The sequence below is a fragment of the Erpetoichthys calabaricus genome, chromosome 5, assembly GCF_900747795.2.
Source record: "Erpetoichthys calabaricus chromosome 5, fErpCal1.3, whole genome shotgun sequence".
Taxonomy (NCBI): domain Eukaryota; kingdom Metazoa; phylum Chordata; class Cladistia; order Polypteriformes; family Polypteridae; genus Erpetoichthys; species Erpetoichthys calabaricus.
The window spans coordinates 186,631,587-186,703,675 of record NC_041398.2 but is presented as its reverse complement, the minus strand read 5'-3'; positions in this window follow the sequence as shown (position 1 = coordinate 186,703,675).

Below are 72,089 nucleotides of genomic sequence, written 5' to 3'. Positions count from 1 at the left end.
AAGTGTGCCTGCAATGCACACTTACTCCATCCAGAATAAATTCCGGTTTAGCACCAACAGCTGCCAGAATGGATGGATATTTTTTTATTTTTTTTTATTTCATACCTGTCTTTCTTCATGTATTATCTACAAACATAATATTGAACAAATCAATTCCATCTTCTTCCCTGTAGTTCATAATATGTTCTGACACAACACAGAACCTGTTATACATAAAGTGAATAAATGTTAGTAACAGTTTAGCTTTGGTGTTGCCAAAATGCACTTATTAGTTACTTACTAATATGTTACAAGACCTTGAAAAAGGCTTATTTTGGTCATAATTACACATAAAAAACACCAATAAAGTGGTTGTCTGTGTAATGTGTCATATTAAGGTCTTACACTGAAGTATGCAATAGGAAAAGAAATTTGCCTCACTTAAGCCACATCTGACTTTTCTGAACTGAAGTTATTTTAGTAGGCCACACTGCAGAGATAACATCCAGTACTGGCACTGATCGGACTGCCACAGTTTTCAGGTGTGCTCATTCTTGAAGTATATTTAGGCAGTGGCGTAGCTCGGGGGGACATATGTCTCCAGGCACAGCATCCAGGGGGTGCCATTTTTAAATTTTCTTTCCCTTCCCCAATGCATTTTGGCAAACAGGAGGGGGTGCAAAATCTTCAGTTGCCCCCGGGCGCTGAAAACCCTAGCTACGCCTCTGTATTTAATCAATTTGTGCTTTTTGTCGACTTCAAGAATTACTTGTACTGGTGAATTTGTGCCTTCTGTTTTACTGAAATGTGGCTTAATTTGGATCTACAGGAAAATGATGTTCAAATGGCAGAACATCAGTTATTCAGAGCAGGCCATAACAGTGGACTTTGTGGCAAATCACGAGGTGGTGGCATGTGCATGTTTATAAACAACAGTTGGTGCAGGAATGTGTCTGAAATTCTTTCTTTTTCCTCTGCTGATATAGAAACGCTTGTAATTCGTTGCAAGCCAGTCTATCTATCCAGGGAATTTCATTCTGTTATACTGATTGGTATTTACACTCCTCCTGATTTGAATCCTCAGTTGGCACAACAGTTGCTAGCTGATGACATTCATCATTTGGAAAATAAATTCCCCAGTAATGTCGTTTTCATTATGGGGGATTTTAACCACAGTAACATGAAAGACGATCTGCCCGGATACCACCAACTGATTAACTGTCCCACATGTGAGGACAGTACATTGGCTCACTTTTACATCAACATTAAAGGGGCATTTTGCTATTTCTCCGAGATACCTCTTGGCAATTCTGACCATGCCATGATTATGCTTGTTCTCAGCTAAAAACAGATACTGCAACAGTCAAAGCCCACCTGAACTATTAGCCACAAATGGAGGATGTTGGAAGACTGAGGGACTGTTTAGATTCCATGGATTGGAAAGCCATCGAAGGATGGTGTATCAGCATAGATGAATATGTGGATGCTGTAACATCTTATATCTCCTTCTGTGATGATGTGTGCCTCCTTAAGAAGACCATTGTGAGATACAGCAATGACATGCCATGGTTCATCATGGATCTGAGGGTTCTCAGAGCTGCTAAGGACCAGGCATACAGGTCTGGGAACAGGGATGAAAATTGATCTGCAAGAGAGCTTTTTAAAAAAACCTCTGAGAAATGCAAAATCCATTTATAAAGATCATTTGGAGAAAGGCTTTAGCAGTAACAGCCAGGTAGTGTGAAGTTCTCTGAAAAAATTACAGACAGAAGTTTTCCCAAGCCCTATCCTCCCCCTTTATGGTTAATCAGCTAAATGAATTTTATTGCTGGTTTGATAAGAATATAAGCACCTGTTTGGACCCTTTGCCTTCTATAGTACGGAAAAAAATCTCTTAGGTTAATGACTGTAAGCCAGTTGCTTTGATCTTGGTGGTTATGAAAGTATTCCAATATCTTACGCTTTCCTACCTAAAGTCCATCAATGACCCTCTGCTTGATTAACTTCAGTTTGCACATAGGGCAAATCGCTCAGTGAAGGATGCAATTTATTTATGCCTGCACTACATTCTTCAGCACCTGGAGTGGCCTAACACCTATGTCAGGATCTTGTTTGTGGATTTTTGCTCAGCCTTCAAAACTATTGTTAAAGAGTTGCTTTAGAGTAAGCTAATCCAGTCAGGTGTACTCTATGGTTTCTGCCAGTGGAAGCAGTATGTGAGAATGGGCCCTTATATGTTAGATCTAATGTTGATTAGCATTTGGTACCCCCCAAGGATGTGTTCTTTCACCCTTCCTGTTTTCAATCTTTTTAAATGACTGTAGATCCATGGACAAATTTGTGTGAAGATGACACGACTGTAGTGGGTCTCATTTCCAATAATGATGTGTCTGTCTTCCTATGAAAGAGAGGTGAGCCGTTTTGTAGAATGGTGTTCTTGTAACAACTTGGAGCTCAATGCTATTATGACAGTGGAAATGAGGATTGATTTCCGCCAACAAGTCATTAACTGTCCACCTTTGCAAATTAATGGCCAGACTTTGTTTGTGGTTCAGTTGTTTATTCTCCTGGGGACTATTTTCACTAATAAATTAAAAGGGACAAACACATCACCTTCATCATCAAGAAAGCCAGGCAGAGATTTTTCTTCCTTTGTCAGCTTAAGAAGCTTTGCATATCAAGGTGTATACTGTTAAACTTTTATCCAGTCATCATTGAGAGTATAGTGACCTCATCCTTCACCGCTTCTGCCTCCTCATTTTCTAAGACTTGGTTGCAGCAGCAGCAGTCTCCCAACATTAAAAGATCTGTTCATCTCCAGAGTGAAAAAGAGAGCAGGAAAGATTGCAGCTGCCTCCAATCATCCCAGCTGCCATCTGTTCAATAAATTGCCATCACAGAGGAGGTAGAGGTCTATTGTGATCTGGACTACACGCCGTCTTTGTAGCTTCTTTCCTCAAATTATTCAGATGTTAACTAAACTTACATAGGGTTAGTCCTAACTGTTTTTGCAACATATAACTGGTAACTGTACTGTTTGTCTATTTGTAAACACTTCACACTTGCTCAACTTCTACTATTTTATATCTGTATTATTTTGCATAGTTTTTGCATTTTTTAGAGAATTTTTGAAGTTTGTAATTGTTTTTGTTCAATAAGTTGTTGTATTTGTATAGTGTTCTGCACAGTGTCCAGTTAAAGGTGGGTAGAAATTGCATTGCCTTGAGTTGGTAATGACTTGTATCCCGTGTTTTGCAACTAAGCAAAGTCAATTCTGATACAGTGCATCTGTAAAGTATTCACAGCGCATCACTTTTTCCACATTTTGTTATGTTACAGCCTTATTCCAAAATGGATTCAATTCATTTTTTTCCTCAGAATTCTACACACAACACCCCATAATGACAACGTGAAAAAAGTTTACTTGAGATTTTTGCAAATTTATTAAAAATAAAAAAATTGAGAAAGGACATGTACATAAGTATTCACAGCCTTTGCCGTGAAGCTCGAAATTGAGCTCAGGTGCATCCTGTTTCCCCTGATCATCCTTGAGATGTTTCTGCAGCTTAATTGGAGTCCACCTGTGGTAAATTCAGTTGATTGGATGTGATTTGGAAAGGCACACACCTGTCTATAAAAGGTCCCACAGTTGACAGTTCATGTCAGAGCACAAACCAAGCATGAAGTCAAAGGAATTGTCTGTAGACCTCTGAGACAGGATTGTCTCGAGGCAGAAATCTGGGGAGGGTTACAGAAACATTTCTGCTGCTTTGAAGGTCCCAATGAGCACAGTGGCCTCCATCATCCGTAAGTGGAAGAAGTTCGAAATCACCAGGACTCTTCCTAGAGCTGGCCGGCCATCTAAACTGAGCGATCGGGGGAGAAGGGCCTTAGTCAGGGAGGTGACCAAGAACCCGATGGTCACTCTGTCAGAGCTCCAGAGGTCCTCTGTGGAGAGAGAAGAACCTTCCAGAAGGACAACCATCTCTGCAGCAATCCACCAATCAGGCCTGTATAGCAGAGTGGCCAGACAGAAGTCACTCCTTAGTAAAAGGCACATGGCAGCCTGCCTGGAGTTTGCCAAATGGCACCTGAAGGACTCTCAGACCATGAGAAAGAAAATTCTCTGGTCTAATGAAACAAAGATTGAACTCTTTGGTGTGAATGCCAAGCGTCACATTTGGAGGAAACCAGGCACCGCTCATCACCAGGCCAATACCATCCCTACAGTGAAGCATGGTGGTGGCAGCATCATGCTGTGGGGATGTTTTTCTGCGGCAGGGACTGGGAGACTAGTCAGGATAAAGGGAAAGATGACTGCAGCAATGTACAGAGACATCCTGGATGAAAACCTGCTCCAGAGCGCTCTTGACCTCAGACTGGGGCGACAGTTCATCTTTCAGCAGGACAACGGCTCTAATCACACAGCCAAGATATCAAAGGAGTGGCTTCAGGACAACTCTGTGAATGTCCTTGAGTGGCCCAGCCAGAGCCCAGACTTGAATCTGATTTGAACATCTCTGGAGAGATCTTAAAATGGCTGTGCACTGACGCTTCCATCCAACCTGATGGAGCTTGAGAGGTGCTGCAAAGAGGAATGGGTGAAACTGGCCAAGGATAGGTGTGCCAAACTTGTGGCATTATATTCAAAAAGACTTGAGGCTGTAATTGCTGCCAAAGGTGCATCGACAAAGTATTGAGCAAAGGCTGTGAATACTTAAGTACATGTGATTTCTCAGTTTTTTTATTTTTAATAAATTTGCAAAAACCTCAAGTAAACTTTTTTCATGTTGTCATTATGGGGTGTTGTGTGTAGAATTCTGAGGAAAAAAATGAATTTAATCCATTTTGGAATAAGGCTGTAACATAACAAAATGAGGAAAAAGTGATGCGCTGTGAATACTTTCCGGATGCACTGTATGTTTCACAAGCTAGCAATAAAGTCATTCTGATTCTGCGGAAATGAATATCCACCTTATTGATGCTATGTGAGTGTTAGTAACACCAGAAGAAGTCTTTATTAAGGTCTTGTTACACAAGAGTAAATACACTTTAGTTTAGGTACTGTATTTTTGCAATCCTAAACTAAAGTGTTACCCAAATTTCTTTATTATTTCACTACTAAAAGAAAATAGTTTCAAAATGACTACCACAATATTTGAAAGTATTTATTTCTCCTAGGATATTTAGACATATTTTTGAGAAAACTTCATATTCTTCAAATTCTCAGAGAAACAATATGTGGTCATAAACGGACTATCAAATTTAAAATAAACAATAAGCATAACTGCAGAATTCTCAATTGAATTCATATTGTACTCCTGCAGCTAATTAGAGAAGAAATTATGAGGTTATAATGCCCTGGTTAGGAAATGTGTACCCGAGGAACTTAAAAATGAACTATTAAGGCACAATTTAGGAAGAATGTTGGATAAAGGAAACAAATATATATATTTTATCTTCATGTATTTCTAGAGTCAGGAAAGGAGTGAAAATGAAATAAAATATGGAAGTTTAGTCCAAGTGAATGTTTAAACAATCCTGTTGAAATAGATCATTTAGGTGATACAAGGCAGGTGAGTGCATTATTTCTTTAATCATTAATAAAGATGGAGAAGAATTATGGCAAATGTCCTTTGATATTTCACTGAAACAGGCCATTTTAACTCCAGTTGCCCTAAGCTACAAGTTAAAGCCAGTCTTCTTAATATGTCATTGATGTTTTGCTAATGAATGAAGACAAAGATGACAATCTTCATATGCTGTGCAGTTAAATCTGAATTATAGGAAAATTAAGGAGGAAGCATTTATTGATTCAAAACAATAAAGTATGCAATTTTATAAATCCACTATTAATTAAGAAAATTAAAAAGAAACATAATGAGAAGCCCTATTCAAATGGCATTATTGATTATGCTACTGATCCATACCTGTGTGGTATGACTATTGTGAGATACGCCTAGACACCACCAGACAGAGACCACGTTTGTTCAATAAACACAGTCCCGCACAGCACACAGTGCTCCCAGCACCAATCAATCCTAATACGGGCCTTTCTCTCACTGTCCATGGGCCGCCTTTCCTCTCTCCACGGGAGCTTTGTCCTGCTCCCACTCCCGACTCTAGCTCCCTGATTGTAGGGAGGCGGCCCCTTTTATTTCCACCCGGATGTGCTTCAGGTGCCTGATGACGTCCTTCCGGCAGCACTTCCTGGTGTGGCGGAAGTGCTGCTCTTGCACCCGGAAGCACTCCGGGCGTCCCTGGAAGGATCTTCCTCCATCTTCCTGGGTGTGGCAGAAGTGAATGTTTCCCGGGCTCTCTGAGGCTCGGGGCGCACCCTGGTGGTGGCCACGGGCCCCAATGGGCTTGAGCATCCTTGCTCCTCACCCATGGTCCCCTCAAGATCCAGGGTGGTTGCCCCCTTGTGGCCCAGGGACGTATAAGCCACCTCCTGGTACCTCCAGGCGTCCCAGCTGGGTCTGTCCCCTAGCCTCCTGTGACACTATCTAGTGTCATGATACAGAGGGCAAATAAAAATCTAATAAAAAAATAAAATTTTTTGACTGACAAAAGTCAAGTACCTAAATACTAGAAACAATCAATTTCAGAAAATAAAGCATTGTTGGCAATCTGGACATCATTCACTCAGAGATATTATAAGGCACCAACTAGAAATGTATTTCAACAGCAGGAACTTGGTCAAGATCAGGAAAGAACAGGACATTTTAAGTTGGGGGAGCCACATTCATGAGGGAGACTGTGGGTCAAAGCCAGAATGCAAGGCAAAAGTTAAGGAGAAAATCAGAACAACTGAATCACTGTTTTCCATGCAGGTGTCTGAATATTGCTGTAGCTTGCAAGAATTAGGCATATTAAGAAAACCAATAAATAGCCGGTATGGGATAGGTGGGATAACCATGAATAATAGGGTCTGGTAGCAACTTCACAGATAAAACACAGAGAGATAAAAAGATATCCTGCAAGCTAGACAGACCAATAATATACAAGATGGTTGATCTTTCATGGAGTGTGTGACTAGACAAAAGTAATGGAGACTGGATAAGTAATATTCAGTAGGCACTGCTCTTAGGAACACATCAGACACCTACTGCCCATGAGGGGTGATGAGATGGTGAAAATAATCCAAATAAGCGTTCCCTGTAGTAAATATGTCCAGGCAAAGTGTAAGTGTTAGATGCAGTACAATTAGGGTAATAATCAAGGGTGGGATGGATTTAAGCATACTAGACCTGGGGAACAGAAATTAGCTCTTGGGACATTGAACGCAACACATGATGATTTGAAATTAAAACAGAAAAAAAAAAGACTGAAAATAACAAAATTCCCTTTCTTGAATCACAGAAGTCTATGAAAATGCTCTTTTCTGTTTGGCAAAAGCTATTATGCAGTCTGTGACTGAATTAGAGTAAAGAACAGGTGATTGTAACTGGTGAATCCACTAGATCTTTGCACCTGCTTCAAAACTGTAACACAGAGAAGTCTTCTAATTGTCAGGATTGTAAAAATAATACTTAATTCTTATGTTAAAATTTAATATATTTACAATTATTCCACTAAGGTAATGTTCTCTACCAATTTGAAAGATTTTTTTTATGAATGCTTCCAAGTTCTGTATTTGTTTTAGTGCTATTTTGTTTGTCTGATTGCTGTTATTGTACATGGTTGCTGGGTTCCTCCCCATAACTCGTGATATCTTGGCAGCGATTTTATTAAAGATGTCTGCATGCATTAAACAGCAGCTGAACTTTATTGCAAACTAAAGAAACAGCAAACAGGTTTGTGAGCGCTCTTTTCATTTAGAAATACGTGGTTACTTCTCTATTTGAAAATTCGACAAATGATCTTTTGACTTTAAGTGTTTTGATTCTTGCTACGAATGACGTCATTCTAGAAAGATCTTAAAATCTCTGCTACTTGATAATTAAATTTAGTCCTACTGAAATTCTCTGGAAGACATCTAGTGGTTATAAGACTAATACAAAATCAGTAACCCAAGACAAGAAGAAGACTTGTGAAACACTTATCAAGTTTGATTAACGGATTACTTTCTCTAAGCCTTTGGAGAACTTTGCTAACATAAGTGACATGGGTCTTGAAATCAGAGAAGAAAATTAAAATAACTCAGTAGACCATGAAATAACTTGCACAGTGCTAAAAACATCATTAACATAGGACTGAAAAGCTGCCAGAGCGTTTGCAAGCCCAAAGGCCATTACTAAGTATTTATAGTATTTAAGGACTGTGTTAAAGGTTGTTTTCCATTTCTTCCCTTTCTGAATACTAATCCAGACCTGAGAAGGTTTATTTTTTGTTGTTTTATTTATGTACCTGTTACCAATGTGTTGATTGAATAAGCTGTCCATTCTTTCTTTGAGATGGAATCAAATCTGAATTGGCCCAGCTAACGCCTATATAAAGACATCAGCCTAGTTTCCTGTAATATAGACATCCATGGTATTGGTTTAAGGATCAGTGAAATCATATAGCTGTCTTTTAGACAAGAGATGAGGTGGCAGAACCTCAATAACAAAATTATAGGCACTATAATAGGACAAGATGAGTGATACTTATTTATTAAGACCTCTTTATAAATCTTAATTGACCAGGGTATTGCAGGGCAGAGGCAGGATAGAAGTAGAATTGTCTTTAATCTTCAGCAAACAGGCAGTAGAGCACTCTCAGCTCCAAAAAAATTCCTTGTCTTCACTCCTAAATTAAATTAGCTAGTATGCTGAGCATTCACATAAAGTCTAAGTATATTGGTATGGCACACCCTCAAAAGCAGTGCCAATAGGACCCCTGTCTATGGACAGATATGAAGTTTTCCCAGGTTCAACTTAAGTATCATTTTGTCACAGTACCGTTAACTGTAAATGAATAAACCTTTCAGCAGCCATTAATATTGTATTTAATGTGTCCTGTCCATGTTGCATTGTCAACTAATTCCTAAACCATTTAAGTTAACTCACTTAATTGATTTCATAAGTGGTTTTCAACCACACATTTCCATTATTTTTTCACTTTTTCCTGTTTCTGTTCACCACATGACATTTTTGTCTGAACAACAACATTTATTTATATAGCACATTTTCATACAAACAATGTATCTCAAAGTGCTTTACATGACGAAGAAAGAGAAAAAAAGGCAAAATAAATAAATAATAAATCTCTTCATTTTTGCAATGATTGAAGAAGATTATATAGGAGGCAAGTTTACAGATTTCCTTGTAACCATCCACTATGCTAGTAGGACTGTGACCTTTAAAGTCAGTTGAATCACCTGCACATGAGTCTCTCCATTATAGTGGTCAACCATTAAATCTTCAGGTCCTTTGACAGAATCTCTACCCAACATCAACAACAGAATGACTAAACAGAAGAAAATGTCTGTACTGAAATGACCAAGTCCAAGTCCAAACTATTACCTATTTGAAATGCTGTGGCATAGACTGAAAAGAATTGTTTATGTATGGAATCTCAGAGATATCAACAAACTTTGTAAGAAGGAATGGTTCCTTCTGACCACTGTTCAAGTCTAATAGAAAGCTACAGAAAGCATTTGGTATAGGTTATTGCTGCCAAAAGAGGTTCTACCAGTTACTAAATACAAGGATTTGCAAACATTCTGGGAATGTTTAATCGCTGTGTTGGTAAGTCATAAGAAGTAGAATTTCTGGTGCTTCTTAGGTCACACAACAGTTAAAAAATCTTAAATATTTCTTACTTTGCCCAAAAAAAAAAATCATTTTGCATTACTTGCACAGTAGGAGCTGTAAGGAAGAAAGGTAACCTTCAAAGTATAAAAAGAAGTTGACTTGCAATAAAAATTGATATACAAAATGGAGTAGAGGGCATTGTTCTGTGTGAACAGGGGCATTGAGTGAAAGTTTATTATTATAATTTTATACGAACTTTATGTATGAGTATATTGTAATTGGAAAAATTTCTGCAAGTTAAAAACTCCTTATTTTGGGCCTGCACCTCCACTTTCATGCTCGTAATTAGTGTCTGCCAAAGATTCAAGAGTGCAGAATACTTACCCCCTCCCAAAATTTGCAAGATGAAGAACACAGTGGTGCAATCATTGTATTTAAAGGTTAGAAAATGTTCTGGTGAGAAATGAGCAAGGGTGTAGTCAGATCTTGGCAAGAATAATTAAATCACGAACTGGATAAAGAAAACAAATAATGCATTTTTCACATTTGCTTCTGAATGCTAAAAAAGTCCTCCATTGTCACTGGCTGGAATCTGTTGTTCATTGATTGGATGATGATATAACATACATACACTAGGATGCAGTAAATAGGACTTATGGGTAAATGTTTAAATATAATCATTAAACATCAATTTCATTTATTTTTTTTAATATGTTAGGATAGTCATTTTATTTCAGGGACCTAAATTTAATTTATATGTAAATGGGGCTGCATGGTGAGATTCTAATTATTCTGTCTCTATCACCATAATCTACCTGCTAAACTGGTGGATTAAATAGAAAGCCTCCGTATGAAACATTTGTTTATATTCATGTTAAATACTACAGTTATTTATTTTTCACTGATAGCACAACAATTCAGTCTTTTCAGAGAAATGCAAACTGCAAAACTTAAAAAAGCGTACCAGTACAGCCCATTTGCTATGTGTTTTGTGAAGTTCACATATTTTACTGAGGCATTCTAGCTGAGTTGTTCCTCTCTTGCATCCAAAGTTTTCTGCATGCAGTGATGATTCTACTCAAAGCATTTTTGAGTACTTGCCATCATGAGCTGACAAATTTACAGTCTGCATGTAGCTGGTATTCATGGATTATCTATTTGGTCAAATCTGAAATACAATTTTATAGAAAAATTAATTTTGCCAATACAGAATAGATATCAGATTTGAATCTCCTGCAAAAATAATTTGAACTTTCAAAAAAAATTATAGGATTATAAATTATAAAATTATAGGATAGTAAAATTTGGAATTGAGACATTTTTATCTGCCATCTGAAATTTACATTTATTAGCTTAGCAGACTCTTTTATCCAATCAACTTACAAAAGAGGTAAACAATTGAGTAACATTGGGCTAACATTTTGTTCAGCAAGTGTAATAGGATGGGTAGCAAAAGTTTATAGCCACAAGTGAAAGGATGTAATAACACATACAGTACATTTACAATCATAGATCACAAGCACTAAAGTGATTAAACTTAATCTAATTAACCAACAGTATAAAATATCGCAGAGCAAAGTTTATTTGACATCAATTCAACAGATATTTTCAGAACAGATGGGTCTTCAATTGCTTCTTAAATACATTGGGGGAATCAGCAGTCGCAGTGGTAGCGCTGCTGCCTCGCAGTAAGGAGACCTGGGTTCGCTTCCCGGGTCCTCCCTGCGTGGAGTTTGCATGTTCTCCCCGTGTCTGCGTGGGTTTCCTCCGGGTGCTCCGGTTTCCTCCCACAGTCCAAAGACATGCAGGTTAGGTGGATTGGCGATTCTAAATTGGCCCTAGTGTATGCTTGGTGTGTGGGTGGGTGTGTTTGTGTGTGTCCTGCGGTGGGTTGGCACCCTGCCTGGGATTGGTTCCTGCCTGGTGCCCTGTGTTGGCTTGGATTGGCTCCAGCAGACCCCCGTGACCCTGTGTTCGGATTCAGCGGTTTGGAAAATGGATGGATGGATGGAATCAGCAGTACAGATGGAGGTGGGCAGCCTGTTTCACCAACTAGGATCTACACAGGATATAAGAGTCTGGATTGAGACTGGATAACATGCAGAGGTGGCATCACCAGACACTGTTCTCTGGCAGACCTGAGTGTATGAGAAGGAGCACCTCACCAGTGTCTCCATATATGCAGGTGCTGACCCCTTAACTGCTCTGTAAGCAAATATCAGGGATTTGAACTTAATGAGTGCTGCTACAGGTAGCCAACTGCCTGTACATACAAGACTGTCTGCTGCATTCTGGATCATCTGCAGCGGCTTGGTAGCACATGTGGCACGAGATGTGACAAGACCAAAGCCTGGACCAGAAGATGTGCTGTATACTCTGTCAGATAAGATCTCTGCATGAATCTGCATGAATGAGAAATAGTACGCATATGGTCAGAAAAAGACAGCAGCTCATCAGTTGCCTTTATCAAATTTTTTCAGCACTGTGGTATTTATTAGTAGTGTAGGAGATAGTTAAAATAGGCAGGTGCCTACATTGACTGTAGTAGAGTCAAGAAGTGAATGAAGCTTCAGTAAGGTCATGCATTTTGCTTTCAATTTTTCTTTCTAGCGACAGATTCAGTTGTAGCTTTTTGCAACAGGTCCTGTTTACTCCACGTTGGATCTCTTACAGAATGAGAATGGCGTGTCTAATGTGTCTAACTCATGGGATTTATCAAAATGTTTTTTACTCTCATTGTCCTCGCCAAACGTTTATAAGAACATTGGCTTTACTTAATGATGCATAGCTAATATTATACAAAAGTATTTAGCAAAACTAACCTTGAATTGCTATCAAGATATATTGATCACTCATAAAAAAAATCTTTATATTTTGTAGTCTACGAGATACAAACAAGATTGTACTTTATGAAAATATGCCAATTTTTGAAAACTGATTCAAAGTAATAACTCTAAAGTGACTCAGATGACTTCATGTTACAGTGAAGTTAACTGAAATTGTGATTAGCATAGTCAAAGAAATATCACAGCATTCGTACCACACCCTACCCCACCCCAAACGTCCGACTCCCCCAATCATCTGTGACCTTAAAATGTAATGGTTTGAAAATCTTATATAGAAATCTTACTACTGATTCTGCCATTCTCCCTTAAATGTAAACAGTATTCAGTAATACACACTCATTTAAGATGTGAAAGAAATATTTACTTTCCACCTGCCCAAAGCTTTACAGAGCTAAACAAAACCACCTACTGTAGTTTGGATGTAAGTTATCTAAGAAGTTAAATGTTTCTGTTATATAGCCAAAGTCTTCCTTACGCTCACCTAAAGTCTCACAGGCTGGCAGTATTTGTTTGTGATCACTACAAAAGCTCAGATGGGATGCTGAGAGATAGTTAAACCACAACGAGGTGAGGAAAAGCAGATGGAAAGTTGCAGACGTGGGGCCAGATTAACTAAAACATTGATAAATAGCTGGTAGCAGATGAAATGCTGAAAGAAAAAAAATGAGCAACAGGGAGCAGGCAGAATAGGGTGGGTGAATTTCTGGAGAGACAGAACTCGAGTATGCAGCTCTCCTTGGTAAGTAATATGAAATAGCACAGCATGAATCTATTACTGCAAGTCTGAACAGATGAGAAGTGGGCATCCTGCTGAGCATAAATGAGGGGTGATGCTGGAATGATTGATACCGGGTTAATCTTGAATTTTGATTTTTTATGAAAGAGCATTTAAAGATTTCTGATACACATTAAAATAGAAAGTTGTTATAAATTTAGGCCGTAAGTGTAGACTGAAAATACTGATATACCTTTTTTTTTACAATAGAGGAAAAAATAACTAAGGTAAAAAGTCAGTAAGTAAGAAAAAGTCACTAAGTAAATCTGCACACTGATTTTGCTTTTATTTTCAACAGTTGTTGACTCTGTGCATATCCTAACTTTGACAAAATACAAGTATAAATCATGGAGTATGGTAAATGAATGCCTTTTCATTTTTTTTCAATCTGTGCTCTTTATTGGTTTCTATAGACCTTACTAAACTTTTTTATTTATTCTTTTTTGGTGTTTGAGACATTGCCTTTACTTGAGTTTCATTCTGTGGTGGACATTTGGTTATGTAGGAAAGGCAACTCAATGCCAAAATAAGCTAAAACTTTATTTTTTACTTACACTTCATTTTGACCCTTTCAAATTGATACTGCCTACCTCCTTAGCCACATACACATTTTGGAATATCTTTTTCCTTATTCCTCACTAGTTTAATATTCAATATATGGGTGTATTGAATAATTTCTTTTTTTTTGAATGTCATACTTGGTACTGTATAGGCCAGCATTCAACTAGCCTTTCTAGTTATTGGTGTACACACTGTGGACCATTATGAGTACACTGGATCTTATAAGTTTTTTTTAATACTTTTGTTTGCTATTTTTTTCTTTCTTTTGATGGACTAGTGTCTTCTTCATGATAGGCTCCTACCATGCACTCCTTGCTGCTGGTTTAGGCTTCAGTTCAAGCATGTTCATGAAACAAGCGTATGGATAGTTTTTACTTCCTAAGTGTAAAGTTTCACCTTTATTTACTTTACACATTATTATTATTAATAGCTCCACTCTGAGGTAAATTATTTCTGTATGTATTGCTTTTGTATGTATTACTTTTGTTTATGATATCTGTAAAACATTTGGTTGCCATTTGTAAGGTGATCGATTTTCTTGTTATATTTTTTTCTAAGTATGTGAATTTCCCCTTGGGATTAATAAAGTATCTATCTATCTATCTATCTATCTATCTATCTATCTATCTATCTATCTATCTATCTATCTATCTATCTATCTATCTATCTATCTATCTATCTATCTATCTATCTATCTATCCATATGGTGACTACTGCCTCATAGCCTTGTAGGCCTGTCTTGAATTCTTGGCCCTTTTTATGTTTTTGCAGAGTCATGTTCATGTCTCCTCCTGTTTTTCTCTGGTTAAGCTGACCTGAAGACCATAAGCTTTGTAATTACTGGTAGACCCTGGATTAGTTGGTGCATGAGTGATCCCTGTAAACGTCTAGCATCCAGGGTTACTTCATGCCTTGTGGCCAGTGCGGAAGCGATAGCCTTCAGTTTTATATAATTATGAGCTGATATTAATGGTTAAGGAAAAGTCTGTCTGGATCACTTACTATTTATTTATTAAAATAATAATAATAACTAATTACATTTTTATAGTTGCTTTCCAAACTATTCAAAGTGCTTTAAATAGATAGTGAGGAACCACCCATGTTTAGTATCCACCTCGATGATGCGATAGCAGCCATTCTTGAACCAGTACGCTGACCACACATTAGCTATTAGGTGATAAAGGTGTGAACATTAAATTAGAAACCAATGCATCCACATCCCTGATACATTAGAGCCTGAAGAATATCTTCCACATAATAATCTGTTCTTGTATTGTATTGAAACTAGTCCTGCAATCATCTGCACACTGCATCCTGAATCTTGAATTAACTGCTTACTGTTAGTTATTTGACTTTTTAAGAAGTAACTTGATATCTGGGTCACTGTATACATATAGTTTATTAAGGTCCAATGACAAAAATATTTAAAGAAAACCCATAAAATTTTACAAAAAAAAGTTTTCATTACATTTGTAATCTCTCAGCAAGCAAATGTTACAAAAGTATTTCTTGTACTGAGGTATTTTTTTGTTAAATGTGTCGTTAATACCATAATCCTTAAATTACTTAATCTTGCCCTAAGCACATTTGCACTTGGGAGAAGTAATGTGAATTAATTAAGTGTGTCTGTATATCATCATTTATCATGTTAGTCAAATCTGTAAGGAAACACACTTCCTAATCAGAAAATCGCATTAATCATTGCACTCAACTAAGAAGAAAGCCACCATCTAAACATTGTAATAGCATGTCTACAACAATATCTTTTCCTTCATATTTATGATTCTCTCAAATTTTGTTATAGCTTTACTCTAGCACAGACCATAAAATCTTAGTAAAAAGCAATCATTAGATTTATTCAGGAAAAATTTCTGGAAGTAAAGAACTATTTTAAATAGAAAAGTATGCAGTAGGACTGTGGAAGATGGGTAATTATCTGTTACAATACTACACATAGGTGGGCTTTACAATTAGGCAAAGGAAGATAATTGCCTTATGCCCCCAGATACCAAGGGCCCCATAAAATGCCTCAAACTTATCGTTGAGATTTTTTTTTGCTTTGTTTTTATTTGCTTTTTATGTATTAATGATGTCTTTCTAAAAATCCATGCACCAAAATGGCAGTTACAAGTTGGCCTTTCTTGGATAAATAAGGACTGAAAAAGTGGAGTCGACACAGTAACACAGTGGTAGCACTGCTGCCTCACAGCAAGGAGGTTTTGGCTCCGTGTCACGGGTCCTCCTTGCGTGGAGCTTGCAAAACCCTTTAAGTAGTGTGAAAAGTGCTATATTTATAGTACATCCGGAAAGTATTCACAGCGCCTCACTTTTTCCACATTTTGTTATGTTACAGCCTTATTTCCAAAATGGATTAAATTCATTTTTTTTCCTCAGAATTCTACACACAACACCCCATAATGAGAATGTGAAAAAAGTTTACTTGAGATTTTTGCAAATTTATTAAAGATAAAAAAAACTGAGAAAGCACATGTACATAAGTATTCACAGCCTTTGTCATGAAGCTCAAAATTGAGCTCAGGTGCATCCTGTTTCCCCTGATCATCCTTGAGATGTTTCTGCAGCTTAATTGGAGTCCACCTGTGGTAAATTCAGTTGGTTGGACATGATTTGGAAAGGCACACACCTGTCTATATAAGGTCCCACAGTTGACAGTTCATGTCAGAGCACAAACCAAGCATGAAGTCAAAGGAATTGTCTGTAGACCTCCGAGACAGGATTGTCTCGAGGCACAAATCTGGGGAAGGTTACAGAAAAATTTCTGCTGCTTTGAAGGTCCCAATGAGCACAGTGGCCTCTATCATCCGTAAGTGGAAGAAGTTCAAAACCACCAGGACTCTTCCTAGAGCTGGCCGGCCATCTAAACTGAGCGATTGGGGGAGAAGGGCCTTAGTCAGGGAGGTGACCAAGAACCCGATGGTCACTCTGTCAGAGCTGCAGAGGTCCTCTGTGGAGAAAGGAGAACCTTCCAGAAGGACAACCATCTCTGCAGCAATCCACCAATCAGGCCTACATGGTAGAGTGGCCAGACGGAAGCCGCTCCTTAGTAAAAGGCACATGGCAGCCCGCCTGGAGTTTGCCAAAAGGCACCTGAAGGACTCTCAGACCATGAGAAAGAAAATTCTCTGGTCTGATGAGACAAAGATTGAACTCTTTGGTGTGAATGCCAGGCATCATGTTTGGAGGAAACCAGGCACAGCTCATCACCAGGACAATACCATCCCTACAGTGAAGCATGGTGGTGGCAGCATCATGCTGTGGGGATATTTTTCAGCGGCAGGAACTGGGAGACTAGTCAGGATAAAGGGAATGATGACTGCAGCAATGTACAGAGATATCGTGGATGAAAACCTGCTCCAGAGCGCTCTTGACCTCAGACTGGGGCGATGGTTCATCTTTCAACAGGACAACGACCCTAAGCACACAGCCAAGATATCAAAGGAGTGGCTTCAGGACAACTCTGTGAATGTCCTTGAGTGGCCCAGCCAGAGCCCAGACTTGAATCCGATTGAACATCTCTGGAGAGATCTTAAAATGGCTGTGCACCAACGCTTCCCATCCAACCTGATGGAGCTTGAGAGGTGCTGCAATGAGGAATGGGCGAAACTGGCCAAGGATAGGTGTGCCAAGCTTGTGGCATCATATTCAAAAAGACTTGAAGGCTGTAATTGCTCCCAAAGGTGAATCGACAAAGTATTGAGCAAAGGCTGTGAATACTTATGAACATGGGATTTCTCATTTTTTTATTTTTAATAAAATTGCAAAAATCTCAAGTAAACTTTATTCACGTTGTCATTATAGGGTGTTGTGTGTAGAATTCCGAGGAAAGAAATGAATTTAATCCATTTTGGAATAAGGCTGTAACATAACAAAAGGTGGAAAAAGTGAAGCGCTGTGAATATTTTCTGGATGCACTGTAAATGTAAAGTATTATTATTATATGCTAAAATGGCACCAGAATGCCTAATAATGAGTTTGTCAGACGCTCACTATCATTCCACCTCACACTGGACTATTCCACAATCTTACTGTGCATTTGCAAAATCATTTGTGGAAATGTTGAAAAATGAAGCGAAGCTACTCCAGTGGAAATGAAAAAAGGAGGAAGCAGGAGGAAAGCAGAAAGTTTTTAGCAAAACTACCAAAGTTAACAACCTTTTTCTCAGTGGTTATTGTCGACACTAATATTAGTAAAGAGCAGCAAGAAGCCACAGCTTGTGCCAGCACTTGTGTTAGTACTGCTATGAAAGAGGGGGCTGAACGTTGCTGCTGGCAGTACCATCCCAGGTTGCTCAAGTGATACTGCTGCTAATGCTAAATTTAGTTGATTCTCAAAACAATAATTTTAATTGCAAGTCAGTGGTCTGAAGAAAACCAAAACATCTGTGCCACTGACCTTCAATATGGGCAAACGACGTAATGCTCTCACACAAAAGAAAATGAAAAACACAACAACAGCCATACATATGCATATATTTAGCACCCATGAACATCTGACCTTGTTACAGAAGATAACCATAAATGCTAATATAATACATGTAAATAAAAACTTTCTAAAACTACCTCAGATTACACGAAATGAACAACTATGTAGCTCTTGTGCATTTTTTTTCTAAACCACGTTGCACAGTAATCTGCAGAAACAAAAGTCCAATGGTTGTCTGCTAACAGAGGAGCTCATGGTAAATTAGCCAGCATTACACAGAGTTATCTTGCAACTCTTGCATCAAGTGTGCCATGTGAAAGACTCTTTTCACTTGCTGGACATATTGTGCACAAAAAAAGATCTGCTCTGGCATTTGAAAATGTGAACAAACTTGTGTGACTTAGCAACTAGTCGAATATTAAGAAAGAAAAATAATGATGACAGTGGCTTTGAGCAATGTTATAGACATGTCTAAAATATTGTGTTTTGTTTGTCATAATTTTGGCAGTAAATGGAATTTCTGAAATTCTCTGAGAATTATTTCCAGCATATCATAATACTAACATTATTATATTTACAGCTGATCTGATGATTTAGTTCATAGGATATAATAATGAACCTTTTAAAATATGCACCGTAATGTACAATTAATCACGATTAATTTCATAATCAAAGTGTGATTAATCATGATTTAAAAACTAATCTATTGACTGCTCTAGTTTTGTGTTTTGTTACAGATGCAAATCCAGATATTTGGACATCAAGTTACAAGCTGGTCTTTCTTGGATAAATAAGGACTGAAGGGGGAGGGGGTAGGACAGTGGAAGTGCCCATGCCTCACAACAATTTGCATCCCGGGTTCTCCCTGCATGGAGCTCGTATGTTTTCCCTGTGTCTGCGTGGCTTTCCTCTGGGTTGTCCAATTTCCTCCCACAGTCCAAAGGCCAGCAGATTAGGTGAATTGTCCCTAGTGTGTGCTTGGTGTGTCTGTATGTGCCCTGTCTAGGGATTGTTCTCTGCTTTGTGCCCTATGCTATCTGGGATAGGCTCCATCAGACCCCCGCAGGCCTGTTCAGGACAAAGCGGGTTAGAAAATGGCTAGTTAGCTGGATGAAAAAAGGGGAATTACAAGATTTGTGGAGGGGACATGCCTGTGTTTGCCTTAGGCCTGAAAATGATTATATTTGCCCTGATACTGTATCGGTATGACATTTTTAAAGTAAAATACACATCTATGGCTGGGTTATCTTAATTCATGTTAAGTTACATAAAAATGAAAAAATGTAACCAACCACCAAAATAAAAAAGCGATGGGAATAAAATGTGTTATCCATCTTACAGTATATTAGAAAACAGAACTCTTTATCTTAGTGGTGTTGCTCAGAGCAAGTCCAGTTACAACGAGTATACTAAATGTGGGCCCTTTAGACATTTAGAACTGCATCTTGATTTCACACCAGAAAAAAAAATCAGTTTTCATATGAAATCCTTGTCTTGCATCTGACATTTTAACACTGCCTATAAATAGCACTGCAGCCACAACAAGGAATTGAGGCTTCAAAAGCTGCATGCTATAAATTAGGAAATTAAATCTCAAGTTATTTTTAGCTCATGCTACACATTCCAAGATTGAGAGAGAACCAAGAATGCAGGAGACAATGATGTGAATGAGGCTATCAGTGGCTGTGGGCTTATATACCTAGGTACGATAGCAGGAAGTGGAATCCCATGACCTATTAAAGTAGTAATGAAACATGAGCTGACAACACAATCAAGTAATTGCAAAGTAATAGATTGATTTTTTCTTTTCACATGAACCCATCCCTTAATAATACTAAAGTCAAAATGTGTTTGAAGACTGTGTCGATTATATGTACATACTGAGATTACAATAAATGTAGTTCTGCAAAACAATCAGTCACAATCTTGTGAGTGCTAGGCTCACAACAGCTTACTGCACCCACAGAGACAGGAGTGTGCACACAGGAACCCACCGATGCTAACACTTTAGCAGGGATGTTCCCTCAGACCAGAATCAGCTGTTCTGTAAAGCAGAACTGATCATGCCCATCAAAAATAAATTACAAATTAGTATGAGTCATTGATGAAACAGACATGGTTAAATAAAAAGCAAGTGTTTGATCATATACAAAACAGCTGATGACACATGGCTAAATTTAAAAACAGTAGTCGAAAAACAAGCAATAGATTGAAAAATAATAAATCCAAATAAGTACTAAAAACATTAAACAACACTTGAAATTCAAAAAACAAAGACAAAGTTAATAGGCATTAAACTCTAGAAAAGCTCACTGTATACCAACCAAAAAGGGGTTCATGTTGGGCTTTTTTGAAGATGTTAAACAGAATGCATTAGCCAAGAAGTAACTTCCTCAATTTATGTCCTCTGCACTTCCATCATAAAACTTCAATGCAATAACTCTTGCAATGCAACAGACATAAACAACGAGCAGAGGGGCAATTACAGTATATACAAGAGAAAGACTACAGGTTAAGCCCCAGCCATTTCTATAGGAAGTTGTGGGAAATTAAGCTGCATCCCAATTCTGACAGTCAGCTGTGGTTTGTTTCTCCCCTACATATAGCACTGTGGTAGGATATTGTCTCAAATCTTTGCTGAAGTATTTTATCTTCATAGCACTTCTTGGATCTAGAAACTCACTTAGAAATGTGACATCCAAAACTCCCTAGTTCTTGCTTAGTTTAACAAGAACCTACCTTCATCAACTGTGATGCCTACAGAAAAACAGTACAGTTTGTTGTGATATTTCCACACTTTGATGTCTACACAGTCCAAGTACTCATTGGCATTCATGAAACTACGATTTGTGTTCAAGCATGCAAGCACTAGCGCATTTATCTCCATGGCTATCTGTTTGTCCTGATGTGCACCTTTGCCCTTTGTCTAATAGAGAACCACTGAAGCTGCAATAAATGATTCACTAAAACTGAATGAAAATACAAGTAGTCAATGCTCAATATATCTCTGATAAATCGAAATGGCAAACACTGTACACATGTGGAAACCACATCAAAATTATAGTCATTTTCTTTTTATACTTTTGTTGACTTCCACTGCTACTCATCCCCTAGTCAAAGGATCATGAATGCATACATAATCTCACCACAATCTCCAATGGATTGACACCCCCCCACCCCTTTAGTTTTTTGTTTAGGCTCCATCAGTACTGCTACAAGAGTCAGAAAAATCTAGTTTTCTTGTTAGTCTCTTTATATTGTTATTCTTATTCTTCAACTCCCAATAAGACAGGCTTGGACAAGCAGGATGATAAGTAGTCAATGGTATTTAATCTTATGCTCACTTCCTTTACAGTTCAAGGACTTTCAAAACTCTTGCATATGTAACATACAATTCTTATGAGGGTGCATGTTTGATGTAGCACAGCTAATACTAATACTTGGCCAGAATCATATTTAGACATATCAGTGTGCTCTCTTGCTAGGGATCATAACGTTCATACTTATAATTAAAACTAAACATTTCATAAAGATACATTACATTAAATGCTGTACAGTAAACTTCACATGCGGTATCTAAGTGCAAGGGTACCACCAGAATAGTATAGGGCAGGACAAAGTCTCTATGAAAGCCCTCTCAGGAGAACATGGGGACACAGCTGGAAACTTGTTAAGGGTAAATTTCTTACAAACATTAGAAAGTTTTTCTTTACACGGGGAACCATAGACACTTATACCAAGTAGCATAGTAGACAGTAAGACTTTAGGGACTTTCAAAAATAGGCTTGATGTTTTTTTAGAAGAATTAAGTGGATAGGACTGATGAGCTTTGTTGGGCTAAATGGCCTGTTCTCGTCTAGAGTGTTCTAATGTTCTAAAAGGAGAGAGAAAGTGAGAGTGAGAGAGCTTAAACTGGCAGTAAGACAACAGCGCATGTCAATGTTAGAAGAAGGGAAAGGGCAGTAAGCAGCAGCAGAATCTCTCAAAGGTGGTGACTCACAAATGAGACAAAAAGTACTCTCCTGCTTGTTGCTGGTATAAGAAGAGGGACTATGTTGCTCTTTTAATAAAATGATCAGCAGCAGAGTTGCCATGTAAGCTTGTTCTTTTTAGAGCTACAGTGGGCTCATGATGAACACCAGCAGACTCCCACTTCTAGGCCTGTGTCATTTTTACCAAAGAAACCTTACACCAACCATCCAAACTTCCATCCATCCATGCATTTTTGAACCTGCTTCGTTCAGTTAGTTTTATCCTAGCAACATCAGGAACAAGGAAGGAAACCAACTTTGGAGTTCCAGTTCACTGCAGGGCACATTCACACTCACTATTACAAGGCCAATGTGGAGTTGACAAGTAATGTAACATGCATGTCTTTATGATGTGGGAGTCTAACATTGAAGTCACAAGGAGAATTCACACATACAAGGGTAGAGATGGCGGTGGGTGCATTTAAGCCAAAAATAGGTGGTGTTTACACATAAAGATCAACAGTAAACATTACTCAGCTGATGCAGAATTTCTCCTAGTGAGATGTAAACACTATTACTTACCAACAGAGTTTTCAGCTGTTTTTATTTATATCTTGCCGCACACAAACCCCGCAACAATGCAGAGTTTTCTGCAAAATGCTATTACATTCAAGAAACTGAACATCTGGGTGCTGTATTTATTGTTGTGGAAGACTTTAACCTTTATGGAGTGTGCTCCTAAAAACAAAAGGGAAAGATGTACTTAATCATTAGCAATGTGAAGGGTGCATTCAAGGCTGTACTCCACCCTCAGTTTGGGTAATCTGATCATTTCTCCTTGTTCTTCTATCCCCCAGTAAGTAAATGTGAAAGTGTGGACAGGAGAATCTGCTTCAAGACTGCTTTGAGTGTACAGAGTGGAAGTTAATTAACATCACTGCTATACGCAAGGACTACACTGTTAATTTAGAGGAATATGCTACCATGGTAACCAGCTACATCAATACTTGTACCGAGAACATTGTTTCTTTCCACAACCAAATCACAAGGCATGGATTAATGGTGAGGTTCAGTCTAGACTGTAGGTTCATTCTGATGCATTTGTCCCAGGCAATACTGATGGCTACAGAAAGACCAGAAATCTCCTACATAGAGTAATCAAAGAGGCCAAAAGACAATACAAACTGAAGTTGTAATGTTATAACACCGATGTTGACACCCGATGCATGTGGCAGGAACTGCAACAGAATACATACTTTCAGAGCAAAAACAGGGGAGAATTCAACAGATAAGTCACATTGCCTGATGATGAATTACTTTTTATGCCCACTCTGAGACCCTTAATATCACACCATGGTAGAGTGGGCTGGTGGTTGAGGACATGCAAAACCCACCATTCACAATCTCACCAGTGAAAACAGGAAAGACTGTGAGCAGAATAAATTCTTGGATAGCTGTGGGTCCAGATCAGATCATCCCTGGGCATGTGCCCTGCTTGTTCAGCAGTGTTGGCAAATATCTTTGCAGAAATGTATAATCTATCCCTTCACAGCAGATGATGTAACTATTGTCATGAATGTAGTTTTCTCACACCTTGAGAACAAGGATAGTTGTGGTGGAAAGCTATTTATGGATTTTAGCTCTGCATTAAATACAGTGAAACCATCAAAACTGACAGGCATCCTCCTCACCCCTGGTCTGCTATCCAGTATCTGTAACTGGGCTCTGGACTTTCTAACAGGCAGACCTCAGGTAGTTTGAATTGGAAACTACATTTCCAACAAACAGGTTTTAAATAAAGGGATGGCTCAAGTTCCTGCTTTATACCTACTTCACAAGTGACTGTGTTTCCTCCCAGAATAATATCAGTATCATAAAATTTGCTTATGATACCACAATCACCAAGGATCAACATCCATATGCAGAAACAAAATTCGGTACTCAGGTCCCAGTAATTAAACAGTGCCCACAATAACCCCCCAAAAAATTCATAATAAAAAGTATTCCATAAGTAACCCCTTTATCCCCAATGTTTTGTGGTGAAGTTAGAAGAGATCAACACAATAAAACAGAACAAAATAACATTTAGAAAATAATTTAGTATATGAGATTACTGAAACAAAATGCAAAGTGTATTATAAATCACAGAGTGTACAGCCAGATTTATCAATGATTTATTCATTAGTCTAATAATATCAAAGAATAAGCTGTTCCTCAATCTGATAGTGCTAGCCCATAAGCTGCGCAATCTCCCGCCTGATGGGAGGAGGACAAACAGTTCATGTGCAAGATGAGTGACATCTTCCTTAATGCAGAAAGCTTTACTTTTGCACCAGCTGGTGTAAATGTCTTTGATGCTGGGTAGGCTGCTGCCAATGATGCACTGTGCAGACTTAACCACTGCCTGCAGTCGAGCAGCTACTGTACCACACCGGAATACAGAAGATGAGGATTCTCTCTACCACACTCTTGTAAACAACAACAACAACATTTATTTGTATAGCATGTTTTCATATAAATGATGAAGCTCAAAGTGCTTTACAAGAGGAAGAAAGAAAAAAGAAAAAATATAAAACTTAGGCAATACTAATTAACAAAGAATAAAGTAAAGTAAGGTCTGATGGCCAGGGAGGACAGAAAAAACAAAAAATAACTCCAGACAAAAAACAAAATCTGCAGGGGTTCCAAGGCCATGAGACCACCCAGACCCCACTAGGCATTCCACCGAACATAAATGATCTAAATTAGTCCTCATGGTTTTCAGGCTTCACATGGAAGAATTAGACATTGATGATCATGTGGACCTCTGGCCTACAATCCAACAATGTAGGGACATCACGGTGCTTTGATCAGGTGGTGGAGGCACAGATCGCTAGCACAGAAAACCAGAAAAAGAACAGTAGAGAAAGTAGGGGTTAGTACAGATTTTGGGGCTAGGAAAAAAATTAAATGCAGATACAGAATATCAGGGTTACATTAAAATGAAGCTATGAGAAAGCCACGTTAAAGTAATGGGATTTTAGCAGTTTTTTAAAGTGCTCAACCGCATTAGCCTGGCGAATTTCTATCAGTAAACTATTTCAGCTTTTAGGTCAATAACAACAGAAGGCTGCCTCACCACTTCTTTTAAGTTTTGTTATGGGAATTATAAGCAGACACTCATTTGAAGATCTAAGGTTATGATTTGGAGTTACGATATTCCGAGATATATGATAGAGCGAGATTATTTAAGGCTTTATAAATCATTAGCTGTATTTTAAAGTCAATTCTAAATGACACGGGTAACCAATGTAGTGACATCAAAACTGGAGAGATGTGCTTAGATTTTCTTTTCCTAGTTAAGATTCTATCAGCTGCATTTTGCACTAGTTGTAATTGATTGATTTATTTTTTGGGTAGTGCGTTACAATAATCTAGTCGACTAAAAACAAAATACAGGAGGGACACAAACCAGCCCACTTCAACCTCCTTAAGAAGTAGAGTAGAACTGTAGAGCAGTGGAAAAGGAAGGAGAAGCACAGGCCATTGTGCATTGGTGAGGCAGAGGTGTGGAGAGAATGAAAAAGGTTTAAATATCTAAGTGTTTATATTAGGATCTTACCTGGTACCACAACACTGTTCAAATGTTAACTATATCTCAACAATATTTGTACTTTGAGAAGCCTACAGAAATTTTACATACTATTGAGAGCATTATTACCAAAGTCATTACAGTATGGTTTGTTAACTGCTCTGCAGAAGACTGCAAAGCCCTACAGTAGGTGGTCAGGAATGCCCAAAGCATTTCAGGAACAACTCTTCCATTTCTGGAAAACATTTATCATGCCAGAGTCATCAGGAGTGCTCACAGCATTTTAAACGAACAACACCCAGCCACAACACATTCTATTTGCACTCCTATCATTAGGCAGACACTACAGGAGTGTGAAATCAAGGACTACAACACTACAGAACAGTTTACATTTGCAGACAATTAGATATGTGAGTGATTCCCATCTATTATCTCTTCCCCTCACAATATCTGACTTTTTGGCACACTGGTCTAGCCAATAATTTACCTGCTATATTCACCTTTTGAATTATGATATCTGTATTATATGTTTATTTGGATTATATATCGATCTCACTATCTAATTTATATGTTTACATAATAGCCATAGTATTACACTATACATGCTAACATTGCACTGCTTTATTTATTATGATTTTTTCCCTCTTATCTATTGTCTATGCACATTAGCACATTAATTGTATTGTATTGTGTTTAACTTGTGTATATTGGTGGCTGAACGAATAAATAGAGAAAGATTTTTATTGTACAGTGTGACTGTTTACTGTGCGCATAACAAATTCTATACTCAACAGTAAATGAACTTAAAATTGATCTCAAGATTTTGGAGATTTGACACAAACCACTGTAATACAATGTTGCCCCTTTACATCTGACAATGGACACAATTCTATGGCTTGGCTTGAAATTAAACTCATCCCAGAGTTATGGTATGTTTTGTGCTGGGAGTTGAGTTGTGGCAAAGGCTTATTGGTAAAAGAAAAAGGGCTATATGTGGCAAGATGAGCCAGGGGATGTTTTAAATGTTAATGTATTATTGATTTTAATGAGATTTTAGTGTGGCCTGCTAGCATAACAGCAGACAAACGGCTTACATATGAACACGTGCAATTGGCAATAGGTAACTTTGAAAATACAGTTTGCAAGTGACCAGGATAAGGTGCAAATTACTACAGGATAAAACAGGGTGGGTTGCTACTAGGAGGAGGAAAAAAGCAAGACTAAGAGAAGAAACAAAAGGACAGAAAACGATTGCTCATTTTGTCCTTTTGGGGTGTGATAAGTATTACACGGAGGGAAAACAGTTTAGTTGGTATCGGCACTGTTGCACAGTTTTAAAAGGAGCAGGACCGATTGCTGTATGGAGGTTCTGATGTGTGGTGAAATTCACAGTTGCTGAACAAGGAAGCAGATGTGGCAAGAGTGAGACCATGGAAATATGTGAGGGATCTACAGCATGGTAGCATCCAAGATAAGGGCAAGGTGCCATAGGGAGCTGTGGAGATGGCAGAGGTGGCAGCTCAGGGACCTGTGTGTACAAACTGAGGTGTTGTATGGCACAAGTTTTAATGAATATTTATTGAAGAAATTATTAATTGCACTTTTTTAAACACTTCAATTCACTGTTTTAAATAAACTGCACATGTTCTGATTAAAATGTCTTGCTCAACTGCTCACTCTCCCTGGTCCATCTCAGTCAACACTATCGATATCCCAGAACTGAAGGTTGTGCCCAAGACTGTGGGCATAGAACAGTACACCATAGTCTTGGAAGAGCAATGAGATGTGAGATGTAAGAGTCATTGTGTGGAATCTGGCAGATTGGGCAAGTGGGTTGAGCCACCCTACCATAAGTTACATTAAGAAAAGAAACACAAACATTATTTTTGTATGATCAAGAATCTTAGAATTATTCTGTATTTGAAGGGATGGCATTTGGATATTCTAAATTTCAGACTACTACGAGAGAACAAGAGACAAGTAATATATTTACATCTGCTGAATCCATTATGAAATAACGGTTAATTTTCTAACAGAAGCAGTGCAATTCCACACAAATAGTAAGAAACCTCAGTTCTTTTCAGAATGATTTTTTTGTTCACTTATGTTTCCATATCATGTACTAATTTTTATTCAATTGCTGCATGTTTACTCGCATTACAGCTAACATAACATAAATGCCTTAATTCAAATTTATATGAAAATAGCACAGCAAAGTCAAATTAAAATATGTTTAATTTTTGCTGGGCTGTGTCTGGTCTAAGGTGAGAACCTATCTTGTGCCAGCTCAAAATCTCACTCTGCATAACTTTTAATGGAGAAAGTGCATCCAGAAATACATTTAACTCAATGCTGTATTTATACTGCAAGATTAAAAAGAAAATAACCCTCATAGTCTATGGCAAGCCAAATTATCATTCAGAGATATCATTAAAACATTGGCTTGCCATCCATAGTCTCCATTATTTTAACTCTACCAAACATTTTCTTTTAAAATATACATAACAGAAAACATTCAACTGTAATATTATAAAAAGTGCATAGCAAGAAGCCTAATTTAAAACACCTTTTTTTAAAAATCTAGCTGCTTCTCTCTTTTGTTGTTTTCTTAAATAGCTCAAGACAATTATGGAGTATGAAGAATGCCTCTCCCCCTTCTCAGTGCCCACTGGCAGCTATTAAAATGTCAGGCCTAGTTTTATTTGCTCCTTATTTACACAGCGTCTATGCTAATACAAGGACTTTTATGTACTATACCCAAGGACATATACTCATTGGACCCTGCTGTGAGACAAGGCACTTTTTGATGGCTTTACAGATGGTATTGTGATTTTTGAGCTCCATCATTGCAATTCCCATTCCCTAAACTGTGCAGGATGACAGGCAAACACTTTAGTGCAGAAGATGCCCTTCACTGTGGGTTACAAAACTCCTTACATAGCAGCACTACAGCTGAATTAGATGTGGCAGAACAAAAAAACTGAACAGAATTTACTTTTAAGAAACTAAATAATGAGCTAAAGCTCTAGCATACAAGTAAACATTATTTTATATATGATAAATGTAGGAAATTAAAATAAGCTTTCATGGAGAACTGGGACTATTAATATTTATATACATATAGAGTTTTTCTTTTAATATTTTAGAAAGTCACAAAGAATTGCTGTACATCAGTATGTTTTTAAATATACATTTGCCTTTTTGTTTATAAATAATTTAGTTTGTGACATTTTTTAATTTAGTCCATTTTTACCAGAAGGTGCTACTGGAGTTTTGGTAAACATAGATGCCCCTGCTGTCTCAATTTTTATACCACTGGGATCACACAGCTTTTGCCATACACAGTGGGTATCAGAATAATATTTTTTTGAAAACGCTTCTAGCGAACTGACAGCTGGGCATTCATTTTTCAAGTGATCAATATTACACTTTCCTTTAATGAAGTAATTACATATTGGGTGCCACAGTTTTGATATCTTGATAGCTGGGTTTAATTCTCAGACTCTTAATTGTCTTTGTGTATTTTCACATTCTTGCTGTGCAGACATTTAAACATATTTAAATTTATTGTAAATTTTTAAGGTTAATATAATTTACAAAGATTGTGTAACAGGGAACAGAGGAGACGAGGAGGTGATGGGTAGGTACGGTGTCAAGGAGAGGAATGAAGAAGGTCAGAGGATAGTGAATTTTGTCAAAAGGATGGACATGGCTGTGGTGAATACGTATTTTAAGATGAGGGAGGAACATAGGGTTACGTCCAAGAGTGGAGGAAGATGCACACAGGTAGATTAAATTCTATGCAGAAGAGTCAATCTGAAGGAGTTTGAAAACTGCAAAATGGTGGAAGGGGAAAGTGTAGTTAAGCAGCATAGGATGGTGGTCTGTAGGATGACATTGGAGATCAAGAAGAGGAAGAGAGTGAGGGCAGAGCCAAGGATCAAATGGTGGAAATTGAAAAAGGAAGACTGCAAGGTTGAGTTTAGGGAGAATGTGAGACAGGCACCGGGTGGTAGTGAAGAGTTACCAGACAGCTGGGAAACTACAGCAGATGTAGTAAGGGTGACAGCAAGAAGGGTGCTTGGCATGACATCTGGACAGAGGAAGGAGGAAAAGGAAACCTGGTGGTGGAATGGGGTAGTACAGGAGTGTATACAGAGGAAGAGGATGGCAAAGAAGAAGTGGGATAGTCAGAGAGATGCAGAAAGTATAGAGTACAAGGAGATAAGGCACTAGGTGAAGAGAGAGGAGGCGAAGGCTAAAGAAAAGGTGTATGATGAATTGTATGAGAGGATGGACACTAAGGAGGGAGAAAAGGACCTGTACCAATTGGCTAGACAGAGGGACTGAGCTGGGAAATATGTGCAGCAGGTTAGGGTGATAAAGGATAAAGATGAAAACATACTCACAAGCGAGGAGAGTGTGTTCAGCAGATGGAAAGAGTACTTTGTGAGGCTGATGAATGAAGAGAACGAGAGAGAGAAGACGTTGGATGATGTGGAGATAGTGAATCAGGAAGTGCAATGGATTAGCAAGGAGGAAGTAAGGACAGCTATGAAGAGGATGAAGAATTGGTCCAGATGACATACCTGTCGAAGCATGGAGGTGTTTAGGAGAGATGGCAGTGGAGTTTTTAACCAGATTTTTTAATGGAATCTTGGAAAGTGAGAGGATGCCTGAGGAGTGGAGAAGGAGTGTACTAGTGCCGATATTTAAGAATAAAGGGGATGTGCAGGGCTGTAGTAACTACAGGGGGATAAAATTGATGAGCCACAGCATGAAGTTATGGGAAAGAGTAGTGGAAGCTAGGTTATGAAGTGAGGTGATGATCAGTGAGCAGCAGTATGGTTTCATGCCAAAAAAGAGCACCACAGATGCGATGTTTGCTCTGAGGGCGTTGATGAAGAAGTATAGAGAAGGCCAGATGGAGTTGCATTGCATCTTTGTGGACCTGGAGAAAGCATATGACAGTGTGCCTCGAGAGGAGCTGTGGTATTGTATGAGGAAGTCGGGAGTGGCAGAGAAGTATGTAAGAGTTGTACAGGATATGTATGAGGGAAGTTTGACCTTGGTGAGGTCTGCGGTAGGAGTGACAGATGCATTCAAAGTGGAGGTGGGATTACATCAGGGATCGGCTCTGAGCCCTTTCTTATTTGCAATGGTGATGGACAGGTTGACAGACAAGATTAGACAGGATTCACCTTGGACTATGATATTTGCTGATGACATTGTGATTTGTAGCGATAGTATGGAGCAGGTTGAGGAGACCCTGGAGAGGTGGAGATATGCTCTAGAGAGGAAAGGAATGAAGATCAGTAGGAACAAGACAGAATACATGTGTGTAAATGAGAGGGAGGTCAGAGGAATGGTGAGAATGCAAGGAGTAGAGTTGGCGAAAGTGGATGGGTTTAAATATTTGGGATCAACAATACAGAGTAATGGGGATTGTGGAAGAGAGGTGAAAAAGAGAGTACAGGCAGGGTGGAATGGGTGGAGAAGAGTGTCAGGAGTGATTTGTGACAGACGGATATCAGCAAGAGTGAAAGGGAAGGTCTACAGGACGGTATTGAGACCAGCTATGTTATATGGGTTGGAGATGGTGGCACTAACCAGAAAGCAGGAGAAAGAGCTGGAGGTAGCAGAGTTATTGATGCTAAGATTTGAATTGGGTGTGACAAGGATGGATAGGATTAAAAATGAGTACATTAGAGGGTCAGCTCAAGTTCGACAGTTGGGAGACAAGGTCAGAGAGGTGAGATTGCATTGGTTTGGACATGTGCAGAGGAGAGATGCTGAGTATATTGGGAGAAAGATGCTAAGGATACAGCTGCCAGGCAAGAGAAAAAGAGGAAGGCCTAAGAGAAGGTCTATGGATGTGGTGAGAGAGGACATGCAGCTGATGGGTGTAACAGAACAAGATGCAGAGGACAGATAGAAATGGAAGAAGATGATCCGCTGTGGCAACCCCTAACGAGAGCAGCTGAAAGAACAAGAAGAAGAAGAAAGTGTAACTGATCACTTTAAAACAAAATATGAAGGTAAATAAAAAAGTAAAGGCAATTTGAAAATTTCATCATGGTTTACCATCTACATTGTGCACACAATCCCATATAAACATGGTGAGAAGATCAGAGAAGATCAATGGATTACGCTGTCTGATGTTGCTGCACATTTTGTTATCAGCTATGGAGCTGCACATACCATAGTTCATTATAAGTTGGGGTATCATAAAAGTTTGGACAAGATGGTTAACCAAACAACTTATTGATCTGCACATGCTAACATCCTTCAGTGAATTTCAGTGCAATCCCACAGTGATACGTTCATGTTCATTTGAACTTGGCTTCAACTAGACTAATGGCAAAGCACTATCTGTGCAAGTTCAAACTACCCATAAGCCATCGTGAACGTGTTGAATTTTATCAGAATTTATCTGTTACGGTTACCGCGTAATTTTCAAATTGCCTTTATTTTTTATTTACCCTCATATTTTTATGCACAGCCACATCATTCTAATAATGAATTCTGCTGCTTTTTTGTCTGTATTGAGTAACTTTTCTGTTACAAAAGCCTATACCAAATAAAATGAATATGTTTCAGGATTGTTGTGAATACCAAGTCACAGTTAAAAACAGTGAAATATTGAACAAACCCTAAAGTCCTTATTTTTGACATACTGTTACATTTAACTAGTAACACAGGCCTACTAGACATTTTCTTCTCTTTGAAAAGCATTCATTATAAAGGTGTTGCCTCTGCTGAAATAGAGTTCACATTCATGAGCACTTCCTTTAGCTAAATTTTTCAGTTTGACTTTGCTACATATCATAGGGTGATTGCTCTTAATATATTTAAACAGGACGCTGCTATGGCTAACACATTGAGGCCTATAATTACAAATGTCATAGTAATCTGTAAATTGTTTTTATTGCCATGGAATAATGTTTTTTTTGCCTGAAATTTCCTTTCTTAAATAGTTTACCTCATATAGGCTGTGCAACTTTGTGAAAAGTGAGGAGAAGCCAAACACAGAACATATTTCATTCATGGGTTTAGGACATTTTTTTAGCTTGTTTGAGATGTTTTGTTTAAATAAAGCAGCGGTTCTCAAACTGTGGGGCGTGCCCACGAAGATGTGAAAAAAAGAAAACAAGAATCGAAAACATGAAAAATACATCTATTGAAACCAAAACAAATTAACTTAAACTACATTCTGATACTAGAAAAATAAATATAGAGTTAGATAAATGTCGATAAAAGTTAAGTAGGTATAATAAAATATGCATCTATGATATATCATTAATTAAAAAAAACAAATTGGTATTAGTGGGCTCCTTTCAAAAAATGTTAGGGGTGGCAAGATTAAAACTGTTATGAAAACTTGGGTCGCAAATACTTAAAGGTTGAGAAACGCTGAAATAAAGTAATTAAAATGTAGTTAATGTAACTTTACAATAATAGTGTTTATTTTATTTAATATAGAAAATATCAACAGTTGCAACAGCAAATTTTTACTAGGCCCACTAAAAATCTTACTAAATCAATACATTTACTTAACCATCAATAGTGCAAAGTTCACTTTTAGTACTGAGAGTATCGATCCACCAGCATCAAGCAGCTGGAGATGGCAGTACTTCCCTGTAATCCAGTAATAGGAAAATGGGTTCAGAAAACTGGTTGATGAATGGATAATTATATATTACTCACAATCTTTTCTGCCTTACATTTTTGTTTCCAAAAGTCTCTCTTGTACTTTGCTAGTACACAAGTGCTAATGTCTGCAATAAAATTGCATGTTGAAAGGGAATACAAAGAGTATATAGGAACATAAACTAATTTTACTTGCAAAAATATTTGTAACATCACTGTTTATGAAAATAATGTTCCAGATATGGAAAAGAAGTTGCCAAGTTGCAAAAATATAATACTACATTGTGTCAGATTAATATTATGTTTCCTAACATGTTTAAAAATTAGAACATTGCTTCACTAGTGACAAATGTAACCCTCCCTCCCCAACCTCAACAACTGTTGCTTTTGAAATCAATACATTTTCAGAGAGTGTGACTGTGGCTATAAGCGAGCCCTGCAATAGCCTCATGCACCATTCTGGGTTACTTTCTACTATGTGCCGGATAAGCCATGAACATGACATTGCCCCCATGACCATGACATAGACCATAAAAGAATGTAATATAATTTTTTTTAATTTTAAAATATTCACATTCCATGCATAATTCATTATCCACAGCTGAACTTGTCAATATAATGTCATTACTGTTGGTGTATGATGCAGTATTTGCAATATCTCAGTAAACACAACTTTAAATACTTACGACTAGAAATTGGTTGAATTATTATTACACTAATATTTCTGTGTATTCTTTGCCACTAACCACAACCAGTACTACAGCTTCAGGATTTTTTAGAGGGCAGTTCTTAGATAAAGAGGTCCCTATCAAAATTTGCATTTAATTAGTCTCATTGAGAATTGGTTTTATCTAAATTGGTAAAACCTTTGAACCAATCAATATTTAAACATAAGATATTTAAAAGGTACAACAAGGGCAACAGTTATATCCCTTCTAAATCTCAGTGCTGTCAAGATCAGCATTTGAGTAGTAAGCCATGACAAACTATATGCAAGTGGAATTATTCATTGCCCCCACTAGCTCCATTTTTAATATCATTTTCTGTGAGGTCCAGTTACTCTTTTATATGAATATTAACTACCTTCTTAGAAGACTGTGGTAAGACACATGCACATTTCTTTAATAACCTTCATCACAGCTTACAATACATTTATTTTTTTACACCAATGCTGCAAATTTAGAACTGCCCTTGATTACCTGTACAATGGCAGGAAAAGGCCAGGAAAGGGTAACTCATTTCTGTTGAGAACAGTAGATGTCTATTTTAATCTCAGTCAATCCCAAGATCAAAAAATTGATTACACTTGTAAATAAACCTCTTTGCCAGTCTCCAGTCTATTAATAGTTTAATATTTGTACTTAAATTGTTCATTGCACATGTTTCTGCATTTTTTTCCCCTTTCTGTAAGGATTTCAAAGACCATTTAGAGTAAGGTTGCTTCTTTCTAATAGCAGTAACTTTCTGAGTAGGTTCCAGTGTGAAAAAAGGTATTTTCGGCATTCACTCAAGTGTCCACGTATTATTCAGAAGTGAATAATATTGCATTTTCTTATGTTCTCAATTATCCTCCTGCACAACAGTTTACAAACTGATCAAATAAATGTTACACTTGTCAGAAGAAATCTTTCCCAAGGCCCATGGTTCTTCCACCCTAATGATATACAACAGACAGTTGTTTCAGGCAGAGCCGTTTCTTGCTATATGCAGACTATGCAGATGCATAAGGCTCCTGAAGCTACTAGGACCCTCAAAGTTCAGACTGCAATGGATTGGAGATGGGTGGCGGTGAGGTGGGAAATGTTATGTAGAGGCTGCCTGGATTGCTTTGTTTTGGCCAAAAAAAATATGTTCTAAATTGTAAGTTAATCAATCTTTTGAATGCAATTTCAATGACTAGCTAACAAAATTTGAAAATTATGTTACAATGTTTTTGAGGGCCTCTAAGCACAGAAATACAAAAATGAGTGTCAATAGGATGGCTTCTGGTTTTCTATTTCAGATCATTTTATATGAACCATGGCCATCATGACATTACATGCTAGCACACATGTGCTTGGCCCCTGCCACATAAATTATTACATTAATCACTATGGTGCTGTCATAATGGTACTTTTACTCATCTTAAACGTTTTCTGTATCAGCTGAATCTATTATGCATCCTTATATCTATCTATTTATTCTGAAACATAGAAAAAAATGGTATATTGATAATCAAATAAAAAACTAATCAAAAAACAAAAAAAAAACCAAAACCTCACAATTATATGCAGTCAGTGCTGAGATTTATGTGTGAGCACCAAATATGTATTTTATTAAATCTAGGAACATGGGATACAAGTGACAGAGGTATGAAAGAAGAAAATCAAAATCACAGTCGTTTAAACAAGAAGGAATTGCGCTTTGGAATAGGCAAAACCAAAAGTCATAAAAACCTAAAATTCTTATTGGAGTCATTATTCATATTGAGAATAAAACAACTGTTTCCTATCTTAATTTACTGTAAAGCTCAGATGAGCAAAGTGCCTCTCCTGTCCTTATATAAGTTATTTAGGGACAAATTTACTGGAAAATGAAAAGGCATACCCATGACAACCCAAATTGCACAGCAAAAAACATGACAAGAAAAAGGAAAATTGAAACAAAATTAATTTTTCAAGAATCTAATAATAAACACATTTTTAAACATTACATCAAAAATTCCAAAATAATACACACACATAATAATGTCACACAGCATGATGAATCCGATTTTGTACACTTTATTATGTACCTAACATACTGCATTTTGTAAATGTGATAACATCTTTGAATCACTGTGTACAGTATGTGCAGTAATGTTGTCTTACAAAAACATTTCTGAAACATCTAACATTTTAAATGATGTTTTTGTGGTGCACTACATGGCCATAGTCAATCATTTTGTAATTATTTAATAGTAGGTTAATGAGTAAGTGTGCTAAGTTACCATGTATAAGTGTTACTAACCTTACAATATTTAGTGGATATTTCTTACATGTTTATCCAAAAACCATTGCTGTAGAAAAAAATCATAGGACAGATCCTCAGACTATGCCCAACTTATAGTTCAGCATCATACTGAAAATTAAGGAGGCAACATACATGCTTTTTAAAATAATAATCTATTTAAAAAATGTCAATTATCCGAAACTGCTCAACAATAAGATGTCTTTGTGCATTATGAGCTAAAAAAGAAAAATAAAATCTAGTAACTGATAAGTGTTTCATCCAAAGGGTCCATTTTGGGCACACTGATAAAAATAATGTTTTGGCGTGGAAAATATAATATATATAAAATGAGTCAAATTTACTTTGAGTAATTTACTTTTAATGTGAAATATACAATTTTGGGTAAAATTCACACTGTTACCCATTTTTTAACAGTACAAAATGAAATTCATAAGATCATTTTAAATTTTATTTAAAATAGCTCATACAATGTAGTAGAATAATTTAACTAAACACTTAATTAAAAAATCTAGTTACAGTAATTCAAATATGTAACGCTCGCTTGTGCATGCACCTTAGTTGCGGTAGAACTTGGAGGATGCAGGAGGACGTATTAATGAAACTTATGGAATACAGTGGAATTTTCTACATGAAGTGGCATTCAGCAACTCGAATTAAAGGTAAGATGTATTTGCTTACATAAAAGAATATAGGTTTCAGTTCATTCACAATTGCCAATATATAACCGAGTAATTGTTGACTGTATTCGTCAGAAGCCAGTTTCTCCCTCCGTTATGAGTTCATTTTGGTTAAAGTTAACAACATGGAGTGTATCGGTTGATTTAAGTGTGGAGTCGAAGCTTTGGCTTTATTGTAAACAAACTTCGAGTCCTCAAATCAAAGTATTTATAAGCACAACATTATTAATGCTTGACGGGGGCTGTTGTAATGTTAGATATTTATTGTCAAATGTTTGTGAAAATGGAAATGTCGCTGTTTTTTTTCTTTAAGCATTTAAACAGATACTAATCCTGACTTGTACGCTAGTCATGCATTGTGTAAAATGGTGATGTGTGTGGTATAAAATACCACTGTATCACAAAATGTACAAAGTTATGTAACATTATTTTGCAAAATTCAGTACATTGCTTGCATAGGAAAACAAACGCTGCATTTTTATATAAACGCATCGATGATTTGGAGTTGTAGGTTAATGTGTACCATGGCAGGGTGACAGTGATTCATAGCTAAGCATACTCATGAAATCTCGGTAGATTATATTGATCTTACTCAGATTATTGATTAGTAGGGCAATCGATTTGGAACATGTCAATACTGTAAGGCAAAATGGGAAAAGGTGAATCACGTAATATTAAAGCGACTGTTTGCAAACTGTGTTAGTAAGGCTTGGGTTGACAAAAAAAAAAGTTACTTTTTTTAAAGCAGTACGTTGCTCACATAGTATAGCCATGGCCAGAAGTTTTGAGAAAGACACAAGTATTGGTTTTCACAACATTTGCTGCTTCAGTGCTTTTAGATCCGTTTTGTCAGATGTTTCTATGGTATACTAAAGTATAATTACAAGCATTTCATAAGTGTCAAAGGCTTTTATTGACAAATACATTAAGTTTATGCAAAGAGTCAACATTTGCAGTGTTGACTCTTCTTTTTCAAGACTTCGGCAATTTACCATGGCATGCTGTCAATCAACTTCTGGACCAAATCCTGACTTATGGCAGCCCATTCTTGCATAATCAATGCTTGGAGTTTGTCAGAATTTGTGGGTTTTTGTTTGTCCACCCACCTCTTGAGGATTGACCACAAGTTCTCAATGGGATTAAGGTCTGGGGAGTTTCCTGGCAATGGACCCAAAATTTCAATGTTTTGTTCCCCGAGTCACTTACTTATCACTTTTCCTTTGTGCTACACGGTCCTCCATCATGATGGAAAAGGCATTATTTGTCACCAAACTGTTCTTGCATGGTTGGGAGGAGTTGCTCTCAGAGGACGTTTTGATACCATTCTTTATTTATGGCAGTGTTCTTGGGCAGAATTGTGAGTGGCCCCACTCACTTGGATGGTATCCGTCAATAAGGGCGCGCACATAAAGGCGACCTTCAAAAGGGCGACCTCAATTGGGCACGGTGAATAAAAGCGCACATAAATAAAAGCGATCTTCAAAAGGGCGACCGCAATTGAGCGCCGAATAAAGGCGCGCGTAAATAAAGGCGAGCTTCAAAAGGACGACCTCAATTGAGCGCCGAATAAATGTGCGCGCAAATAAAGGAGAGCTTCAAAAGGATGACCTCAATTGAGCGCCGAATAACTGCGCGCATAAATAAAGGAGTGCTTCAAAAGGGTGACGTCAATTGGGCGCAGCAAATAAAGGCAAACGCAACAAAATTATTACAGAAAATTTATTAGATAAAGGCAATGATTGAATGTATAAAAAGGTGAAAGCAAGAATATTAAAACATCCAATTAATTAATGCATGAACTTCTAACGAGCTACTTCTAACGAACTATTTCTAAAGCTCTCTATATTTCGTTGTTTTCAAAATTACAGAAAATTAGATTAAGGCAATCAGGGCCGCTGCTGGCCAAATGGGTGCCCTAAGCAGAAATTTACTTTTGTGCCCCCTCCCCCAAATATTACGGAAGTAAAAATAAAATAATAAAAAAACACCTACTATAGGGGCCAAAATAGGACTTTATTCAAATAAAAGTAAATACATAAATAAATTGTATCATTTATAAATTACAATTGTAGCTCTACAGCAAAAAATACAAACTAAAATTACACTTTAAATAAAACATTTATAATAAATAAAATAAACAATAATAAACTGAAATAAAATCAACACTGTCATCTGCTGGAGCTTTCCAAAGTTCAAAATTTACAAAGGCACACTTCTGCTTTTTCTTGAGGCAAAGTCGTAAATGAGCTCTTCATATGATAAAGCCTTTGCTAATTCAGAGTTGATGCTGACAATTGCCAGACCACTCATGCGCTCTTGTGCCATAGATGAACGCAAGTACGTTTTGATGAGCTTCATTTTAGAAAAACTTCGCTCAGCAGAGGCAACAGTTACAGGGAGCGTCACTGCTATGCGCAGAGCAATCCAGAGATTTGGGTACAACTCTTGTAGGTGGTTGTCATGGAGAAATGCCTTGTATTCATATTAAGAAAGATGCGTTAGTCGTGAAATTATTACCGACATTAAAACACATTATTAACGTCGACAGAATAAAATAAAGTTTCACAGGATTATGAACGTACCTGAAAGTGATGCATGGGCTTCATCTTGGGCTTTTTTTTTCTTTCGTTTCTCGGCGCCGCACTGTTGATGTCTCTTTCCAGGACCAGGCATGTTGTTCAATTATTAGCATTTTTGGCCAAATAGGCAGCCGTAACAGAGGTGAGGGCGCGCGCGTCATCACGTGTGCTTAGCCTACTCTGCGTTCACCGTAAAATGCAATATATACGTTTATATTTTTGTTTATTTGTATATGTATATTATTAATATTAATTTATTATTATAATATATAAAAATGATTTTTTTGAGCAGCTGGGATGGTGCCCCCCTGGGAGTTGGTGCCCTACGCAGACTGCGTACTCTGCGTATAGGGAGCGGCGGTACTGAAGGCAATGACTGAATGTATAAAAAGGTGAAAGCAAGTTACACTTGAAGCTGTAGATTATGTGCAATGCCACGTAGATATTCGAGATGCGGTCTATTAGCATAATCAAGGACAATTAATTTAATTCGCTCCGAAGGTCATCCTTTTGAAGCGCTCCTTTATTTGCGCGCGCATTTATTCGGTGCTCAATTGAGGTCGTCCTTTTGAAGCTCGCCTTTATTTACGCGCGCCTTTATTCGGCGCTCAATTGAGGTCGCCCTTTTGAAGATCGCTTTTATTTATGTGCGCTTTTATTCTCCGCGCCCAATTGAGGTCACCCTTTTGAAGGTCACCTTTTAGTAGGCGGAGTGGTGGCTCTGAGGCTAGGGAGCTGCACTGGCAATTGGAAGGTTGCCGGTTCGAATCCCGTAAATGCCAATATGGACTCTACTCTGTTGGGCCCTTAAGCAAGGCCCTTAACCTGCAATTGCTAAAAAAAAGTTATTGTGCACGCCCTTATTGAATAGAACCCACTTGGATGAGAAGCAACCCCACACATGAATGGTCTCAGGATGCTTCACTGATGGCACAACACAGGACTCATGATAGCGTTCACCTTTTCCTTCTCCAGGCAATCGATATTCCAGATGTCCCAAACAGTCACAAGGAGGATTCATCCAAGAAAATAATAACAACAGTCTTCTGCTGTCCAATCCTTGTACTTCCTGCAGAATTCCATTCTGTCTTTGACGTTTTCTTGGTTTCTTTGCTGCCCTTCTTGACACAAGGCTGTTGGCCAAAGGTCTTCGCCTCATTGTGGATGCAGATGCACTCCTATCTACCCAAGCTCTGCACTGGGGGCAGCACGATTTTGTAGTGGACTCCTCAGGAGGAGACGGTCCTGGTGCTTGCTGGACACTTTTAGCTGATTATTTTGTGCCAGGGCCAAAATAAGTGAAAATGGGTTTTTGTGATAAAGTTAACTTTTTATGCTAATAAAGCTCTTTGCAATGAATTAATATGAATCTGATCACTCTGCATAATAATATAAAAATAATGTGAATTACCACCACAAAAACTGAAGCCACAAATTTTGCAAAACACAACATTTGTGTCATTTTAAAAACTTTTGGCCATGGTTGTATTTGAATGCGACTTTAAAGAGCCCCCCATCAATGGATTGTTTGTTTAATTATATTTTTTTATACTCTAAACCCACCAATTTAATTAGTGAATGCATATTTCACATATAATTAGAGCAAAAAGTGTGAATTAATATTATACTTTTATACACCTATGTCCAAAGATTAACTTCCATTAATCATACTTTCCCTATACACAGGTAATTAACAAATGTATATTCTGAGGAGGGAAAAGGCTTTCACTTTGTTAGACCATTATTATGAGATATTACAAATTAGTCATAGCAGGGATAAGTGAAAGAATAATAAATAATATATGTGAAAAATAATTGGGTATTTTTGTGTGTGAAACATTATCAGGTTCAATGCATTTTCAAATTCAGTTAAACGTCCACATGATATTAATTCATAAATCAATCCTTCTTCAACAGATCACTCATCCTGTGCTGTATACTGTATTTTGTGCAAACAACATGAGCAACATAAATAAAAACCTGGTTTACTCTGTTAGATTAAAAGAGAACTGTATAATTTGTTAAAATATGCACGTCTATAACATTGTTTATTTCCACAGTTTTCTGAAACACTGTACATTGTCACCAACAGACTGCTGGATCTGGTGGAGCTGGTTCATCATTCCTAAAGTATGGTAGTTTTTGATATTGTGGCACTTTGTGTATTAGTAAGAGAATCTGAGGACTCCTTGTAATTGCCCATACAATTGTTTTTGTGACTACTACTTTGATATTCTGGAAAGTCTGACAACATTTTATCAGTAATCAGTGCAGAAATCCAGGTCATTCTAAAGGATTCACAAAAGTATTTCCATAATTGTAGATTAGATGCATACAGTTTTCAACTGATCACCAGTGTTGGGTAAAGTAATTATTGGATCTGCATATACTTATTGTGCACGGTAATTTCTTAACATGAATTTATCTTTTGACAGTGTGATGGGTGGCTGGCTACATATTCCGGCCCACACCTCCAGGCCGCCAGGTGGAGCCCTGCCAACAGCATGGAGGTTCCCCGAATTCCAGCAGCAGGTCCTTATGGACCTTGTAGTTTCTATGCGCAGCCCTGCTGGATACCATGGGGGCCACCGGGAGCCGTTGTAGGGAGGCTTTCAGACTGCCATGTGCCCTGTAACCTGGAAGTACGTCCTGGTCACATGAACAGGAGAAACGACGTGCTTCCAGGTTGAAGAAAAGGTCTTTTACTCTGACCCGGAAGTAATAAGGACTTATGGATTGTTGGACAGGAACCACTTCCGGATCAGGGGGTAGAAAAGGACTGTGGGAAAGCCCAGACACTGAGCTGAGCTGGGAGGAAGAGTGGCGAAGTGTCTGGGAGAGGAGGATTGGTATTTGTAGAGAGTGTTGATTATTGTATGTGTAGTGTGGAGTGGAGGGTGCTTTGTGCACGTAATTATTATAAAATAAATAAGTCTTGGACTTTTACCTGGTGTTTGGCGTGGTACCTGAGGGTTGAAGAGGTCGATAACAGCCTCTACTGCTACAACAGATAATCTAGTACATGCTTATTTTTGAAAACAAATGCTTATTTCTGCAGATATAAAGAAATTCTGAGTGAAATTTGAAAGTTGGTGAGAAAGGGGGCACAGTCCACAAAATTGTGTGGTGGCATAGCATATAACAAGAAATTTCTTAAATGAAGAACTGAAATGAAGAGTGGCTAATCAGAAAAGAATGCAAGGGAGGACAGTTCAAATATAGATAATATTTTTTTTTTTTTAGAAATGAATTGGCTGTGTAAATCTTGTAATTTTCGGCGGCACGGTGGCGCAGTGGGTAGCGCTGCTGCCTCGCAGTTGGGAGACCTGGGGACCTGGGTTCGCTTCCCGGGTCCTCCCTGCGTGGAGTTTGCATGTTCTCCCTGTGTCTGCGTGGGTTTCCTCCGGGCGCTCCGGTTTCCTCCCACAGTCCAAAGACATGCAGGTTAGGTGGATTGGCGATTCTAAATTGGCCCTAGTGTGTGCTTGGTGTGTGGGTGTGTTTGTGTGTGTCCTGCGGTGGGTTGGCACCTTGCCCAGGATTAGTTCCTGCCTTGTGCCCTGTGATGGCTGGGATTGGCTCCAGCAGACCCCCGTGACCCTGTGTTCGGATTCAGCGGGTTGGAAAATGGATGGATCTTGTAATTTTGCAACATCAAAACGGTTAGAACTGTTAAAGCATTATAGATTAAAACATGGAACCTTTTGTCAAAGCCAGTGTGGAATATGACCCGGACACAGACAGGCGGACCCTGACGGTTCCACAAGTTTAATCATAATTTACTATTTACAGTGCACACAACCCCAAAACTCCCCCAAAGTCCAGGCCTCTACAATGCCTTGCCTCTCTCTTCAGGCCGCCTCCTTTCCTCTCCTCCCGCGCTCCATCTCTCTTTCTCCCGACTCAAGCCATCAAATGGAGGGAGGCGGCCCCTTTTATACACACCCGGACGTGCTCCAGGTGCCTCCCGATTAGCTTCCGCCAGCACTCCCAAGTCTGGCGGAAGTACCGGCTGTGCGCCCGGAAGCACTCTGGGTGTTCCTGATCTTCTTCCCCCCAGCACTTCCGGGTGTGGCAGAAGTGCTGCGGGCCAGGGCTCCTCAGGCATTGGGGCGCCCCCTGGCAGTGACCACGGGCCCCTATAGGGTTGAGCTTCTCAGGGCCGCTGCTGGCCAAATGGGTGCCCTAAGCAGAAATTTACTTTTGTACCCCCTCCCCCAAATATTAGTTAGGCAGCCGTAACAGAGGTGAGGGCGCGCGCGTCATCACGTGTGCTTAGCCTACTCTGCGTTCACCGTAAAATGCAATATATACGTTTATATTTTTGTTTATTTGTATATGTATATTATTAATATTAATTTATTATTATAATATATAAAAATATTTTTTTGAGCAGCTGGAATGGTGCCCCCCTGGGAGTTGGTGCCCTACGCAGACTGCGTACTCTGCGTATAGGGAGCAGCGGTACTGGAGCTTCTAAGCTCTGTTTCCGTGGTTCCCAAAGCCACTAGGGCGGTCGCCCCCTCATGGTCTGGAAGAGGCGTAAGCCCTCCTCCGGTCCCCCTGGGCATCCCGGCTGGGTACCACCCCCAACCACTCGCCACACCAGTCAGTTCCCTGTCTCTATTCACCCACAGTCAACAGAGTTGGGACAGGTCCTGTCTTTAACATGTCTAGTGTGTAAATCATGTGGTTTTTACTCAGAGAAGCAATATGTTGAGCATCTTGGGGGCCATCTTAAAAAGTTTGAAACAGTGTCTTGTGTTTTTAAAAACTGTAATTACAAAACAAACATATATGCAACATTTTCCTCTCATAAAAGCAGAAAACATACAGGTAATCCTTATTCACTTGAAGATTTTAAGGCTTCAGTTTTTCAAGAACATCCGAACCAAATACCAGAAGAAACTGTTTTGGTTGACTGTGGCAGCTGCTCTGTGTCTGTCTTTGAGGATGATGAGGACTTAAAGAGTGCAATTATTGATAGACTGGGTTGCCTTTTTCTTAAACTGGAAAACATTTTTAACGTGTCCAACACCTGCATAGATGAAATGGTAGAGGAGCTTCATTTCATTACATCATCAGTATCTGGCCCAGTTATCAAAGAAATTATACTAAGCCCTTTGAGAAAGCATGACTACAGTATTGATGGTCTTGTGATCTCAGAACTGGAGAAAAACATTTGCTAGTTAAATCCAATAAGTGCAACTTTAGGGCCAGATGGACCCTTCAGCACATCCTATAACAGAGGTAGCTTCATAAAGCAGCATTTTTTTCCATCATTGAGCCACTTGAATACATGCTTGATGATAAGGAGAAAATAACGTTTCAATATATACCGATTTTGGAATTATTATCACAGCTTTTGCAGAAAAGAGATGTTCAAGAAAAGGTGTTCCAGTACAAAAAGGTTTCTGCTGATTCAAGTGTTTACAAAACCTTTCATGATGGCTCATACTTCAGAGAAAATAATTTTTTGTCTGGAGATGAGTTAAAATTGTCACTTATACTCAATGTTGATGATTTTGAAGTGTGTAACCCTCTGGGAACATCTCGCAAGAAACATAAAATCAGTGCAGTTTACTGGGTGTTGGGAGACATCCCTGCTACACTGCGATCTACATTGATGTCTATTTATCTAGCCATTCTTTGTAAGACAGATAATGTAAAGAAATATGGATACTCCAAAGTGCAGGAGCCCTTGCTCACAGATTTGAAAAGCTTGGAAGATGATGGTCTGTTTGGACCAAGTTTGGGAAAAGTCCTTAAGGGCACTGTATTCAGTGTGGTCATGATAATTTTGGCGCTCATTCGATTGGAGGGTTTGTTGAAAGTTTTAGTGGCTCGCACTTTTGTCGATTTTGTTTGGTAACAAATTCAGGATCATGAAGTAAGAACAAGAATGTTTCCTCTCAGAACAAAGCATGCCTATAGTCTGCATGTTTAAGCGGCACTGTCTGACCATGCCCAAAGCCATTGTTGTGGCATAAAAAGGCACTGTGCCATATCTGAGAGACTGAGTTATTTTCATGCCACATCTGGTTACCCCCCAGATGTTATGCATGATTTGCTTGAAGGGATTGTGCCTTTAGAATTGGCACTGTGCCTCAATATCCTGATCCAGAGGGGCTATTTTTCTCTTGAGGAACTAAAAGTTCCATGAAACGATTTCCCTACAAATGGAGTGACAAGACAAACTGCCCACAAGCTGTTCCATTAAACTATGTGTCTCAAAAAAGCATAGGAGGTAATGCACATGAAAACTTGTGCTTGTTGCGTATGTTACCATTTATGGTTGGTAGCAAAGTACCTGAAGATGATAATGTGTGACAGGTTTTCATGACCCTGAAGGATATTGTTGAGCTTGTTATGTCTCCAGTCCATACAGATGAGAGTATAGGGTATCTTGATAGTAAAATTGGTGAGCACTACTACTGATTTTTGGAAGCATTCCCACAGGAAAAACTCATTCCAAAGCACCACTTCCTAGAGCACTATCCTTGGCTCAAAACAGCTTTTGGACTCCTGGCAGCTTTATGGACAATGCGGTTTGAAGGAAAACACAGATTCTTTTCGACATATCTTGTTGACAATGGCAAAAAGCATCAGTCAGTGATTGCATATACAGTAGTCTCCATGGTTCAAATATGTTTAAGTCAGCAAAAACCGAGGTCATTGTTTTAAGTCCTGACCGCAAACAGATCCTACCCCTTGGCCTCGACTTTCTTCCCATTCCAGTAACTTCGTCTGCTTCCAGTCTTGGAATCAAAATGGATATGGTCCTGAAAATGGATGCTCAAGTCAACAGCACAGTAAAATCCTGCTTTTTCCATCTCAGGCGAATTGCCAAACTCAAACCAATTCTGCCTTACCACCTCCTGGAATCAGTAATCCATGCATTCATTACGTCCCGGCTCGACTATTCTAATTCCTGCCTATATGGTATTAGTAAAGCCACTCTTTCTAGACTCCAATTGGTTCAAAATGCGGCTGCAAGGCTTTTAACTGGAAGCAGCAGAAGCCAACACATTACACCAATTTTAAAAACCCTACACTGGCTGCCGGTTAGCTTCAGAATTGATTTTAAGATACTCCTCTTAACCTATAAGTTAATGGTCTAGCCCCTGCCTACTTGAGTGTCTTGCTCCATTGTCACAATCCCCCTCGTGTTCTTAGATCCGCAGATCAGCTGCTCCTAACCGTTCCCAAGGCACGTTTTAAAGTTCGGTTCGTGGTAAAAGGGCTTTTTCCGTCTGTGCACCTAGGCTCTGGAACTCCTTACCTTTAGTGGTTAGGCAAGCCACTTCAGTCGCCACATTCAAATCACACCTAAAAACGCACTTCTTCACATTGGGTTTTAATTCTTAACCTGTCTTATTTCCACTTGCTTTTTGCTATTTCTCTGTTTTATTGGGTCCCCTGACCTGTTTTTAGTGTCTCTGTTTTAATTCTCTCTTAATGTTTGTTTTTAATATTTTGCTTTTAGTCTTGCTTGTTTTAACTGTACAGCGCTTCGGTCAGTTGTAATGCTGTGTTTTTAAGCACTTAACAAATAAAAATGGTATGGTATGGTATGGTTCCTCCTACAGCAAAAGATATGGATGGTAGGCTATTTGATTATACTGCTTTGATGCAGTGTGTGCATGTGTGATTGTTTATCTGTGTGTCTCAGTGCCCTGCAATGAGATAGCACCTCTTACAAGGTGTTCCCCACCCTGTGGAGCAGTAGATTGACACCAGATTACAGTGATCCTGACCAGGACAACACTGTTATTGAAAGGTGTGTTTCATTGTGTTTAGGTTTTATATTGTACAAAGTGTATGTAGGTTACCAATTTGACTAATCTCTCCTCTATAGTCATGCACTCTGGAATATTCTAGAACAATTACAACAAGAACAATTTATTTTTATATAGCCCAAAATCATTCAAGGAATCCCGCAATGGGCTTTACAGGCCTGGTGTTTCTGACAGCCACCCCCCCCCCCCACAGCCTTGACTCTCTAAGAAGACAAGAAAAAACTGCCAAAAAAAACCCTTCTAGAGAAAAAAATGGAAGAAACCTTGGGAAAGGCAAGTCAGAGAGAGACCCCTTTACAGATAGGTTGGGCATGCAGTGGGTGTCAAAAAAATGGGGTAAATACAATACAATACACATAATAGAACACAAATAATCCTAAACAGAATACAATGGTAATAGTATAAGTTATAGAGCAAAATGCAAGAGTAAATTATATCTAAAATAGGATTCAGATTTGTTCAAAGTCCGGGAGACCTCAGCCATCAAGCTGCCTCCTCCCAACTAGCCATTCCACAGCTGAGTCAGTGCTGATCCAGCCAACCTGATGAAGGAATTACTGTATGTACTTATGTTTGGTACATGATTTTAAATCTTGGGTCACATACTCTTTGTAAGCAAGCCTCTCAGGTTTTCAGTTAAAGTACAATTGCTTGAGTTTCCTGTGTACAATTCTTTCCCTCTTTTCAATCGGACTTACTCCCTCTCTCTTTGTCTCTCTCTCTCTCTCCACAGCTGGTGTTTACCAGTGGTCAAGGCTGCAAGAATGCCTTCGCCGGCCCAGTTATATGGAATATTAGAAACGCATGATGTTAGAAAAATTACTCTTCCTGCTGGTATCCCTGAAGCTGTTGATGATCTTCTATCAATTATCATTGACAAATTCCAGCTTCAGGGCAATTTCTGTGTTATGTACCAAGATAAAGATTTTGAAAATTAGTTTTTCACTCTGAGTACAACAGATGAGGTAAAAGACAAGGACACGGTGAAAATTGTACAGACTGAGCCAACAGTCACCCTTAATTTAAGCACCATTGACAACCCCAACCCGTGCTCTACTTCAATGACATCTGATCTGTCTGAAACTTCAGGCCCTGGGGATCAATACTCTACTGATGAAAGCTGTTCAGCTAGCTCCCAAGATACAATTCTACTCCCTGCTGCATGTCATTGTGATCCTTGGCCAGCTCATTTCAAAATACCTAGGTTCTCTCATGATGTGGAAATGATTCTTCAAGAAGCAAATAAAGCTTATCAAGTTGATGGTACACTGTTCCAAAATTCAAGTGTTAAATAAGACATTAAGCAAGCTCTTGCAGAAGCAATATTCTGCTACAAAGCCTATCCCACAAGTCTTCAAATAATGCAGGTTATAGAAGCTTTTATCAACAAATTCCCATGTTTGAAGGAGCCTGGGTCCATTTCAGGAATGTATGGCTGGCAGCAAAGCCAGATGCACAATTACCGTGCAAAATTGAAAAATCGAAAAGTATCCTGCCCTGAGATTGAAGTTAACTCCTTAAAAAGGAAGCATCCAAGTGAACAGACCCCTGCAAAGAATATCAAGAAACCAAAAAAGGCAGAGTTAAAGTATCTCCCTCCACATCCAGTAGGGGAAAATCAAGAAAGTCTAGAAAAGGAGAGACTTGACTTGCTTTGTGAAGCCAAGAAGAAAAACAATGAAACCAACATTACAGAAAAAATGGCCAAGTTGTAGACTTGAAGTGGTTGGTTCCAGCCCTGCTGTCCATGATTTTAAGGAGAGATGGCCTGCTTTATTCACCGAGGCTCAGGTAAAAAATGTTCAGTCCCGTCACTTTCATTACTTTTTAATTAATCAATAAATCATTTTGTGTGACTTTGCACAGGTTACATATAAAATAAAAAGTCCTGCATTGATTTTTATGAAATTTTGAAGGAGTGTCACAGCAAGGGCCAGGGTCACATTTGTCAAATGCATATTAGGGTCCAGGTGTGAGTATGGATTGATCCAGTATTGGACCACATATTTTACCTGCATAAAAACACATTTACAAACACACACCCTAAGCACAGAGATGGACTAGACTGCATCTGATAAAACTTTTATCTGAATCTGTCCTGGATATGATGACACATACTTGCAGACCTATATTCTTTGTACTGTACGCTGGACAGAAAAAATATGCATCTGAATCCCCATACACATATTCACATCTGAATTCTCAGCACTTTATCTCAAAGCAAAGAATGGATAGTATATTCAGGGCTCTTGGTGGATATATGGTTTCTTCTTAGTGCTCTCTAGTTCTTTATGACCTTTTTAGAATTTGTGACTATACCATTCTGAATATTCTCCTGTTTCTTATGAAATTCCATTACTTACTCTCCAGGTCAAAGAGAATTCAGAAGAATTACAACTGTTCACCTGGAGCAGATGTTTATGAGCAGACTTGATACATATACACCACGTCTTCTTGAACTCATGAGAGCCAAGGGAGGAGTGGCTGGAACTAAAATAAGATCAATCTTGGATACTTTGAATGAGGTATGCATTAATGTAATTAATTTGGTATGTTCTTTACTTGGTGTAACAAGATGTGTAGTAGTATTCAAACCTGCAGCCAATTCCATCATTTTGCTGAATAACTACAACAAATATTTGTAGATTTAACAAAATTTATATCTACTATGAGTTAACACGGCATACACTTAAAAAATGGTGGTGGAAGAGTTATGCCATTTGCTTAATTTTGGAAAAAGGCACTGGGCATTTTGTTCTAGCATAAAAGGTACTGGTTGCTATGGTGTCCCTGTTCAACTATGATGGTTTTTTGAAGAATACACAGTCTGAGTATCTTTAAAAGCTGTGAAAGAAAATTTAAACTAACCAATTGGTCAAAACCATTCCCAAACAGGGCGTAAAGCTGTTATTGCTACACAGGGTGGCTCTACAAAAATACTGGAAGTGCATCAATTCAATATTTATAAAAATTCTGTTCATGAGAATATATTCTGAACCAAAACATCCATCCATCCATCTATCCATTCTCTTCCGCTTATCCGAGGTCGGGTCGTGGGGGCAGCAGCTTGAGCAGAGATACCCAGACTTCCCTCTCCCCGGCCACTTCTTCTAGCTCTTCCGGGGGAATCCCAAGCCGTTCCCAGGCCAGCCGAGAGACATAGTCCCTCCAGCGTGTCCTGGGTCTTTCCCTGGGCCTCCTCCCGGTTAGATGTGCTCAGAACACCTCACCAGGGAGGCGTCCAGGAGGCATCCTGATCAGATGCCTGAGCCACCTCATCTGACTCCTCTTGATGCGGAGGAGCAGCGGCTCTACTCTGAGCCCCTCCCGGATGACTGAGCTTCTCACCCTATCTTTAAGGGAAAGCCCAGACACCCTACGGAGGAAACTCATTTCAGCCGCTTGTACTCGAGATCTCGTTCTTTCGGTCACTACCCATAGCTCATAACCATAGGTGAGGATAGGAACATAGATCGACTGGTAAATTGAGAGCTTTGCCTTACGGCTCAGCTCCTTTTTCACCACGACAGACCGATGCAGAGCCTGCACCGATCCACCTGTCGATCTCACGCTCCATTCTTCCCTCACTCGTGAACAAGATCCCGAGATACTTGAACTCCTCCACTTGGGGCAGGATCTCGCTCCCAACCCTGAGAGGGCACTCCACCCTTTTCCGGTCTCGGATTTGGAGGTGCTGATTCCCATTCCAGCCGCTTCACACTCGGATGCGAACCGATCCAGAGAGAGCTGAAGATCACGGCCTGATGAAGCAAACATGACAACATCATCTGCAAAAAGCAGTGACCCAATCCTGAGTCCGCCATACCGGAACCCCTCAATGCCCTGGCTGCGCCTAGAAATTCTGTCCATAAAAGTTATGAACAGAATTGGTGACAAAGGGCAGTCCTGGCGGAGTCCAACTCTCACTGGAAACGGGTTCGACTTACTGCCGGCAATGCAGACCAAGCTCTGGCACCGATCGTACAGGGACCGAACAGCCCTTATCAGGGGGTTCAGTACCCCATACTCTCGGAGTACCCCCCCCAGGATTCCCCGAGGGACACAGTCGAATGCCTTTTCCAAGTCCACAAAACACATGTAGACTGGTTGGGCAAACTCCCATGCACCCTCCAGTTCTCTGCTAAGGGTGTAGAGCTGGTCCACTGTTCCGCAACCAGGACGAAAACCACACTGTTCCTACTGAATTCGAGGCTCGACTATCCGACGGACCCTCCTCTCCAGGACCCCCGAAAAGACTTTTCCAGGGAGGCTGAGGAGTGTGATCCCTCTGTAGTTAGAACACACCCTCCGGTCCCCTTTCTTAAAGTGGGGGACCACCACCCCAGTCTGCCAATCCAGAGGCACTGTCCCTGATGTCCATGCAATGTTGCAGAAACGTGTCATCCAAGACAGCCCTACAAATCCAGAGCCTTGAGGAACTCCAGGCGTATCTCATCCACCCCCGGGGCCCTGCCACCAAGGAGTTTTTTGACCACATCGGAGACCTCAGTCCCAGAGATGGGGGAGCCCACCTCCGAGTCCCCAGGCTCTGCTTCCTCATTGGAAGGCATGTTAGTGGGATTGAGGAGGTCTTCGAAGTACTCCCCCCACCAACCCACAACATCCCGAGTCGAGGTTAGCAGCGCACCATCCCCACCATATACAGTGTTGACACTGCACTGCTTCCCCCTCCTGAGATGCTGGATGGTGGACCAGAATCTCCTCGAAGCCGTCCAAAAGTCGTTCTCCATGGCCTCCCCAAACTCTTCCCATGCCCGAGTTTTTGCCTCAGCAACCACCAAAGCCGCATTCCGCTTGGCCTGCTGGTACCTATCAGCTGCCTCCAGAGTCCCACAGGACAAAAGGGTCCTGTAGGACTCCTTCTTCAGCTTGACGGCATCCCTCACCGCCGGTGTCCACCAACGGGTTCGGGGATTGCCGCCACGACAGGCACCGACCACCTTACGGCCACAGCTCCGGTCAGCCGCCTCAACAATAGAGGCACAGAACATGGCCCATTCGGACTCAATGTCTCCCATCTCCCTCGGGATGTGGTCGAAGTTCTGCCAGGGGTGGGAGTTGAAGCTACTTCTGACAGGGGGCTCTGCCAGACGTTCCCAGCAGACCCTCACAACACGTTTGGGCCTACCAGGCCTGACCGGCATCCTCCTCCACCATCGAAGCCAACTCACCACCAGGTGGTGATCAGTTGAAAGCTCCGCCCCTCTCTTCACCCGAGTGTCCAAGACATGTGGCCGCAAGTCCGACGACACGACCACAAAGTCGATCATCGAACTGAGGCCTAGGGTGTCCTGGTGCCAAGTGCACATATGAACACCCCTATGTTTGAACATTGATACTTTAAATTATTTTGCATTTTAATGCTTTGAATTTAAAATATAACAGAAACAGCGTTTAGTATAAGAAGTGTAAGATTAATCATCTTTAATTGTACTATAAACTAATTAAGCCATATTCACTCTAAATACAGTATATTTCTTGTCAGAACCTCACTATTGAAAGGAGAAGAGATGGAGTTATCCAGTGCTTAATAGAGTACCTCGGAGAAAGTAATGAGGACTTTTTCCAAGACTGCCAGGTATGGCCATTAATTTAGTCTAGTGAAGGAATTTGCATGGATGTACAGTAAAAGCTTAGGAGTATAATTATGTACTACATATAGAATTTGACAAAGAATTAAACATGACACATCATTATATTTGTATTAATCTGTCACTTTTTTTTTTTAACAAGGAGGATAATCAAGATGGAAACACTGAGCATCTCTTAAAGATCCTTGTCATCCATAGTGCCACTGCAGAGGACCCAGTGGATTTTGCCATTATTATTGAGGGCTGTAAAGTGCTGACTAACTGTGGAAGTAGAGCCAAGGCTTGAATCCTATTAATGGGGTCTATTTATGCTTTAAATTTAGTCTACCCTGAAAAGCTAATGTATACGTTTGAGTTTTTCCAAAAGATTTTCCTTGAGATTGATGGGATAAAGCTGCTCAGAAAAGTTCAGACACTGATTTGGTCTCGTCCGTTTATAGGAGATGGATGTCTGAAGCAGAGCTCTGCTAGCAGCGGCTTTATTTTCCCACGTATTTCATATTATTTAGAGGTATCCTGTATTTAACCCGACCAAAGAACTTCCACTACAATAAACAAGCATGAGTAACAAGAAGAAAAGTCAGAAAGAACCGGAAAAGAAACTTAAAGCCGCTTCAAAGTCTGGACAGACATCCGGCCTGAGGGTAAGGTATGGCCTCTCGGAGACTGACCTGGAACAGGCAGACGAATGCGCAGATCTCCTGGGACCCTGCTCCATTGTATCGTCTCCAGTCGAGAGTGAAAATGGGAGCGAAGGTGCTAGTGATACAGGTCGTGCTGGATCACCGATTTCTGAGGATCATTCGAGACTAGAAAAGGCCCTGCAGGATGTGCTCTCATCTACTCATCGCGAGCCCGCAGCACCTGCTGTAACAGGAGCTGCATTTCCACTCGCGGAGCACGAAATCCGAAGCGAACTGTCCGAATTGAAAGAGATGATTGCTACACTGGCTGCCGCCATGGCTACGGCCATAAATGAGCTTAAGAAGGATAACAAGAATGAGCTTAAGAAATCTAACATTGAGCTTAAGAACGAGCTTAAGAAGGATATCATCGAGATTAAAAAGGATAATAAAGACCGGGAAACGCGTCTATTTAAACTTTTTGACATGAACTTTAAAGGCATGTTGGAGAAATTAGAGGAACACATCGAAGAAAATAGATCCAAACTGAAAATGCTTGCCGACCAGATTAATGACGTTACAGATCAGCTGGATGACATTAAGCAGGCATTCACGGCTCGAGTTGAAACAGCAGAACAATTGGAATCTAACGCCGATGAAAAAGCCACAGCTGCGAATTCCAAATGCAAAAAACTTGGAGACAGACTTCCGGCCCTGGAAGATGGGTGCAGAAGAAACAATATAAGAATTGAGGGTATACCTGAGAAACGAGAAATCTCAAGCCCAGTGAAATTTGCTGTAGAATTACTGTCTAAAATAATTGGAGATAATTTTAAACTCGACATTGAGATAGCAGCTGCTTATCGCACATACAGGTCAAGTATCTTTAAACCTAGGTCTTTTATTGTTCGCTTTGAGCAACTACGATGTAAGCTTGATGTGATGGCACTTCTCAGACACAAGCAAGACATTATATTTGAAAATAATCTTATTCGTATTTTCCCCGACTTCTCACCATTAACAGCTGTAAAACGTGCAGTCTACTTTGACATTAAAAATTTGCTACAGAAAGCCGATATCAAATACAGCCTCTTGTATCCCGCCAAACTGAAAGTGGAAGTTCAAGATCAATATTATATTTTTTCAAGCAAGGAAGAAGCTGAAAAGGAATTAAAGAAGCTGTTTCCGACACTCTTTTGAAAGTTAATAAGGAGCCGTATTCTATCAAGGCATGGGAAGGACCTATCATCTGCTCTCGGATCCACTTTTAAAGAGACTGGTAGTATAATTATACATCCTTCTTTATCTGGACATTATATGTTTATGTCTTAATTAGAGTTATACAGTAGACATGAGTGTGGAAGTGTGGAAGTAATTAAAGTAGGATTTTTTTTTTTTAACTACCTTAAAGTAGACTGTTTAACATCATACTCTGGGTTTATTGCTATTTCTACTATTACATTACTATTACATTTATACTATTACATTATACTATTACACTAGGAATTACCATGTTTATCCTAGACTACTTTTTAAAATCATTCCCAGGGTTCATTCTTTTTTTTATCTTAATATCTTAAAATTGATGCAGATTATTTTAAGCTTAAAGACTGTTAATGATTATATTTTCGGCAGATAGTATTTAGAATTCAGCTGCAATAGATATCTCTTTGTTTTAATTCTCTAACGCCGCTGCAGGGTGGGGTTTGTTTTGTTTTGGACGTGCTCTGTCTCTTCGTATGTCAGAGGACTGGGACATCGCGAAGTGGGATGAAGCCTCATGTGGGGAGGCAAAATGGGGGGGTGGGGGGATAAAGGGGGGGAGAGAAGGAGAGCAGGCTTTATCTAATCTGTTCTTCTAATCCCTATAACTATAAGTATCAATGCAACAATAGGATAAAATGCAATAACTCATGGGGAATCTTGAAACTAAGATTAAAACTGCCTCACTACCAGTTAAGCCTATAAAATGACATTAAAAACTTAGAATCAAGGTCTCCAAGATGGGACAGTTAACTTTGTGAGCTGGAATGTTAAAGGCCTGAATCACGAATTAAAGAGAAAGAAAGTATGCTCTCACCTAACAGGCTTAAACGCTAAAATAGTATTTTTACAGGAGACCCACTTACTAAGCAAGGATCAGTTCAGACTACAAAAAGACTGGATGGCCAAATGTTCCATTCTAGCTTTATAAAGAAAACTAGAGGGGTGGGAATTCTCATACACAGAACAGTTCCATTTGTAGCATCAGATGTAGTATCGGACCCTGAAGGGAGATATGTGATGGTCATGGGCAACTTATATAACAGTAAAATGATTTTGATAAATGTTTATGCACCCAATGTCGATGATAAGGAATTCATGCAAAAGCTATTTGCATCCATTCCCAATGTGAACACTCATAAAATTATAATGGCTGGGGACTTTAACTGTGTTTTAAATCCACTTTTAGATAGGACTCCTGTGACAGGGGGGACAACATCTAATACTGCAAAGACAATTACACAGTTTTTAAATGAGCACAACTTATCAGACACCTGGAGGTTTCTTAACCCAAACTCAAGAACATATTCATTCTACTCACCAGTGCATTATAGCTACTCAAGAATTGATTATTTTTTTATAGATAATAATTTCCTGCCTACAATTAAATCATGCAAATACGACACAATTGTTATCTCTGACCATGCCCCTCTAGTCTTGGAGCTAAAATCATTAAGCCCCTCACACTCACCTCACAGATGGCGCCTTAACCCTCTTCTATTGGCAGACGAGAACTACACAGAATTTATATCCAAACAAATCAGCTTCTTCCTAGAGACAAACATGCCCACAGAGGTTTCTGCAGGAACACTCTGGAAAACTCTAAAGGCCTTCTTAAGAGGACAGATTATTTCATTTCTTTCCCACAGAAATAAATTAGAAACCAAGAAAGTGTCAGAGCTAAGAAGCAAAATTACTAGAATAGATGAAGAACAAGCCAGGCGTCCAAGTGAAGCTCTCCACAGGAAAAGGCAGGCCCTGCATACAGAACTTAACATCTTAACAACTAAAGAAACTGAACAACTTATTTATAAGTCTAGACATCATTACTATGAACACGGAGAAAAAGCTAATAAGCTTTTAGCTCAACAAATTCACAAACAAGAAGTTTGCAATGCAATACCAGTAATCACCAACACGAATGGAGAAGAAATTATTGACCATAAAAATATAATGCACGCATTTAGAGATTATTATAAATCCTTACATTCTACTGAGCTCAAAGAAGACAACACACAATCTAATGCATTTCTGGATACATTACAGACACCACAAATAGATGCTTTAAGTGCTGAGGAACTGGATAAACCTCTAACGCTAACAGAATTACTAGATGCTATAAAGTCACTTCAAAGCAGGAAATCAGCAGGCCCTGATGGTTACCCCGTAGAATTTTATAAGAAATTCTCCACTCAGCTAGCTCCCCTCTTATTGGCAACATTTACAGAAGCTAGAGACAACCAAATACTACCTCAAACATTTCGTCAAGCATTAATCACCGTCTTTCCTAAACAAAATAAGGACTTGTTACAATGTGCATCATACAGACCAATTTCACTCCTGAATAATGATGTTAAGATACTCTCAAAAATTCTAGCTAGAAGGATGGAGAAAGTGCTGCCCTTGGTAATATCACGGAATCAAACTGGATTTATTAAAGGCCGACACCTATCTTCTAATCTCCGACGCTTGTTTAATGTTATATAGTCATCAGCAAGATCAAACACCCCAGAGATATTACTATCATTAGACGCAGAAAAAGCATTTGATATGATTGAATGGAACTACCTTTTCACTGCATTGAAGAAATTTGGGTTTGGCCCGAATATTTGTGCATGGATCAAACTACTGTATACCAATCCAGAAGCCTCAGTTTGTATTAATAACATTTCCTCAGACTACTTTAAGCTAGAACGTGGTACCAGACAAGGATGTCCCTTGTCGCCACTGCTGTTTGCAATCACCATTGAACAACTGGCGGTTCACTGCCGAAATTCTTATCAGATAAAGGGGATTGTCAGAGAAGGACTGGAACATAAAATTTCTCTATATGCAGATGATATGGTTTTATATATATCTGACCCAGAAAACACTGTCCCTGCAGTTTTAACAGCACTAACAGAATTTCAAAAGATATCTGGTCTTAAAATTAATCTGAATAAAAGTATACTCTTTCCAGTGAATTCACAAGCATATAATATTAGATTGGACACCCTACCTTTTACCATAGCAGATCAGTTTAACACTAGAATTACCAGAGTCTACGAAAAAACTCGTAGATCCGGCCCACCTTAAAACCGTTCTCACCTCTCTTTTGTCTTCTAAATGTGCCAATTAAGACGAGCAGCAAGCAGCCGGCTATTCCATCCCCCACCGTCACAGAACGTTCACTAAGTTTTCCCAGCTTATGCCTTGTTTGATTATCTGGGAGTGACTGAACTGCTAGAGTTTTAGAGTGGAAATAATAGATCGTTATTTGGAACACACGCATTTCATGTGTGTTCCGTTTCTACAGTAATCTGTGTAAACACATTTTCAAAACAGAAACATTTTTCATATTTTAGTAGTAAATGACAAAATGTAGGCATAAACTATATAATATATGAAGCCTGAAGTCCAAAGATCAAGTAAACACTTTCACAAAAGGTTAAAGAAAAAACAACAGTTTTCGTAGAGTTGCTGACTTGTAATAAAATGTCCCCGGTGTAATCAAGAGCTCCCGGTTCGATCCCGACTCACTCCTTTATTTGCTGTTTTCAGTAATGAGCTGCTGTTATTGTTAATATTATACAGTACACACAAACTCTTGGTCTGCGTCTGTAACACACGGTGTACATTTATAGGACTTGTAAAAGTTTCCGTTTTTTTTTCACTTTTATTCTCTCTAAATCACGATCACAATACATACTTAGTCGTGGATAGCTGACACAGACTGCTCAGCCAATCAGTGCGCAGCAAGCCTGTTGCGCCTTAGAGACCGGAGTTCGATTCCCCGCTGGAAAGAAAGTGTTATTTTTTTTTTCTTTTTAACCATATAAAGTGGTATGCACTGTCAGTTAGTCAGATCGTTGTATTTTTATGTGGGATGCTCCTTTCAAAATATTATTTTTAACAATTGAGACTGCAATTAACATGAACAAGTGTCTTTATAACTGTTATTATATAATATATATAAAAACAGCTAAGGGGATAGATAAATAGCTATAGCGCGTCTTTATTTGATCCAAATAAATAACATGTGAGCTGATTTATTTACTTATCTTCCTACAGCATAAAGTCACAAGTGAACTGTTGAGATTCCTCTGTTTGATCGTCAAGGGCATGCTCACAAATTACACGTGTAATGCCACGAAAAATATCTGCTGACACTTTAGTATGCGAACAATGGTACGAGAATGCAGTAAGACTTTTATGGGCACATACACCACGCTAGTGTTTAGATCTGGACGGTATAGCGTTGGTGAGCTCTGTAAGCCGTGCTGTTTCTTTGAAGGACAGGTGATTGGCAGGATGACGCAGGACTTTTGCCTTTACACCTGGCGCAGCTGCGTTGTTCTTTTATGTGAGTCGCCATTTCTTGCGGGGAGGGCTTCTGTTTTCTCCGATCTGAGTTCACCTCTGTTATAGCGCATCTTTATTTGAAAACAGCAGTGTCAGATCGGGGCGAGTGTGAACGCGAACGCTAACTCACTGCCTCACTGGGTCACATGTTCTGGGCCTGCACCAAACTAACATCATTTTGTACCAAAATTTTTAAGCACAATTCAGACAGCCTTGGTATCACAATTCCTCCTAACCCATTAACAGCTGTGTTCGGTGTACGTCCAGATGAATTTGAAGTGGAGAAGGACAAGCAAACGGTGATTGCATTCACTACACTTTTGGCACACAGACTTATTCTGTTAAATTGGAAGAATCCTAACTCTCCTCTGATAAGTCAGTAGTGGGAAACCGATGTTTTATATTATTTGAAATTGGAAAAAATCTAATTCTCAGTTAGAGGATCTGTACAAAATTTTTTCAAAACCTGGCAGGATCTAATCAATATTATTTTAGAATAAGAGAAATAACTATTACCACATTTGATTCTCTTCTCCATCTCTTATTTACCTATAAATTTATTTCTCCCTTTCTTTTATTTATTGTCGCCTTATTAAAAAGCCCTAAGCAATTCTCCTTTGGCTTAGCTCTCCTTCTCAGGGGTGAGGTTTGATTTGTCTTCAATTTTGTTTGGTTATAAATTGATCTATTTTTATGGAATGATTACAATAAAAATTAATAAATAAAAAAAAAAAGAAAGAAAAGTTCAGACACTAAAAAACAAATTGCTGACTTGAATGTAACTACTCAAGTTAATAATGGATAATAGGTTCTTGTTACACTTTGTTAAAACGTCATTGTGTCCTGAAATATTAAAACATTTTGTTTTTTGTAACATTTGTCTGTTCTGAAAATCAAAGTTGTATTGCTGTTACATGATAAGGGTAGTAGTTATTATGACAATTTGCTTTTTTGTATATATTGATCATTTTTCATGTGCCACAGGTAAAGCTCTACACATTTACAGTTTTATGGTCAGTGGTTTCATACTAGAGTGACAGAAGTGTAGATTGTGGTTTGAATTTGACTTTTTTTAAAAATTCTGCTTTATTTGAATTTTTGAATTAGTGTCAGGGCTGACAAGTACAGTAACAGAACTGTTAAATTATTATTCTGATGCTGATATAAAAATTTCAACAATGTAAAAAACAGTTGTTTACTTTAAAATGTAATGAAGATCTCAAAAAAGAAAATATTTTGTTCAGAACACTTGTTTCTCAATAAAAATAAAAAAGTGCATCATTCATTTTGTAGTCTGAGTGATTTCAATATTAAAGCAAAAAAACAGAAAAATAGGTACAAAATACTAACAATTATTAGTCGGTTGCCTACTTTTTAAAAGTAATTTTGAACTTAGTAATAAGGTAGATTATACTAAAAATATTAGGTAGACTTCACTTGACTGAATATATGTATATTATTTGCTACATTTAGGTAAACTTCACTAAACAAAATGGGTTAAATTTACTCAAGAAAAATGAGTGCAAATTGCTGCCTCAATTTTATTGAGTAAATTCTATACCATGCTTTTTACAGTGCATACGCATACATTGGGCAACACTTGGACCCTAGAAACAGCCAACAATTGGATACGCAGAAAGTGGTCTCTGGGCAGCTCAGAATATGGGGGTCACAGATCCCATACTGTCCACTGCGAATGATACACCTATACAAAACTTTAATGTAATGCCCCCAAAGAAGAAATGATTGTTAAAAGATTACTTAAGTAATGTTGAACTTATGTCATTATAAATGTAGTAAGTTTGTACAAGATAAAATATGGTGCAATTGAATATGCTGTTAAACAGTGTTACATTTTGTAAGATCACAGAGCAAGAAAACATCTTTATTTTAGCTAGCATCGATAAACTCTATGATTTGTAAAATAATGCTGATCTTTATAGTCAAGAGAGGGTAAACATTTTTTATCTTGATATAAACCAGCAGAATTTGGCAATGGATGATTTGTTGTAAAGTATAAGAATAATGCAAACTATATAATAAAATCTTGAACATGAACATCCTAGCACATGCACACTTCAGCAAAGCAGGTCGATATTTCTCTTACACTGAAACTCCCTAAACAAATGCTTCTTGGCAGAGTTTTAGCTATTTTTCAGTGGGTGCAACACAAGATGACATACACATAAATAACCTACTGTAGACTACATTCTTTTTTTTCAGGGTCATTCAGAAAAATCCCACTTGAATAACTTTTCCAGTAAAAGTAACTCTTCCAATGAATGATATCTGTTGTCAGCAAAAATTAATACAAAAACGATAGTATGGCATGTAGCTGCACAGAAGTGGCATTAAATTAATAAATGGATTCGCTATATTAAACATGAAAGGGATATTTAAATGAGACTGCTTTAACAGCACTCCCCCACCCACCCAATATACATGAAAATAAAACATACTTAAAGAAGTGTGTTATACTATTGAATGTTAATTTCTTGGTAACAATAGGATTCATCTTTGCTGTCTGTCACTCATGCTTATGATCTTTTAATTGATAGCTGGATAGCTCCATCAGAACACAGTATGTTACATGTGTCAGAATTTTAGAGATTCTGTAAATGTTTAAATTTTTTCCCCTTTATTTGTTTGGGAATTTTTTCTTTCAGTTTTAATAGCTTTGTTGTGTTTTTTTATTTACTGTGTTGTAGCTTGAATACCTTCTACAAAGACTGTAGTGGTGCTTACCAGCACCAACCCTGTGGATTCTTTTTCAATATATTGTTCTTTCTGGTTGCTTGCTGTACTTATAAGGATGGCTCACTTTATCTACACCATTTAGAGATTTTGCATCTGTGGCAGGATTCCATTTTTAAAGGCTCCCCTGTAGCTGGAGCTGAAGCCACTCATATGAATAATGGAATGCACAGGCTGATGCAACTTGTCAGTGCAGTTAAACCGACCTTACTTCAAGATGATAGCTGTCCCCATGGAATAGTTCCAACTCCTTGTAACATTACCTAAACTCTTCAAAAATGGTGGGGTTGTCTTCTCTTCTACTGCAGTTGTTCAGCTGGTGACAAAGGCCCAACAACATGCTGTCTGGTAGAGCAGCGGTGATACTAAGCATTGTGCTATCAGATGAGGCAGCAAGGGCATTGAGTGTTGTGTTATCATGCTGTGCAGCAGCTGTGTTTAATGCGGTGTGGTGATCTGTTCATTATATGTCAGAAGTTGAATGTCCCTGTGTGAAGCAGCAGATATACTGTTCTATTGGCTATTTTCCTTACTTAACTGACAGGTCCTGAATCTCAACTTCAAGACTGTCCCGCCTTGTCTGCTCTGTAACACCACTATGACATGCCTTGCTCTTGCCTGTACTGCCTCTGCTTTGCACTGCTCACTTGGAGTCAATGTCAACACAATCTGCTACATTTTCACTAGCTGCAAAAGCTAAACCAACCCAGGATCCTTTCCGAAGCCTCATCAGCAACGATACAGCAAGGCCTGTGGACTTTAACAGCTGAAGAAGTGTTTGTGTATTGGTAAAACTGCAGAAGTGACAGGCCCTCAGTTGTTTTCTTTCTATCTTTATGCTGCAAAAGGCATTGCAGATACTGAATCACAGTCTTAAGACTCACTAACCACTCCTCAGAAGAGCCTAACAAGTCTGCTTTAGATCTCCCTGGCACCTACCACATTGCTGAGTCGGAATGACGGTCTTCCCCTTTTCCCAATCTTGACAACAATGTAACAGTGCAAGGTGTGTTGCCTAAACTGACCCAGTGATTTTTGCTTTTACATTGTTCTTCTATGTAGCTTGTCAGCCTTAGAAGGACAACCTGCTTTAACCACACCAACTGGAAATCATGCAACTGTGGCAGGCTTGCCTTTTTTATAGCTCCCTCCACTACAGTCTGCACTATAGCTGCTCATTTGAATGATGGAATGCCAGCCCACAGTGCTGCTGATCTGGTAAGGAAAGTCATCTTCACACTGATGCAACTTGTCAGTGCTGTTATAGTTTTTTGCCTGTCATCATCATCTTCACATGGGTTTGCTCCCTCCCAGAGTTCAAAGAAATGGACTCAATGTAAGTAGTACTGAAAGTAAAATCTTGACTGGAAAATTCAAACAAATGCTTGGATGCTGCATCAGTTGTGCATAAACAATACAGCAAATGAGTTTGGACAGAAAATTATTAATAGGGAAGAAGTTCATTTGGAAGGAATTGGGGATAGGTGATGTGTTCACTATGCCTTTGTTGCAGCTTTTAGTATTCCTGTTTTAGTTAACAGTTGCATAGGGTCATTCCTCTGATTTAGGTCAATTGTTTAGGTACGTTCTTTTACCCTCAGCCAAGGCTTCCAGGAGTTGACTGAACAGCAGTCACAAATAGTTGGCAATAGAGAAACACGAGTAAAGAACGCCCTGTTTAGGTATAAGTAAAATGAGGAATGGAACTTTAGAGAATGTCTGCATTTTAGTCTTATTTGATGTAACAGTTACATTTCCTTTTAAATAATCCTGATATTGGCAAATTCTATATGATGATGATGATGGAATTTTTTTTGATAAGACAAGTCTACAGTTAAAAAGATTGCTATAATGTCATTGGAAAAGTAGGCAATTATTAGGGCTCACACTCTGTGGCCATGGCATAGTATTCTGTTTTCAGAAAAAGACAACTGTGTGGCCATTCCTTTGAACAGAGGTCAACAGTACAATTCCTTGGACTATGGATGGATACAAAACTAACATGGAATTATTAATCTTCACCCATCTTTTCAACTTATGTCAGTCCTAAATTTTCACAGATATTTGTTAAGATGTGTTTGGGGAACCTACCGAATATCATTATGATTTATCATTAGATAAATTAATTAGATGTGTTTTAGTTATGGTTATATGTGATATGCAATTCCATCAGTGCTGGTTTTAAACCCTATGCTTTAAGAAAATACAGTGAAATGCAGAATTAAACTCCTCCATTATGTTATACTGTGATAAAAAATGGTTGGTTAGAAATTAATACTTGTCTTCCCTTACAGATATTGATTAGTGTGTTTGGTTTGCTGATGTTATATAGCTGTAGAAAGCAAGGCCTTTTCTAAAACTGCAGTCTTGAGAAATGCACATGTACTGTAGCTAGCACATATACAAAAATGCAACTTTAAAAACGCAAAATATAGTATATTCTTGCATTCTACATTGATATAAAGTCATAAAACATTACATCAACTAATGTTTCTAAGTAAAATCATACATTCATTTATATGACCTTATCTTTTTTGGTTTACATCTTACCCAAAATTTCAGCTCTATATATTTTTGCACTGTATTGTCTTTGGGTATATTGCCAAGAGACATGGGGAACAGGACTCATACAAAATCATTGTTATTTAATATAAAAAGATATAAAAGTTAGACACACCTTTACAAGCTGGCATAGTATTCTCATTCACACTTGGATGTTGTAAACAGTATTTCCCATGATATTTATTGTTTTTGTAAGGAGCCATGCACCTTAATAAACAAATATTTATAAATGATGCTGTCCAAAACATGTGAAATGACTGTTGTTTTTCTGTTGTGTAAACTAATAAATATGGATTGCCTTCAGTGCCAATATCACACTTGGTGCTTACTCTGCAGAGACTTGTAGTTTAGATTTATCTGAAGCTGAAGCCCCGAGCAACTGTGTGTGCCGTTTCTGAAAATAAAATTCCCAGTGCTCTGTGATTTGACTGATGCCTTGACTGCCAGTGACTTTTGAATGTTTGAGAATACATTTCCAGCACAGTTTGAGCTTGCAAACTGGATTTTGGGGAATAAATGAGTAGGCTACCCGTTAGTCTGTGTTGCTTAATATTAGTGTTCATTATTGTCATGGTTTAATTAATCCAAGAGTTACTTTATTGAGTCTGAAGGACACACAGTTATGGTTTTTAAACTCAGAACTAATATCTACGAGATGTCTACAAGGTGAATATTCATATAATTATTCACATTAGTGATAATTATCAGATGTATTATATATTGTAGTACATTAAACTCCTTATGTAACACTTTTTTACACCATGCAACAGCACAGTGCCCTCCTTCTGTCTCTTCATAACATGAATTTTTAAGGATTAATTTTTTTATATATTGAGATGCAGTTTATTATATATTTTTTTGGCAGTGAAATTTTGTGGTTTGTTTTTTGAATGATTGTCACCATCTTATATACATCTTATTTATAAGAAAAGATTTAAAAGCATTTAGTTTAATGTAGATAGCAAAAGGTATCAGGAACATTAACCTAAGTGTAGGTTTACAAAGACTGGTATTAAATATGGACTGAAAACTGTTTATGCCCAATCCCTGTGTGTGCGTGTGTATACCTGCAAGTCTGCCTTCTTTTTAATAGGGACCTTGCAGAGGAGGATGCAATGAGACATGTGAAAGTGCCTGGGTCACTCACAGTTGGTTAGCAGGTGACATAGAGCTTCAGGATTGGTCAGCAAAATGGCTCCGAGTATAAAAGGCACTTCCTGTAGTCTTTTGACTTGAGTCATAGTGATGAGGGTTTGCTTTAACTCAGCCATAAAGTATATCAAGCATTTCAGACTTTGCCTTATTTTACTATATATCTTCTTTTATTTAATATATAAATTTATCCTAATAATAATATAGTTTTGGAGGTGAATTGGGTTTGTGGCACATTTTTTTTGTATATACACTGATTTTTCTCCTTGTAAATATTTTTGTGGATCTTATTATTGAAAGGACATTGTTTTTGTATAGCATCTTTCTGTCTGAATCTTTATTGAGGAAGGCTGCCAATTTTTTGTGTATATGCACTTATTGTTCTTTTTTTTTTCATTTGAGGACTGTGTAAAAAGCCCACCTGACAGTATTTGACATGCAACTATAAATAAAAACCCACTTTATTTTGAAATTCAACCTTTTTGTGTCTGTGCCTCCCTGTCTAACATCTCTCATTTCTGATCCAAATTGATCCCAAACAATAAGATTCCCAGTGTGTAGTCTGGTGCCTGTTCTCTTTCATGATGACATGGGGTGTCACACATGGGCATCACAAAATGTATCATTTATATTTATATATATATATATATTGTCACGCACAAGTGCATGGGGAGCAGCTTAAGGACCCGAAGTGCATTGCGACAAGTTGTGCCAGGGGACAATGGCGGGGTACTAACCTCTCTCTCTTTTTCTCTGTAGAAAAGACGATGCACTGGTGCCATAATCCTACCCGGACACCTAAGAGAACAACACTTCCGGGTCCCTTTCTCTCCTCTGGTCCCCCACTGATGACGTCTACTACCCATCCACCACCACGCCTTCCCAGCATTCCACGTTCTTAATTTCCGGTCCGGCTCTTTAAAATGTCTGTCCACCCATCCCTTTTTGTCTGATGATTTGTTGCAATTATTTTGACCTTTTGCTTTACAGTATACAGGGCTAAACACCCCAAATCTTTATGCGAGTTTGTCCTTATTCTACAATATATATATATATATATATATATATATATATATAATGTCGCAGGTGGCTGGGGGGGCAGCCCAGCTGGGACGCCCTGGAGGAGGGCTTACGCCTCCCCCAGACTTTGTGAGGGCGACTGCACTTCCGCCACACTGGGGAGTGCTGGTGGAAGATTGTCGGGAGGCACCTGGAGCACATCCGGGTGACTATAAAAGGGGCCGCCTCCCTCCATTCAGGGGCTTCAGTCGGGTGAAAGAAGGACAAGGTCTTTGGGAAGGCAATGAGGTGGCCTGAAGAAAGTGAGACATTGGACTGAGGGCCTGGACTTGTGGGGACTTTGAGACTGTGATGCACATTTGTAAATATGGATTTGCATAATAAACGTGTGTTGGGTGATTTCAAAGTGTTTGCCTATCTGTGTCCGGGTCATCTTCCACAATATATATATATATATATATATATATATATATATATATATATATATATATATATATATATATATATTGCATAGTTTACTGTCAAATAAAGCAAATGAATATATATATATATATATCTACTCTCTATATATAAAATCTTAAGCCTAAAAGTGCAATGATTTTGTGTAACGATATGTGACGTTTTTATGTCACGTTTTTTGTCACGCTTTAAATGGGGCTTATTTTAAAACCTACATATATATGTTTGGTATCATTCTTTTCAGAATTTATCGAACTTTAATGTGATGTTGTTAGATTTTCAGATTCCTATTCTGTTTTTAAATTATAAACTAAAATATCAAGAAAGTCATGGTTTTTATTTTTGATCGAGTAAACTTTATTTCACAAGAACAAACTATTAAAAAAAATTATCTATTCATAACACCAATGTTTGTATTTAGGTGATTTAGTTAGCTGAAAGTTACAATGACCCACTGCATACCACTTCAGTTTTCACATGATTTTTCCAGTTAATTAAATGACTAATTTTTTAAAAAGTTTTTTTATCTAAAAGAATGTCAGTTAAAATGAATGGATCGTGTATTTAGTCTCTTATAAATACTCATCAAGAATAGTGGACCTCAGTTTAACGGGAATACTCCAATCGGTAAGAGAGTAAATATTTTATTCTCATTTCATGATTTTTACTCCATTAAATATTAATTAATTTTCTTTTACGTATTAATATAATTTCGTGATTTTGACTCCAATAAATAATAATTATTCTTTTGTACATTTACAGATTTTACTAATATTCTGCCCGCAACTGGGGCTTGGGCACTGAAGGCGCCAGGGGGGCTTGCCCCCTAGTGTGTGTATATATATATATATATATATATATATATATATATATATATATATATATATATATATATACATACATACATACACATACCATACATTCATACATTTTAAAAGAATAAAAGGAGAATGGTTTAGAAGACAACAAAATTCCAGCATACTACAGTGTTTTCTATTACCAAAATAGCATTTGAAGAAATAGGAGATAGAAAAGCAGAGCACTGACTAATGGAGAAAATTACATGAATTTTACAAAAGAAATTATCATTCTAAATGACCCTCACAAATTACTGTCGCAATGACAAGAGTCAGCTGTAATAGAGGAAAAAATCAGACTTTCATATTTAAGTAAAAATTTCTGAATGTGAAAAGACATAACAGACATGTTTGAAACTAGTGTAAAAGGCTTGACTCAGGAGTCATCAAGGAATCTAAGCCTGACTGGTGAATTGTAGTTCTCATGGTTACCAAGCCTCATGGCACTATCAAGTTAAATAAAGGAAGTTACATAAACTTTCAGTGTGAAGTCCCATAATTAGATTTTTTTTATCTTGTGCACACAAGTTATTTATCTTGTGGGAACAAGTTATCATCCTGTGTGCACAATTTAATTTACTTGTGCGCAGAACTTAATTAACTTCTGTGCACAAGTTATTTATCTTTTCGGTACAAGTTATTTATCTTGTGTGCACATGTTAATTATCTTATGGGCACAAGTTATTATTTTGTGGGAACAAGTTAGCTGTCATGTGGTAACAAGTTTTTTTCGGCATGCAGGCTTACGCTTTTTAGACCACTGAGGTACACTGCAAAACATTTTTTGTTAACAAGTAAACATTTCTTATTTTAAGGTAATATATCTAACATTTTGCCCCAAGAGATTAAATATCTCATGTTGCAATGTGCTTGCTAGATTATTTTTCTCAATTCAAGATAACTGGTCTTAAGCTATCTGACTTAGATATAAAGTGTAATGCCAAGAAAATTTCGACTTAAAAAAAGCACAACTATGAGAGAAAAGCCTGTTATTAACTACAGTGATGAGCATAGCAGGACATATATTCTTATTTCAAGAACCAAAACTTTCTAGGTTTATCTTGTTTTAAGAAATGAGTAAGACACAACCCCGCGACTTAAATTCAACTCTTTTTATTCGAGAAAGGTTTTAGAATACAACCTTGATTTTCTTAACAACTACGACATTTCAGATTAAGACTTGCCTAATTCAGTGGCCTTTCTCTGTAACTGGTATGATTTAACAGCTGGATTCCCTGCAAAGGGTAGTACTTTATTATATTCAAATGGTAACATTTTTTTCAGATCAAAATGGTTTCCACATTTTAAAATAAATGACCCTTGTATAAAAAATGTGGTTGGTGGTTTGATGCAAGAGTTTTGTCATTGTGTCAAATAAATGGCTTAATCTAAACAGTGTTGCTGGAATTTATTAACATAAAAAGAAAAGCTCAAGAACTTACGAATCTTTAAAAGTTTTATATAGTTCAATGATATCCCCATGGTAGTACTTCACATGAATATACAGTATATTTTGTTTTTCAGTCATGTAGTCTCACAGGAATTAAAATCAACTCAGCTTTATAGCATCAACAAAACGGGTGGACTTATCCAGGTTAGGGTTTTTAATTTCAAATGACAAAACATCTCTATCAAAAAACACGGCATCATGAACTTGAAACTCCAAACAATATACAGTAATCCCTCGCTGTATCGCGCTTCGCCTTTCGCGGCTTCACTCTATCGCGGATTTTATATGTAAGCATATTTAAATATATATTGCGGATTTTTTGCTGGTTCGCGGATTTCTGCGGACAATGGGTCTTTTAATTTCTTGTACATGCTTCCTCAGTTGGTTTGCCCAGTTGATTTCATACAAGGGACGCTATTGGCAGATGGCTGAGAAGCTACCCAACTTACTTTTCTCTCTCTCTCTCTTGCGCTGACTTTCTCTGATCCTGACGTTGGGGGATTGAGCAGGGGGGCTGTTCGCACACCCAGACGATACGGACGCTAGTCTAAAAATGCTGAAAGATTATCTTCACATTGCTACCTTCTGTGCACCTGCTTCGTGAAGCAACATGCTGCACGGTGCTTCGCATACTTAAAAGCACGAAGGGCACGTATTGATTTTCGATTGTTTGTTTTTCTCTGTCTCTCTCTATCTCTCTTTCTCTGCTCCTGACGGAGGGGGTGTGAGCTGCCGCCTTCAACAGCTTTGTGCCGCGGTGCTTCGCATACTTAAAAGCCAAACAGCCCTATTGATTTGTTTGCTTTCCTCTGTCTTTCTGACAGTCACTGCTCCTGACGCGCACTCCTTTGAAGAGGAAGATATGTTTGCATTCTTTTAATTGTGAGACGGAACTGTCATCTCTGTCTTGTCATGGAGCACAGTTTAAACTTTTGAAAAAGACACAAATGTTTGTTTGCAGTGTTTGAATAACGTTCCTGTCTCTCTACAACCTCCTGTGTTTCTGCGCAAATCTGTGACCCAAGCATGACAATATAAAAATAACCATATAAACATTTGGTTTCTACTTCGCGGATTTTCTTATTTCGCGGGTGGCTCTGGAACGCAACCCCCGTGATGGAGGAGGGATTACTGTAATGTGTTGTGTTGATATGGCTCAAAAGTCGTTTTAAACTCAAAGCCACAAACAAGCAGCAAATAAAACAACGTCAAATTATCTTTGGTGTTTAAACAGCAAAAGCACGAGTGCTGAGCGACTGTAGCCATTATGTGGTGTAATATACAGCATCGTTCCATTATTTTAGCAAAAGAATTTATTTACGTCAATGTCAATGTTGAGTATATGTAAAGCGAATGGTATAATTACAGTTTCTTTGCAGTGTCCAATTTTTTTTTGTTTTTTTTACAAGTATGGTTATTTTTTTTTCCAATATAATATCCAGCGCTGTTTTTGACCTCTTCTTTGGATGTAATGGAACATACCTTTCTTTGAGCATGTGTAAACACGTTCCCTGCAAAGCGCCCTTAGCTTTCCCGCGCATCAGACGTTACATTTGGAAATGTTCTCGCCGTAAGGTTATTAACAACGTTACAATCTTTACATAGCTAAAATACTGGTTTGCTCTTCGCAGCTGATAAGTAACATATTTCCGCATATAAATCAATGTATTCACTTGATGAAGTCACACTGGAAATATTAAAAGGTAAGTTTCAAATTGACATTTACTGTTGCTGCAGTACATTCTGTTTTTATCGAATCCACAAGAAGTTACCTGTCCACGTTGATACCTATAATCATTACGACACAAAACAGAAGTAGTGGGGCAAGCTAGTTTCTTGTAACCATTACATAAAATTTTAAAAATAAATGCAAATGTTTATGGTAAAAATATTTATTTTTTCATTTCCGTTTTTCACCATTGCAATTTACTCAGCAAACACTGGCCTGAATTATAACTTCCACTACACGCAGTTCTTGCATTCGAACATATTAGTACATTTACCATTTTAGGCATTGATGAGTGGTTTGAGGCTGCACAGCAACAACGGGCTCTTTTTATTGAGCACCATCATTGTTAGATTTCATATATAGAGAGAGTTATTATGAAATGTTGGTTAAATGTCGTTGATTTATAAAAAAAAAAAAGTTGTTAAAGACATTCTGATACAGACTTAAGCTTGCTTAAAAATAAATTGAAATGTATCTTTTAAAAATCTGCTAAGTTCCTACTGCATTGCACATGCCTCATGCTATTACCAGTAGTAAAAGCAAACACGACCCAAGTCACTTCTATTAGAGATACCTTTAAAGAAAAACTTTAAAATTTAGAGGCCAGTATTTTTAAATTATTACTGATTTTGAGGTATCCACAATTGTAAGCTCATTGCTCTAATATAAAAAGATCGCTGCACTTGAAACAGCAAGCGGGGCACCCAACCCCCTTAACTTCGATATCAATACCATACATTAGCACAT